General features: G+C 46.2%; 2 protein-coding genes across 2 annotated transcripts; one reads left to right on the top strand and one right to left on the bottom strand.

The window, feature by feature from the left end:
• Positions 1–10,440: 10,440 nt before the first annotated feature.
• LOC115329218 lies at positions 10,441–13,050 on the top strand. The gene is made up of 3 exons (XM_042289593.1): positions 10,441–10,912; positions 10,997–11,200; positions 13,013–13,050. Exons 1-3 carry the CDS (start codon positions 10,441–10,443, stop codon positions 13,048–13,050), a joined length of 714 nt encoding a protein of 237 aa, XP_042145527.1.
• Positions 13,051–26,175: 13,125 nt separating this feature from the next.
• Positions 26,176–47,631, bottom strand: LOC8029875 (malignant T-cell-amplified sequence 1). Its single transcript, XM_029990759.4, has 6 exons — positions 47,382–47,631; positions 46,889–47,041; positions 44,519–44,619; positions 41,493–41,626; positions 40,173–40,240; positions 26,176–26,334 (listed from the first exon to the last, which is right to left on the bottom strand). The coding sequence occupies exons 1-6, from the start codon at positions 47,390–47,392 to the stop codon at positions 26,253–26,255; spliced, it is 549 nt and encodes a 182-aa protein (XP_029846619.1). The 5' UTR covers positions 47,393–47,631; the 3' UTR covers positions 26,176–26,252.
• Between the last annotated feature and the right edge of the window lie 12,839 nt (positions 47,632–60,470).

The raw sequence follows: 60,470 nt of genomic DNA, 5'->3' as shown, positions 1-60,470 counted from the left end.
TTAGAGGAAATTTTTCCGCTAGATTTAGCGGGGAAATTTTTTCCGCTAAAGTTAGCGGAGAAATTTACCCATAAAGCACCGCGCAGTTACACCGACGGCGATGCCGACGTTGCTCAAGCCAGAAATGGGCGCCTAAGAGCTGCGCCTAAGAGGACAACAAGTGTTCGCTTTTCTGAAAGGCGCGCGACAACCATCATTCATTTGGTTGGCGCACGGCGAAAGGGGCGCAAGGAGCAAAAGCATGCATGCACACTGAAACGAAAATCACTGTCCTTCTATCCGTATTGTTTTTTTGAGGGTGGCTGTGCCTGCGCGTTTGACGTCTACGCAGGCGCCGGCGCCAGACGGCTTCCGGGATTTTTTTTCTTTTTCGTCGACGTTCTGCCGGTTGCGGTTCTTATTTTGTTTTTCACTTCTAGGTAACTGTATCTACGGTAACTGTGTCTGTTTGAACTCGTTCGTCTTTTGTGAGACGGGAAGGCGAATCTACCATGCAAGACGGCTGCATATTGTCATATTGCCATATTGTTATATAGAAAATTAACATCCCTCTTTTTTGACATTTTTCTTCTGTATGTGTCAATGAACCCTTCAACAACGCAGAAAATAAAAAACGCTCATAAACCACTAGAGAAAAGTCACAATAATTAAATCAAATGGGAATTGAGGACGAGGAGGAAAAGAGAGTAAATGAAAATCTAACTTGGACTTAACTTGACAATGGAGGGAAAGGAGGGGAGAACTAATCACCAAGCCAATTACAGGAAAAAGAACAGCATCAATAACCTCACGGAAAAGACAATCCAAGAATCGTCAAGCATGCACTACGTCAACATTTTGTACATCAAGAAAGAACCAAAACTACTTCAAGATTTTGTATGTCAAAAAAAGAAGAGGAAAAAGAGAAACGAAGACTTTGAAGCAATTTAATTTATTTTTACACATTGGCTTTTACCTCACATTCCAATTTTGGTTGTTATCATTTTCATTTATTTTAAATCGGCTTAAAGTCTGCACTGCTAACGCGTAAACAGAGAGAGGCTTTCCTTTTTAATTTTTTTGTCCTGCCTCAACTTAACATTTTTATGTGTCAATGAGAAAAAAAAAAGAAAGACCGCTTCACAACTGGACTTAGCTTGATTCATTTCACCTGCCGAAATCACCGAATACCTGTCCTCCTCCCCTCCCCATGGATGGTTTGTCCATCACCTCTATCGATCCACAAGGCATCCCCGAAACGTCAATGGTTGATAACCACTAGTCTAGTCTTCCCAGGTCACTTGAACTTTTTGTTTGTTGCACATTAAAGTTCTGTGAAGCGTTATATATAGTTCTCTGTCCTGTTTCTCTTTGCAGATTTCGTTTTGCCTTTGTTGCCTTTCATGCACCTCAGCCTTTAGCTCGATCAAGATTTTAGCTGTGCATATTCGTTTCTTTGAAAACTTTTCAATATTTTTGCTTCAGTGAGCAAATAAATTATCTAAACTTTGTTTACTGCCACCCGTATGAAATTTCTTTTCTCCTTTTTATTTTCATTAGTTTATCAAACACCGCAAAAAAAAGTCTTTAAAAAAAGATATAAATAATTCAAATGCTTCTCACACGGAGCCACCTGTGTGGTGTCAAAGTAATCTGCTGGTTTTAAAAGGGCAAATGCAACCTTGAGATTTGGAGCGTTCGAATTTGGCTATGCAAGACTGATGCCCACAAAGTCAAAGTTTATTTTCATTTCATTTCATTGATAGCATGCGTCCCATAGGCTTACTTGCTTTAAAATGTTGTTAACAGCCTCAAATGTTAACTTCATAAAATGACAAAATAAATAAATAAAAGGTCATTTATGCTTCACAAAACTAAATGTGAGAGTCCTTTTAGACCGAACCCAGAGACAAGGAGAAGATAAAACAACGGACACCACGAGACGAAATCTCAAACGGCACAACATTCGCAGACACAGAACAAGAAAAAAGAAACAGACCCGCCGCATCAGACACTGAACCCACCCCAGCCAGACAGTCTGAGACAGACCAGACCTGCGAAATGAGCCAGGAACTAACCCTCACTGTGAAGAACCCCACAAGATGTAGCATCGTGGCAACCGGCTGACGGGACTTCTCTCACCTCCCCCTTTATTCCCCACTAACGACCACTTCCCCCACATCCCTAACACAAGATGAATTGCAATAACGATAATGCTTCAATGCATTCGTTCAAAACCATAAACGGCTGGCTGACACAGTTACCATGGTAATGCTCAAGGCTTCCTTTAAGATTATTGGCATGTGTCCTTTTCCCTGCAGGCTTTTCCAAGTAAGACTAAAATCAGTAATTAAATTTATTCTAGAAATTTCTAAATAGCAAGAAAATGTATAAAGGCCCGTTCACACTGGACAATTTCTTGCGTTTTCTTACGTTACGAATTCCTTACGACGACTTACGAGCGCCCGTTACTGTGGCGACCAGCGACGCAGTGCCCAGCGTAACGTAACAGAAGGAGTTGGGCTCGGCGCAACTTTTCTTGCGACCACTCACGTTCAACCAATCGGGACTGGAGGAAGCGAAGCCCCTGCGCGTGCGCACTGAGTGCGAGACCAGTTGCTTTTCAAAATGGCGGCGCAAGGCGGTCTCCTCATTGCCGAGGTAGAGAAATACCCATGGCTTTGGGATGCCCAAAGGCCAGGATACTGGCTGCCAAGCATGAAGGAAAACTTTTGGAAAGCCATCGGCGCCTCTCTGAGTAAGTTTCGTTGCATTCTTCTGTTCCAAAGATACGAAAAAGTTAGAGAAAGAAGACTGACAGGACAAACACTGCACATGCGTGAAGACGCGTACGGGAAGCTGAAATTCGTCTCGGGGGTGTATTGGGTGTGTTCTGCGCTGCAGCACAAGAGCGGGAACGAGCTGTATCGCCCGATTTTCATACTATGCACGGCCCGAGTGTTTACAAAAATCACAAACCGACCAGCGTGCGCTCGCAACTACAGTCAGCCAGAAAATACTGACACCAGAAGTTGCAACAATTATGGACATACTTGTAGACCCTGAAATGGTAGAAAATTATAATAAAAAAAAAACGGACGAAGACAACAAAATTTTAAACGCAGCTGAATTCCTCATCAGCTCGCCTGCACTTTATCACTACAAACAATTATGAAAGTTCTACGTTTTGTAGAACATCCCATCGTGCAGAGCAAGCGTAGCAAGCAGTCACCCTCGCGCTTGAAAATACGTTTGGTTTTGGGGTGAAACGTGGCATAAAGCTTTATTTGAGATTAGTTAGTCAAAAAAATATCAAAGTATTTCTTTTTCAAGTTGTACTAACAAGTTTTTAAGCATTGGTATGCAATTGGGGCAGCTGTTACTAAAGGTTCTGCCATACCAACTGAAATGGTTGTGCCACACCAACTGAAATTTCGCATGTTGAATGGAAATCTCCATTGTGGGGGATGCTGAAAATTTGCACCAATATATGACTACAGTTTGGCATTCTATTACAGAAATGGATCCTAGAGAATGCATGCACATGTGGCAGAAAATAAGAGGGAGGTATGGGCGGGAATCAAGAACCAGCTGTGGCCGCAGTGGTGCTGGGCGAGATGGGGTGCAGCGGCCCAGCTGGGAGCTCTACCCGTACCTTCAATTTTTAGCTGGACAAATACGTTGCAGAGGGTACTGTTTGTTCTGTACAAGGTTTTATTGGAAACTATGAGTATGATTTATTTGTTTTCATTCAATAGGCTGTTTTCCACTAGAACCAAGGCCCGCAAGACGGTTGGCAGCACTGGCCCTGCCGCAGGGGTAGTGGAGACAGCAAGGGGTGTGTGAAATAGCAGGCAACATTGACTTTTAACGAAGTTTGTTACTCTCAATTTAGAAATCAAAGAACATTTAGGCATTGGTGTGTAAGTGGTTTCATGAATTTTGTGCTCATTCATGTTCAACATTTACATTGTGTTTCAACATGCAGATCTCATGGGGGCCTGCACACCATGTGGGGGAAGTGCCACTGAGGACATGGCAGAGGAGAGTTGTGAAGCCCACCTGGATGACGTAAGTGCATTGTCTTGAAGCAACCTGTTTTAAGTGCAGTGCAGCAATGTGCCCGTTTTTTGTAGGACTCCCTCGATCGTAGCCTGCAGCCAACAGACACCTGCCAGGTGTGGCTGATGCTGGATGGGGATGGCCAATTGCCCAACCCATCTCAGCTGGAGCCGACTCGTCTGGTGTCACCACCCCAAGTGGCTCCAGTGGCAGCACCGACGCAGGCTACGGTTTCGCCCACAGTACCTCCACACCCGCCCTCAAGGAAGCCAGGCAGCAAGACTACCACCTCGGAGCGTCGTGCCAGGGAGGACGCAGCACTGGGCGAGATTCTTAGTGAATCAACAAGACAAATGGCTAACACATGCAAAAGGCCACATATTGATGCCTTCAGCCCAGACATGGCACTAGGGTTTCACTTTGCTATTGAGCTGGCGGCCCTTCCACCACATTTGAGGTGCCTTTGTAAGGATAAAGTATTGAAGCTCTTCTATGAATTCGAAAAAAGAAACCTAGCAGAAAAAGGCCTTCTGTCTTTAGATTAGCGTAGGAAATGACATTTTCGACAGAATGTGCCTATACAGTCATGTCTCGTATATACGGACAGCTCCATTCTTCGAAAAATCATCCATAATAACAAATCGCAGTCTATACCCATTTTCACCTCAAGAACCGTAGTAAAAAAAGGTTTGGCTCCTCGTGGAGCATTACTACTTTTCCCTTTTATGAGGATAATACATATGTAGGTGCATTTTAGATTAGATATATCTAGGGTGTGTACTTTCCGGTGTTTATTTGTGAGAAAAATCGGCGGATGTTTTTCAGTGTTTATTTATTTACAAAACACCGGTGTATTTCGGTGGAACGTCTCACGACGAGGCTAAAATCGGTGATTATCGGTGGAAAAAAATGCGATTGACCACAGACAGAAAGTTCTAATTTTATTCACATATTTCATACACTTCTCGAGGAAGCATATATTTCTCACACTTGGTTATTATAGTGGATGCAAGCATACTTCGAGAGGCTTGCATCAGTCATGGCAGCACGTTCCTTACAGTTCACAACCCGCAATTTTGAAAACACATGCTCCACAATTTCGCTGGACACAGGAAATCCCAAAATGTCCAGCCAGGCTTGGGACAGTAGTGACGAGTCAGGTAAATGAAGTTTCCAAAATAGCACTGGATCAACAGTGCTAGTCACAGCATGCTGGCGATAACAAAGAAACTCTGATTCTAGGTCACTCAGCTAGCTCTCGTCTCGGAGGACCAGCCGATAGATACTTTCATAAGGCACAAATCCCTCTGGCAGCTCCACGTTTATGCACGGATTAAGAATCGGCACGCGGAACCAGAGCGACGATTCATCTATGAAATCTGTAGCGTAGTCATCCTGAGCTTTCCGCTTACTTCCCATCCTGGTGGCCTTCTACTCCGCGTGACGACGAAGGGAAGCAAGTCTCATGTTGAGAAAACCCGCAGACGCGGGACGGACGCGCCTTCTTGAACACGTCTACAATTTTTTTTACAGAATGGTCCTTTTATATACAGCCGAAAAACTCCCCCGCCAACAAAACCCTTTTTTCGTTTCCCCAAAAGCCCATGGAAACTGAACAGATAACAAGGAACGCATCTCACTTCTGAAAGGTCAGTAGCCCTGTACGACACGGATGTTGGTAGTGTCTTTCAGGAACCAGAGCAACCTCTGAATACATGGCTTGCACCGACATTACTTGGCCAGACATAATGGGGAAAAGGCCCGTGAGAGCGTACCCTCCGCTGCGTTAATTTTTCCACAAAAGGGGGCCATGGGAGACAAAACGAGGGAAAGGCGTGTAAGAGCTTAGATTTCACTGCGTTAACTAGGCGCTTTTCACCCCCAGAAAGGAGGGCGGACTGACGTCACGAGCAAGCCATGTATAGACACTGGAAGAATGCAGCATCCACGAGATAACACGTTTGACGAACCTCTATGGGGGAAAGGGTTTCGCTAGGTCGGAAACGTGCAACGACCGGTGTTTTTCGGTTTTAACCGGGGCGAAAATATCCAACCACCGGTGTTTTTCGGTTTTAACCGATTTTGTATTTTTGCCACCGACGGATGTTTATCGGTGTTTTTCGGTTAAAACCGGTAAATACACACCCTAGATATATGTAACCTTATCAAGACGTATACGTTTCAAGCGCCAAAAGCATCGCTTCTTCCTCCGACAACCAAATCTTGTAAGAACTACTTCGCCCGGCGTATGAACAATGTGCAAAACATCCTTTTTACTTGAGGTGAAAACGAGTATAGAACGCACGCAATCATTAGATAACAAGCGTAGACAAAAAAGGCATGGTATATTTAACCACAAATTTATGGGATGCAATATACTTTTCAGCCCACTTTTCTGTCGAGAAAGCGTGCACCGCCAATCTTGCAAAAGTAAAGAAAAGCTTTTTGTTTGTTTGTCTGCTTGTTTTTTATGAGAGAGGGGGGGGGGGGAGGCTCTACTCTTTAACATATTGCACATGTCCTGAAATCTTCTCAGTTTTGAATTTGCATTTGTTTTTTTAGCTGAGCTAAAAGCTTTGTTTGCTCACGTTTCACACTCGCCATGGCCTCTGACCATTTTGCTTCTCACCAGGTATTGTCTTTCCCACTTCCTAACTAACCACAAAACCGTCCAACCTTGCTTTTTATGCACTAAGAGTGCATGTCACAAATGAATGGGATTTATCACATGCCATCCTTGACCTCAAACAACAATCGGGGAGGGGCAAAGGGCACATGAAAGCTAAAAACCTGAAAAACCTTACCATCTTTAGGTAGGCAGGTCTTATCTCAAGACAGGCCACAAACATTTGTGTGAACCCCGTGACCTCTAGGGTTCACATTCTTGTGTTCGTTGACCTACTTTAGAAAACTTGCATTCATGTTAAGGAGACAAGAATGCATGTATATTCCCAATTCATTCCCAAAAAAGTGGTCCATAATTCGGACTGCGGGTTTCTACATTAACGGGGCACAATTACGTAGCAGCAAATCCCTCCGCAAAATTTGTTTTCGAAATTGCGGAGTGTTTATAATAACAGGGTCCATACTAACGAGATGTGACTCTAAATACTGGTTTGCCAAACTAACCTCAACCTTGTCAAGTTGCCAGTTTATTTTCGGGAGGGCCATTTGAGTGGAGAAGGGTAGTACAGTCAAACCTGTTTATATTGAGCTCGCAAAAAACTGTGTATCAGTTTGATATACCGGGTAATTCAATATAGAAGTTCTAATGAATTTGACAACAAACAAGAACACCACATTTATGAAAGTAGTTTACTCTCAAAGGAGCCTCTGTACGTCATGAGGGGCGCACCACGCGGCTATTCAGTGGCCGCTTCTTCATTTTTCAAGGTCTCACCGTCTCACCCTCTACTCGCTCCCTCCGCAGAAGAAAATATTTTTGTTTCTTCCAAGTGGTCGACGCAACCGCTTAAAAAAAAATAACAAAAAAAAAACAATGCCACCTCGCGCTGCTTCTTTTCTTTCAAGCAGCCACAGCGCAAACAGGCGCGTTGGGGGAAGGCCAGCTCTGTAAGCTGGCTTTCCCCCAATGCGCTTGCCTGCGTTGAGTGAAAGCCAGCTTGCAGAGAAAAACAGTGCTCTTGGCAGTTCAATTTATTGGGAGACGCTGCAATTTTTGTTCAATGTAACCACCCATTTTTTGCTATGCATTTCCATTGCAGCTACTAATCTATTAAGAAATAGCGTGATACAAGGGATAGTTCAAATTAACCGGGTTCAACATAATCGTGTTTGACTATCTGAGATTGTCTTGTGCACAAAATGCATGTCCTCTCCTGCGATTGAGTTTTGTGTAATAACTTCGCTGTCCTTTAAATATCAAAGTCATATATAAGGGTTTACATGCCGAACGAAACAAGTGCTTGAATATGGTCAGCTGAACAATTACAAATTAGAAAAAACCGTGAGAGGAAATACATACACACCGCTGTATGTATTTCCTCTCACGGTTTATTCTATTTTGTAATTGTTCAGCTGACCATATTCAGGTATGTACCAACTAGCTCAAGTAAAACCTGTAAACAAGTGCATCTGACACGCTCGATTGCAAGACTGAGGATTAATTTCAGTGACCTGGGAATTTCTTGCCGCACAGCCAATTAGCTCCGATGGCTCGTAGCATCCGCTGCACTCTGACGTAAGGTGAAACGGAGCCCAAACGCAGCGGAAACTGTCGCAGGGTGAGGCGGGGGAGAAGTCCCCTTTTGTAGCGGCTTCTGCTGGAAGGATAAGCCTAGATAAGCCCATTATGAGCAGCAGGCTTTTTTGCCCCTCGCAAAGCCTAGCACTACAGGTGGATGTTTTACGAAGCTGGAAGGCTGCATCACCTTCGCAGTCACCCATTTATTTATTTATTTATTTATTTACATTACCCTTTATGCCATGATGCGATGTTGAAAACGGCTTCACGAAATCAGACGGAGTCCTTGATGGTAGCAATGTCTTCAGCAAGGTCATTCTAGTCCACAGTTGCGTCAGGAGAAGAGCGTTTTGATGTGCTGTGGATTTGGCTGTAGCCTGTGGCAAAGTGAATGCTTACTTTACAGTAAGCATTCACTTTACCTAATGTTTTATAAGTTCCAGAGCAACGGATTCCTCGTTCAAAGGAAAGGCCTACCGAAATGGAAATCCACACTGGAGCCTCAGAGCCACCTCAACGCGGCTTGCCTTGCGGAGTTGGTCAACTCCAGCCAACCAACGCAGTGCCGCCTGGACGCCGCAACAGACAAGCTACTTTTTCGAGGTGCAGAAGACTCTCCAACATCGAAAGGTGCGACGGCCTTGTAAGGGTAGAATATATCTGGACCTTTTCCGCTGGGTTTTTCATGGAAAGGGCGCAAAGATAGACGGAAGGTGGCTTTAGTGTCATGAGGCTGATTTCGAACGCCTGAGACTACCGAGCCGGTGGCACGTTCGAGACACCAAATTGGGTGGTGGAATGGAAATTCAATTTTCCTGGAGGATCCAAGGCAGTCTGCGACACCCGAGGGCTTCCGGAGTATTTGTGAACGGGTTTCCACAGGAATACTTGCACATTTACTTTCTAGCGAAAGGCGTGACCACGGTGTCATAATGGCGGACACGAGCGAATGCAGCCTCAGCGTAAAGCTAGAAGGAGGTTTCATGAGTATTATGGTAACTAACACACTTGTTAGGCAAGTTCAACACGAAAAGCAGTTGTTAGGGAATTCTTACGTAGAAACACTCCAAAGGCATTGTCCATGTAACATTTCTCTGCATAATGTGGACAAACAGTAAGAGAAGTGGTTGCGATCTTTGTGCACAGCTGTGGAAAGCCAGTACAAAAAACCTAAAACACGCGATAAGCCTAGTTTTTTGCTGAGGCAACAAAACGTGACCATTGGTCTTGCAGCTAATGACTGTGGTCAAGCGGATAACGAGGGGCAGAGCGATTGCGTACCGTCAGAGGCACTCGCTAAAACTCTCCAAAAACTGTTCGATGAGAAAATGGCCGAAAACGAGCAACAGAAGGCTACAACAACATCACTGACTTGTACAGTCGAGTCAGGGACAGCGCAAAATAACGCTCTCGCCGAGCAAATGTCTCATGTTGCTTTTGATGCTCTCATGAACGATGGAAAACGAGTTGAAGAAGGCTGCAAGAAAACTGACAAAAGAAAACTTCCAAGTTTTCTCCAACAGTGCTGAAAGCACACTCGAAGACTTGCTCTCCAGCTATGGCTTGAATCTAAGAGCAGTAACTGTGGAAGATCCTAAGGGTTTTGTTCACCGAATTCTTTACCGGGAATCAGAACCTGGGCTGGTTCGGTCGATGGCTCAAGCGCCTTTCCACGGCGGTAGAAAAACCTTGTTTCACGATTTAAATCAGTCTGACCAAACTATTGTGCATAATGTTACTTGTCTTTTAGACGAGTACACGTGCAGCATTAGAGTTTTAGTAGATCGTTCCTATCACGATACGATAACCATACGATACTGATACACAGAATGGGAATGCGCATTTAGTAGACCATTTTGAAGATGATACGTCCGATAAGGTCGCTTGAGAGCGCCTCACTAGGGGTGCTCCCTAGTGGGAACGATTTGCACTTTCCAGAATTCAAAATAACGAATTAAAAGAAAGATGTTTTACTGAAGAAAAAATAACAGTTCTTACATTTAATACAATTAAAAAAACATCTATAAAGTTTTATAAGCTGCAGAAATTAAAGAAATGCAGCAGCAAGCTACATCTAGCCAAGTAGAGACAAGCCAATCTAGTTCCCCGGTGGCTTGTCACGGGAAGCCACAGCAGCCATAGGAAGCACGGGCGGCACGAACGTGATCGAGTCGAGCGAGTGACCAACTTGAGCCATGGCGACGTGCGTTTTCGAGGATCCCTTGGCCTTAGCTGTTTTGAGGTGGGACGAAATCGAAGAACTCTTTTTTCTGGATATGGAGTACCCCGTTCCACGGAGGTTTAGGTCCGGGCGAGGCTACTTGGATGTGCTCAGCATAGATAGTGAAGCTTTCCGCCAGCAGCTTTGTTTTGAGCAGATTGACTTAACGGAGCTGTGTAGCACGCTGCGAGTCCCCGATACAATAAGGACGGCCCAGAACGTCGCCATCCCCGGGCATGAAGCTCTATGTATTCTTCTGCGGAGACTCTCCTACCCCAACCGCCTCTGCAACTTGGAAGGCATGTTTGGCCGCCACTCTTCGACACTCTCGACTGCGACGACCGTGGTGCTAAACCATTTGACGTCTACGTTCAGGCAGCCGACGGCGGATCTGTCAGCTCACACGTGGTTGAACTGTACAAGCTTGGACGAGTTCTCCGAGGTAAGCATATTGTAATGTTAAATTAAAAACGCACAAAAAAAGAAGAAAAAAATTGCAAGTCCGTTATTGGTTTTGCTTTTGCACGCAGTCCGCGCAAAGGGGGCACCTTTTCAGAACTGCTGGGGTTTCGTTCATGGAACGGCCCGCCCCATCTGCCGACCCACGGAGGACCAGCGGCTTTATTTCTCAGGCCACAAGCGTCTGCACACCATCAAGTATCAGAGCATCATGTGTGCTAACGGCATCATCGTGGAGATGAATGGCCCTTACCCGGGACACCAACACGACACCGGTAATAGCAAAAACTCGGAAATTGGAACCTACAGGTTCTTGAAAGAAGCGCTCATAGATAGAGGAACAGCCTCTATCACAGCCAAAATAAGTTGAAACGCCACAGGCATGGCCCGTGGTACTGTCAAGGCAGCCTGTCAAATTGTTCTGCAAACTGTGATGGGCACCGTGGCCAACACAGAGTTCCTTCTGCACTGGCGGCTCACCTCTGCATTTCCGTGTCATCTGCTATTGAGCAAATGGTTGCGACATCCCTTCCTTTCGCTAAACCTCAAACCGACGCACGATGCAGAATAAATCTGTTGCAGACCTTCTCGAAAGAATTTGTGCTTATGATCACACAATAATTGGTAAACGCTTTAGTGAACGAAACACATAGATCGCACCTACAGGAATGAGGTTCGACCTCAGGATACACCACGTAAGGGGCGTTCTCGTGTTACAAGGGATAGGAACCGCCAGCTTGCCAGAGCTGCATCAGTGAATAGACCTTTTTCAAAGCACGATGCCGCTGTCCGCAGCACCGGGGAGGCGACAGCAAAGTCAGGAGAGCAACTGTGCTATACCTCTTGCACTCTTCAGTGTTACGGGGGCAGGCAAAGGCTGTGTGGCCTACCCTTTGGGATTTTTGCAAAAAGCCTATTCTTTCCACTTGGAGTGGGAGCTTCAAGGTGACCTGACCATCGAGGCATCCATCTGAACAGAACTGCTGTTTCATAAGCAGAGAACACAGAAGTGCAGGGTGGCACAACGTGCATCACAGTTTGCAGAACGATGCGGCAGGGGCTTCGAAAGTACTGCATGCCACACATCCTCACTTTTCAGCTCATCTTGGCCATGATAGTACAGAAGAAAGCCCTATATGTTTACAAACAAAGCGGAGCGCACCTAGCGGATACCACCAGCTCTGCGCATGCGCGATGGAGTGTGGGCAAGAAGCTTGCCATTGTCCATAAACAAACCATTGAAATGCGATGTTGTCGGCGTCGGTATGAATCCCCCTGCCTTATTTCACCTTTCAATTTTTGAATTTTCGCATTTGAATTTTTAAGAAATACTATTTCATGCTTAAATGCTGAGAGTGAAGCTGGTATTGTTCGGAAAGGGAATTAAACTCAAACTGGGGTGTAAAAATAATGTGACAGAACGAAGGAAGGCAAACACTTGTCCTAATGCTTTTTTGTTAAAGGGCATTGTTGTATAAGCTTGGGCCTGTGGAATAAAAGAAGACATAGCTGTGAATGGGTCAGGAATGGCAGTCCTTTACTCCTATCCTAACACGTCAGTTATGACTACTACAGAAGACCTATTGCCACTGAATGCAGCACTTACCCTTGTGTGGTTACTTGTTTCATTAGGTTGCTTGCCAGAGTTGCGGATAGTTTTCCAGCGTGTTCGATCATGCAGACGAGAGCCTGCATGCGAGCTGCCAGCTTGGCAGCTCACAAGATCATTGGGCATTCCAGTAAACCAATGTTTTATTAACCATTAATCCACTTATTGACCACATGGTGGCAGCAGTCACGATCGCTAAGGCACTGCAAGACACTGACCGAACAAGGGCAGCAAGCTGAAACAATGTCAAACTGGTAACCTGAGACTGTGCCTTTCTGGGGTGAATTTACTAAAGCATAGATGCATGTTTACGAGAATAAAGTTCCTATTTGATTTATTAAACCAACCGGTTCAAAATCGACATCTCTAAATATATTTCATCCGCACCTCAAAATTATCCCATGCGAAGTTATAATTGCAAAACACTCAAAGAATTCAACTGTCGGATTAATGCATTAAAGTATTATTTTTTTCCAAGGACTGTTCACAACTGGAACTCCCTGCCAAGCAATATAATAACAGCATCACCAGAGTCGTCCTTCTTTAATAAACTCCGCGATTTTGTGATTCTTGTATCTGATGCCTCCTTCATTAATTTTTTTGCGATAAAAATAGTCTTTGTAAAACGCTGGTTTTTTTGTTTTTTTTTTTGTTTTTTTTACATGTTTAGCTTTTCGTGTGTTTTTGGATCAGCTAGAACGAATACCCTTGTGCTTGTTATCTTCCTATCTTCCTTTGGATATAAGCCTTTTGAGTTTGCACGTGCTTCTCTGGAATGACAGAGTATGCCCAGTGGGTTTCATGCCCCATTAATTTGGCAAGCAAGGAAATTTGGCAGCGTGCCATTTGTTAAAAAGACGTACTGCTATCGTCTTAACAAGTCGGTTCATCCAACTTGTTAACGCTGTTCAAAGTATTCTATTTTTTTAATAAATGCCTCGTTTTATAAACCTATCAGCATAGACTTCATAAATTGACTGAAATAAACCTGCATTTGTTTGCAGGCTTTTTTTTCCAGTGTTTATATTCTGAAATTTACTAGCATTTTGGTACTTACTGAAATGTTTGTGCAAGTGATTCAAAAAAATATTCTACAAGGATATTGACAAGATTAATTTTGGGGAGCTCTCGGGCTACATGATTTTAGTTTCAAATTTATTATTTAGAGACTTACTATGAAAAGACCCTTTTCTTTTATAAAGAGGTATCAAAATGGCACCGATTCTTTCTCTTGCTATGATTGCAGCTTCGTAATAAATTTAACACGCCACAAGGATATAGATAAATATCTGACCGCATGAGATTTTTGTTTTCAAACTGATAGTGTAGCTTCTTACCGACAGGTCTTTTGTGTCGCACTCTCTGCTTTTTCGGAGTACTTCGGATCATTCACGGAGGATAAGTATGAATATGTTGTTTTATAGACGCTTATGCAGTGGTAAGTGGTTCTTATGCCTGTGCTATATATTGGCAGCTTGGCAAAGGCAGTAGGACTTATTCCCCCGAAGAAAATTAATGACAGCCATAATAATGACTCATCATGGTAAGTGGTTCAATAATATTGACCGACACGCGGGCTTGACGTCACGGAGCTGCGGCGGCGCTGCAATCGCGCCGGAGCCGGGTGGTGTGGGCAAAAGGGCGCACATTTTGCATGGGCGTCAAAGCATTTCAGCATGCCGCAAGGCTGTGTTGCCGTTAATTGCACTGAAAGGTACAGCAAAAGTAGCGGGGAGAGTTTCAACAAGTTCCTGGCTGACTCTGAAAGGCGCAGAAGGTGGGTAATATCCGTGGATCGAAAATAACGGTCGCCTCGCGCGGACGTCTGTTCGTGCGGCAAGCACTTTCTTGGAGGCAAGTGTGGCTTCCATTTCAATCTCCGTCCTGAGGCTTGCTTATGTGCAAAAAAAAACGCCGTCTGATCGTGCCTGCCGAGATTTTGTTCCCACAGTGTTGGAGCACAAAGCACTGGCCAAGCACTCGACGGTGGCTCGCTACGCCTGCACCATCAGGCGGAAAAAGATCGGCGACAGAACGTCAGTGTTGTAGGCGTTACCGACAAAAAGTGACGAGATATGTTACTCGTTGCTTGCGAATAAAAGGAATGCATTACCCACCTACGTTACCTCAAAATAAAAGGGATGTGTTACCGTTAAGAAGTAACGCACGTTACTTTTGAGTTACTTTTTTTAATTATGATTTAACTCGTTGATTTAACGCGCAGAGACTGGAGCGAGCTTCCGAAGCATTCATTTGACACCGTGAAACTGCTTCGAATCAGTTGGGAACAAATTCTAGAGTCCAAAGAGTGAACCCCTGCACCTCCACTGACGTCATTTTTTCGTTGTTGCCAGTAGAGACTTTCAGTTTGAAAAACACGGTGAGGACCAAAATTGTAAATTCAACAACTTCGTGAAAAGAAATTATTTTGACCTAATATTTGGGGTACTATTTCGGCGATGTTGTTTGGCGAGTTTAGCAAAATTTCATACAAATCGGGGACCATGAAGAAATCACCGGAATACCCCTTTAAAGGGGTACTTCGGCGATTTTTTGAGCTACCTCAACAAACTATATTTTCTGACTCCCCGGCCTTTACCCTTTCCGGTATGCTATTTAGTTATTGCGAAATTCATAATAGTTATTGCGAAATTGGAAAATGAAAATGATGCAAAAACCAACATTCAAATATACCCGCACTTTTCAGTGCCGTGACGTCAGTGGAAGGCAAGCTTGCCAGTCGAGCGAGCAGTCCAAAAAATAGAATATGCCAATCATTTGTTCCGTACTGGAGCGCGGGTACTGGAACGAGCTTACAAAGCATTCATTTGACACCATGGAACTGCTTCGAATCAGTTGGGAACAAATTCTACAGTCCAAAGAGTGAACCCCTGCACTTCCACTGAAGTCACTTTTTCGTTGTTGCCAGTAGACTTTCAGTTTATAAAACACGGTTGAGGACCAAAATTGTAAATTCAATAACTGTGAAAAAAAAAAATTATTTTGACCTAATATCTGGGATACTATTTTGGCGAGTTTAGCAAAATTTCAAGCAAATTGGGGACCATGAAGAAATCGCCCGATTACCCCTTTAAGCCCCTCTACCTCGTTGGTCCAGGGCAACGTTACTAAAACACTCAGTTGGGAAACTCGCCGTCGAAACCTGGGCCACTGGCGTCCACCGAGACCGAGCTAAATGCGACAACAGCACCACTCTTTATCGTTTGTCTGTACTGTGGTCACCTTGAGCTTTTTGAAAGCCTGTTTTTGCGTAAAAACAAACAAAGAAAGACTCTTTTTGTATGAAATTTATTGGAGTTTAGTACAAAAAGAGGGGCGCGTTATGTTTTTAAAATCTTTAGTTTGCAGGGTTTTGCGACACAATTAATATTGTTTTTATACAACCATGCCTCAGCGGGGCTTTCAGGTAGCGCGTCTAGACCTAGGTGCATTTTTACTTCGGTAGTTCGACGCGGCGCGTCCACCGGGGAGATGGGGGTGGCACCCCTGTAACTTCATCCGCTGTATCTGTTCTTAAAGGGACCATGAAATGATTTTAAAATCGAGTTTCATCCACCGCACGTCGTAAAAGCTGTGAAAAGAAACACAAAAACACAAAAATAGGGAGCCAAAAAAAATTATTTGCTATAGAACTTTTAAAAGAAAACTGGACTCTTGCGCCTTCTTTCCTTTGCCTTTTCACTACGATGCATCTGCGGAAACGAAGACGTCAGCCGAATCCACGTCGCCTATTGGGTAAGAGCCTACCTCACCAGCACCGCGATCGTAAACAATAAATAGCCGGCGAATGTTTCCTAAAAGTTTTGTTAAATAATATTCAGATCCACATTTTGTAGCATAATTAGAGATGTGTGGCGAAAATTGACAAATTTGATAATGCTGAGAGCCAAGCGCCATCTATCGTGTGGTAAACAAAGCAACTACTGTGCGTGTGCAGTAGGGCAGGGCCGACAGTTACTTGGGTGGCGGCGACCGACGAACGTTTATTTTCTTTGTTTTCCTTCCTCTCAAAACTCTGACTGACTGAACGTTTATTTTTCTACGTGTTCTTCTCGCGCGTGCCGACTTCAAGCAGCAAGAAAACAGTACTTAAAACAGACCACGACGAACAAGAACGCTGGATCCACCGGATCCACCGACTCCGACGAAGCGAGCTGCTCAGAATATAGGCCTAGCAGGCATTCCGACTCGGCGCTGCGTTGCTTCGTCGCAAGACAGTCTGCCTACGACCGGCTGGCGTGCTAAATGGAATATGCCCGCGCGACCCTTGTGGACCCTTCCCGTATTATAGTTTGATCGCTGACCTCAATTTTAGATTAAGAGGTGAGGTCAATCTCTTCCCCTTGTTTTCCAAGGCAGTGTTGACGAACACTCGTCGAAAAGGGACTCTCGTCGATTCTATCTTCTTGTTTTGTGTTATATAGAGCTGAAATAAACGCCGTATGGATTACCTTCGTAACACGGTATGTACACTTTATTATTGATATGCCATTTTTATTCTGACAGACTGAACGTCACCGTCGAGCTATAACAGTTCATGGGAGGTATATGTGCAACCCCGGTCCAACCTTTCTTTGCCGAGTGTCGCGTCAGTATCGAGTTGCAATCGTAAAAGAACGGTCCCGAAGCGCTTACCAAGAGCGCGAATACAGCGCTTCCATCAAGCGTGCGCGTACGCTCCGAGTGTAAACAGGTATTTACGTGGCTCTTGCTGACACTCGTAGTTCAAACGTATCTTTTTTAACGTCGGCTCGCTCCTGCATCTCCGAGGCTGCGAAAAGCGCCACGGCAATTCACGGCAATTTGTTTCCATCTACGTCGCTTTGCAAACGACTGACACGGGCCGGCCCTTTTGCCAACAATGACAGTTGGGTTGACTTCTGGAGTCTTTACCGGAAGACTCGCTGCACTTCCCAACAGGCATACCGGCGTATGGGACTAGTCCCATGCTGTCGCTGTAGCGCAACATATCTCATTGAATTTCGCTCAGCTACGATGCGGCGATGAGAGGCGCCGATTCAGAAAATACGTCGGTGACATCAGCGCAGTAAAACCTACCGGCGCACCCCAACTCGTTGCCGCTAAAGCCTAGTTCACATGCAGCGGTTTTGGCCCTAGAGCGGCACGATTTCTGCCGTCGCGGCGCTCGTGCCGCAGAATTGCTGGTGCTGGCCAGAGCGCCGCGACGGCAGAAATCGCGCCGCTCTAGGGCCAAAACCGCTGCATGTGAACTAGGCTTAACGCTCCCATTCTCCTACTGCCGAGAGAACTTCCGGTTCCGGAAACAGCGTACGTCACGGCTTGTTTTGCGGTCAGTTGGAGAGAATGAAAAAGTCGATATTTCAATAATTTTTTGTGTAGAAGTTAATAAACCGAGACGAAAACGGATGCCTGTTCGGCATTCAGTGAACATTGACGGTTTAATGTAAAAGTTATCTGGAAAAAGTAAAAAGGTCATTTCATGGTCCCTTTAAAGCCAAAGTCACGTGCAGTTCCTCGAGTGGCCGCTGCGGAAGAAATGGTGGCGTTGTGTTCGTCATTAGCTCGGTGCTCGGAGACAGATTGGGGCCACCTTTTCAAAGCTGTCTCTATGGGAGTTTCCCAACTGAGTGTTTTAGTAGCGTTGGTCCAGGGGTAGTGATCCAGGAGGGCTATGTTGCGCTTTTTGCACTCCCAGGAGACTTGGAAGAGGGAAGTGACGTCAACGACACAGCAAATGCAGATTGGATGTTGACAGAAGAAAACGAAATCAACACCCAATCTGCGTTTGGTGTGTCGTTAACGTCACTTCCCTCACCCTAGTCTCCTGGGAGTGCAAAAAGCGCAACATAGCCCCCCAGGTGACAAGTTTTTTCAGTGAAATAATTTCTGCTATTGTTATTATTTCCTTTGCTGGATTACACCCGGGAAAGAAAGCGTGCTATATTTCCTGGTGACAAGCATTTTTTCGGTGAAATAAATGTCATACGCGCCTAATGTCATGTTTGCCAAGTATTAGGCCTCGCATCATGCCCATGGCATCTCTATGGCCCGTGGCCGAAAACCAGATTTTCTCCACGAGGAGCATTCATCGGTTGGGTTGCGATGAGGGAGATCAGACATTTTATGTAATCCCCTTTACATCGTCCTTAAGCTTGTATACACTGAGTTTAAACTCGTATCCTGCTTGGACGACACCGACACACGCGTTCGTTGGCTTGTTCACGTGTTAATTTTTGAACATGACAATATTCAGTCGAACGTTGTTCGCCACAACACCCCTCATTACGTTGGCTCGTGCCAGCACTTCCCCCGTATCGGCACCGAAACTACTGCGTGGGGAAAGGAAGGTTTCTGTACTTGCTTGTCATTTCCGGCAACAGCCCACGTCGACGATTTCGTACAGGGTCCACTGATCAGTGAGCTGGTCGTTGACAAGCACATGCGGGCCACTCTTCACGTCGACCACATCAAAACAAAACAAGTACCAAAGCCTGGAGGATTGTTACCACTGTCCCGAGCATTTGGAAGGAACCACCCGAGTATTTGGAGCGAACAATTAACCAACCTCAATCAACACACGTGCACAACGGTACACGGAACACTGGAAAGTGCAAACGCGGGAACCGCGGGAACATCGGAACACTTTCCAAAACATAAGGAAAGCCCCAGATAATTAGCCGCGCTTTGACCAACGTATTAGGCGGCAGCTCCCGCCACCTAGCGAGCCATCCAACTTACCACCAGACTATTCTCCACTTCTCTCAAAATTTGTCAGGCGGCGATTTCCTTGACTTCCTGGACTTCCTGGCTCCCCCACCCCTTTCTCATCAGCCCAAAATAAGCAAACAAACAGATCTCAAAATCTGTCAGGCGGTTATTCAGAGGGGTGGTTCCCGTTTCCCGTGGGTGTTGTGGGTGGTTCCTGTCGGTGTTGTGGGCACAATAGTACATGGGCGTCAGCCTTCCCCCAACACCAGCACGCCTGTACACTTCTACTTGTCAAGTGCAATAAATAATATCAATATCAATAATATCATTCCCATTTTACCCTTCCCGTTTGTACCTTTTTATTTCGACCCGGCTCAAAACGACCTTCTCGTTTCATCTTTTCCCATTTCGTCCTATCCCAAAACAACCTTCCTGCTTCCACCAAGGGCTTCGACCATCTTTCATTATCAGCTTCCTTGCTGGCCTCACTTCTCCCTCTCCCGAAACAATTAACCTTCGAGACGTGGCACCGTTAGACAATTAGAATTCAAGGCTGGCCAGGCTGACCCGGCCTAAGAGCCGCATACAAAACCACTAAACTTCTAAGAGCCGCGGGGGGGGGGGGGCTGCGAACTTTTGTCCAGAGCAATAACCGAAACTCGAACTACTTTCAATCTATCCGAGCCAAAAGCAGTCCAACTGTACGTAAGGTAGCAGTAGCACAAGACTAAGGAACAGCAACCTGTCTTTCGATTTAAAACGCGTTCCATTTCTCTTTTTGGGGAAGTGCTCGTGTGACCGGGAGGAAGGCAGGGGAGTATGTGTGTGTGTGTTGGGGGGGGCGGGGGGTGAGGGGGGGGGGGGGGTAGGGGAAGCCGCGAGTCGCACTTTAACACGCGAAGAGCTGCATGCGGCTCGCGAGCCGCAGCTCGGCCACCCGAGTTTGATAGACGCTGTGTCAAGGAGGGCTTACCCGAACATTTACAGCTTAATCGATCTGATCTGCAGAGATATCCTCCTCAAGGCCGAGATGAGGCCTTGAGGAGGATATCTCTGCAGCAGCTTGCAAATGGAGGTGCCGTGCGAGCCAGAGGCCAGCCGCGAACCATCAAAACTGGAGTGTCGCCTTTCTGATGGCACAATTACCCCGCTCGACTTCCTCAACAAGGCGATACCATTTTGTGGTTTATTATTTTTTTCCTGTGCGCGAGAATTCAGTGTTTTAAATCGTAAGAAAATTAAGTCGCAATTGTATGCCTGTCAAACTGCCTGATTTATCGCTCATCAAAATATCTTGTTCACTATAAGGGACTTGGATTGAGCGCGTTGGTAATAGATTAAAAAATATACGAAAGAGTTATACAAAGAGGACGGACAGGACAAACATCTTTCGACTTTCAACACATTGAGGTCTTTATTGCCAGGCCAACAAGCAACGAGCTGCCAAAGATTTGGGGAAAGGGGTTAATGGGAAAGATTAGACCAGCGAGAGAGAGGGGGAGGGAGAAGAAAGAGGGGAGAGCAAAGAAAAGAGCAAAGGGGGCGGGAAAGGAAGTAAAGGAGGTTGAGGGGCGCTTGGCGTGGACAGGTGTCTCGTCCCCTTCGCTCTTTTCTTTGCTCTCCTCCCTTTCCTCTCCCCCCTCTCTCTCTCGCTGGTATAATCTTTCCCACTAACCCTTTCCCCCAAATCTTCGGCAGCTCGTTGCTTGTTGGCCTGGCGATAAAGACCTCAATGTGTTGAAAGCCGAAAGATGTTTGTCCTGTCCGTCCTCTTTGTATGACTCTTTCGTATATTTTTGAAACTATTAGGGGGAGTTTTTGAATAATGTACTATCACAATCAATATGAGTGCGAACGCCGCTCCGCGTGGCCCACGATACTATGAGTGCCTCCTGGCGGTTTCTCTTTGAAGCATCAGTGCACCTTGCGGTTGAGACATATTGTCTCTAGCGACCACCGTACCACTCTGCACTTCCAGGTCGTCTGCTAGCGAAAAAAAGCAGCGCAAAAAAAACGACGAGGATGTTTAATGTGTGTCTTCGTCCTTGTTTTCATTGCGCTGTTTTCTATGATGAAGGGTATCACCTACACTCGCACCGTGCTAACTTCTTGCCTATGCGCATCGGTGGTCCTTTGCTCTCGCAAAACTTACGGGAAGTAAATAATAGGCAGTCTTAGTTTATTGTCTTGATACCTCCGATAACAATATGATGCATGCTTAAAAGCGTAGGCGAAGTATCGGGTATTGTCATCGGAGTCATGAGAATAATTTACTAAAACTTCATAATAAAAAAAATGACGCTATAAATACACAAGTAATTCCTCCTGGAGCACATTGCTAGCGAAAATTACACTTCGTCATCGGTGAACAGTTTCGCCGACCGTTTTTCGCTAGCAGACGACCCGGAAGTGCAGAGTGGTGCGGTGATCACTAGAAACGACATGTCTTGACCTCAAGATGCACTGATGCTTCATAGAGCAATCGCCAGAGGGCACTGATAGCAGTACCGTGGGCCACGCGGAGCGGTGTTCGCACTCATATTGATTGTGATAGTATGCAAGTGCTTTGCGTAGCCTAAAAATAGTGTTGCAGTATAAAACCTAAGACGCCGCTATTTTGAGCTCACTCAAAGCGCTTCGTCACAAATAGCGCCTACGTCACGTTCTAAGATTTCGTCGTGGCACAGAGCGCAACACTGTTAGCGCAAACGAGCGATTGTTGGTTTTTGCTGTTTGCCTCAAAGAATCAAAAGACTGCCACTAATATTATTAGTGTCTTTGAAAGTACTCATCTGGGCCAATAACCTAAGCAGTAAAATTTGCTACCTTCTGACACCATTTCGAAGTAAAATTTAAAAAACCGCCACCGTCGTGTTTGCCATAACATTGTTGTGCAGCGTACATAGTCCGTTTCGTAGTTATACATTTTGGAGACCACATTGAAAGAAACATTTTAAGTGGTTCAAGTAGAAATATATTTGACATGCAAAAATATTTCAGAACACAACTAAATAGCTCGCCTGCACCTTTGCATTAATATTATTTCAAAACAAATGTGTGCCAACCACGGTGAGAAAAATGGAGACTTCTTGCGAAGAGGTAGAGATGTGCGGGAACTTATACCAATGAGTTGAAACGGGGCGTGCTCAAACGTAAAGGATGTTTCGGCTAAGGGTTCAACCAGACCCCCCCCCCACCACGGCTGGGGGGCAGTGCCCTTGGTATCCCTTGGGCGCCGCAGGCCAGTGTTTGTCTTGTCGGGTCATCGGGCACCTTGCAATGTGTACTCGCACCTCGAAACTATGCCGAAATGACGAAGAGATGGAAAGCTCGGACACAGACGCCAGCGGCTAGCCTATGTACTGACATCCGCTGTGACTAAATTTCAGAATGTGAAAGGGCACTTTTTAAACCTGTAGCAGACGAAATACTCGGCGAGCGTGGGCGGCGCGGACGACCAGCGGCGCAGAGGAGTGATACAAAAGTGCAAGCGGGATCATGTGACCTATTGCCGGCGTGTGATTGGCTCAGGCCACACGCAGCCTTGGCTGCGCTCGGACGGAAGCTGAAACGAAGTATAGCAGCATGAAAAAATTCAGGTGACCTCAGCTAATCTTGTGCACCGGCAAGTATTACAGCAGCAGCTTCTCAATACCTAGGAAGTTCCGGAGGGATAGCAGACTCTTCTTGCCCATCCTTAATATAAGAAAGCCGGTTGCAATTGCTGTTAAAGGCCGAGGAGCAGCCAGAAAGAAGGAGACACTCCCTCAATTCCTCCTCTCCATTCGAGAAAGAGGGAGGCCCTAATCCTTTCTGCAGAGAGTAGCTCAGAGACCCCTTTCTGTGGGGAGAGGAGGAGGAGAGGAAAGAGAGAAAAGGAAACCGGTTTTCTTACCGGAAAAACACAATTTTGTAGGTCAGCCTTTAAGCAGTGCAGCTAGCTGAACAAAATTCAGCAAGGACAGGTAAGAATGTCCTTGAAGGTAAACTTCCCTTGTTGGAGTCATTCTGTGGACAAAGCTTTATCCGACACTTTCGGTGGAGGGTCCAACCTAGTTAGGATGTCAAGGAGGCTATTAAAATGTTGCATAAATCGTTCCAGCTACAAGTCCAGAGCTCCCTAAATGCCGAGGAAGCGGCACAAGCGCATGGGCTATACCGACACACTCAAAGACTCAGGTCGACTAGCTTCGATGGGCTGCTGCTTTCTATCAACATGCACCATCCAAACTATGTTTGCCAGACAGGCCATTCCTCTCGCTGCATGATGCGCAGTCTCTTTTTATTAAGGACCACGCGACGGCCCTATCACTGTGGTCGATATAAAGGCCTTCTGGTCACAAAACCCGTTTGTGATGGGCCTTAGCGTGAGACATGGGTTCACGAAAGTCGCTACAGGTGCATGCTCGTACAGCTGGCTGTGGAGACGTATGCCAGCCATGCCAGTGAGGTCGGATCCAAACTCCCGAAGCATATGTGGTAATGTTTGTGGGTGCTCCATCGCACGGTAGGGGGACAGCTCGAGCTCCAGGCTCATGGGCTCGAGCAAGAGGCCTTCAGCAACGAGCATGGGCATGCTGCCGTCTTTCCCCAAGGTCGTTGAAGAGGGCTCAAAGGTGAAGTAATCAAACTTCTCGATTTTAGGCAGGCAGGCCCCGCTTTTCCGGCTTTCTTCCCATTGTGCCTCCATACCCCTCCAGCGAGACTGTAGGACCATGTCTTGTCCTAACTTTCCTCGATGTGAAATTAAAAATATCACATGCAGAGTTTTAACAGCATCGCCTCAAAAATCTCTATACTTCATTCAACAACTTTATGTTAGAATCGACGGAAGAAAAACGCAGATATCAATATATTTGCTTCTGAAATTATACCTGCCTCGTAATAACCGTACAAAAAAGATAATTAGAACTGCACCCGAGTGTTTGGCAGTTTTCCCTGCACCAGCAAGTCTGCCTTCTATGATGCCGTTACTGAACTGTTCCACACCAGCAAACAAACCCCAGCCGATCTCAAACATCGCCTGAACCTGCCTGATCTGCAGTTAGCAAGCAATCGTTGGCATTTGCCAATAAAAGAGCCATTGCAGCAGTTAATGCTGAACGCTCGCTGAAGCGCCAAAGGGCAATAAGATCCAGTAACACTTCAGCAGGAATCGCGGAATAAAATTGTTCAGAAAGGTGGGTGCTCCGGCTTAGGGCTCAATTAATTTAAAACATATTGATAGTAACCCTGCACAATCACGAGCAATCCCACGAATGTGCATTTTCACAGACCTTGTTACTAGACGGACACTGGACGGAGTGTCTCAGTAGCGTTTTCAAAATGTTTCGTCATTCTGTCCATCACTTCGTGCGACTAATTTTGTGCAAACAGATCCTTTCTGAAAAACCAGTGGCATCTAGCGACTTATAATACCGGCGTAACATTTTTCACGGTAATGGCGGTGAAAACGTGGCATTTAAAACTGGGACACCGTCACTTTTGTACGTCGATGGCTTTTGAACATCAGTGGCAGATGGGAATATGTTCTTGGCTATGCAGAGCGCAAGTTTGTCCACATCTTGCGCAGGGTTCGCGGTGACGTCGGAACGCCGAGCTTCGATTGGCTCTGATTGGAAGGATGGTGGGTAGACCTCAATGCTAACTGCCTCAAGGTCTACCCACTATTCCACAACGCTGTCAGGTAGGAATCGAGAGACCACTTTTTGGGCGAGGCAAGCCCACCAGTTAGTGATATGTTGCGTGCACCCCACTTCTTTCTTGATTTGTTTCACTGTTGATAGCAACAAAAAAATTACCGGTCTGTATGATGCGGCGGCCCAATTAAAGCCCCCGATCAAATTCGCCACACGCGGCCAACTGCGGGCCGAGCAAACGCCAACCGATGGACAGTACGGATGTCCTACCACAAACGCCGACGCACTGTTCGTACCCAATTTGCGCGCTGTAACGGGCCGATGTCTAGAACGGGCCGACGTCTAAACGGGCACGTTTCGCGCCAACAGCTTCAGTGCGGATCGTACAAATCTTTTCGCATCAGCCGCCGGACAGCCATCATTAGCGTGCCGTAGATACCGCACACCCAGATGCTGGTGGCGACCCAAGTCGCCAGACTGAATTTCAGAAAGGGTCCATGGTAAGTGATCGAAGCGGTTCTGCCTCGTCCATCCACCCACAATCGCAATTTCCCCCCCCCCCCCCCCCCGACGTCGCAGTAATGTCACGCTTGTAGTGGTATATACGTTAAGCAACCATGCAGGTTCTCTCGCGTTTCCACCGCAATTATTTTCTCGGCACTGCCACCGCGTCCTCAGTCACTGGGTGCACGTTTCAACCGCCACAAGGGCGACAGTGTAGGACGGTCTGTTTCTCGACCCGTACTAACTCCCATTAGACAGCGAGGCCCTGCTACGTCGCCTACCGAAAGCCAGCACGAACAAATTGAGGTTAGGAAGAGAAGATGCTTTTGGCGTTGACAGTCCTACGACGGCATTTTGTTTTCGGCTGCATTATTTTTCCAGAGAGCGCAAGCAGTGGCCATTGGGTACTACAAAAATCTTGAGTGTAGAGCGGGTTGTCAACGCTGTGGCGAAGCTCGGTAGTAACGCCTTTGCTTCGCGTACAGCAAACCCAGGTTCAGTTCCCAAGGGCAGGAAGGAATCCGTTATGAGGATTTGGCAACACTGACGACGGACGCCCTACATCGCCAACTACAACAACATCAATAACTACAACATCAACAACAAACGTCATTTCCAGCAGCGGGAAGAGCCCACAACAGCTATCGCCGTAAAATAAAAAGCCCCCGTCTGCTTGAACGCCAGCATTCTGCAAGCCCTAGGGTTTACGTTCTGTGGGTGACTCTAGATCTCCTCGCAGATTATGCGAGTGCTTCTCCGACGAAGAAGCGCACGGATGCTGGAGGCGTTTGCACAATCACAGTTTTACTGGCGGTCCTTTCACCCGGGGAGCCGTCCTGGCGCAGCACGCCTGGCACGACGACATCACTTCACGGGTTTCATGTGCCACAGGCCGTCGTTGAGGTAGTGGATGTTCTCCACCCCGATGCCCTTGTTGATGGTTGCGCTGAAACAGAGTGGGAAAGGGTGGCACACAGTTCACGTCGCGTTCCTATTTCACTCGCTCCCGGATGGCTCCCAAAGTTAAAATGAGATGGCGGAAAACTTTCGTTCAAAATAAAGGGAAGACGCAATAAATTTTGTACTTTCAATAAATTCTGCCTAGAATTGTTCCTTGCCCTTCGTAACCCATGAAACACGCATTATTTTTATTTTGCCTTCCCGCAACGACAGTCGCAGAAAAGAAATGTGAGAAAAACGAGCAGCCTTCATCTCCTAAACTCGTAGCCAGAGCAAGTGGCCTCGCGATGTGGAGCCGATTATCGGCGACGCCAGCCACGCAAAACGGCGAATGAAAGGAGGTCAGTTTCATCTTTCAGCACGCGAAACACCATAATTTCTTGCGCTGCAGCGTAGAATCTGTGCTACATATGAAAGCAAAGTGCTTTATGGACGGTAAAAACCTTCTGTCAGTTGGTAAGAGTGACATGGTCTAAGCATAAAAATAATTACGAAAAACATTTTCTTCTTTAGACAGCTTGATTCCCTTATCTGGTTGACCTAGACTTCCGGTTTATTTTGGGGGGACTAAACTTTGCAAGGTGGACATTATTGAAAATCCTCAAGCCTCTTCGAAGAGTGACAAGCGATTGTGAAAAAACTAAGTACAGCTCTCCGGAAGGTCATCAAAGTAAGAATGAGGGTTCGCATTGGCTTTATTCAATGCACTTCGAACATTGTTCTTGAGTACATGTTTGAAGAAAACAATGAATGTCTTTGACAGGTTGGTAAACTTTGTAGCTAAGTACATTGTAGGGTACAATCTGCTTGTGACCACTGTCACAAGCAGATTCTCCTCAAGAAAAAAGAGTGAGAATTTTTATTTTGTGCTTTCACCCGAGATGGAGGATCGAGGCATTACAGATGGTGGTGATGAGGTCGCCGGGCTTTGCTTGTGTCTACAGGGAACATTATTTTGCTCAACCGAAAGCGTGATTCTAGCGTCGTTCTCGTCGAGAGTTCTCAAGAGTGTGAAGGCAAAGTACAACCCGACTGTACTTCAGCAAAAAATGTCAGCGAAGGTGTGGAATAATGTTGTTCAGGTAGGTGTGGTTCTGACTTGCAGCTCATTATATTTTTAAGATATTATTGGTGGGGAACCTACACGGAATTCCTACAGATGCGCGATTGTGCGAGTTTAAACTAATGCTGAACGAAACTTCAATGTTTCTCACATAAAACCGATGTTTTGCCTGACCTGTTAGTACAACCAAACTTTTCCCGTGTTAGACGATTCGTGAAAATTAGGTCTCTGCGTAAATTAGTATATGGAAGGCACGAGAATGTTTTTTTTTAGCACATCAACGCGCCACTATCAAATTTGATAATGTGCGTTACGACATTCGAACTGGCTGATGTTTTTAATATGTAGAGTTCTGATATTCTTTTTTACTTGTCCGCGAGTTCCCGCAGACAAAAACACGGAAACCTGCTACGAATCCGCTTGTCGGGCGTACCGGTACCGCAGGTTGCTCGGCTGATGTGTTTTCTGTTGGACATCACATGACGTCCAACAAGAATTAGGGGATGGGCGAAGTTTCGGAATTTTTATGTTACAGATGTTTAGCTAGAAAAAAGGAATGGGCGATCTCTTGGGGGAGGGCGCCCTTACAAAACCTTATGGTAATGTTTTTTTCTTAGTCAGTCCAAATTTCTTAAACAAAGGGAACTTGCTTGAGGGTTTGTTGTACCCCTAGGGCCAAGTTAATTAATGCCCATGGCAGTCACTATAAATCATGAAAAATTGGTTAATTTGTTACAGGGGTGGATTTATGGCTCAGGATTGAGCGAGCATTTGGCTGGTGAGGGGGACTGCAGAGAGATGGCGCCATCGACATATGTGATGTCACGGGCAAAGCGTTCCCTAGATCTATTTTGTTGACCTAACATGTGCTGTGTCACCGGAAACTAAACATTCCTTCATAAAAAAAGCTGGTGTGTGTCGCTTTTCGCACTAAAAAAAGTTGACCCTGGGGGCTAAGAAGGAGGGCATTGCTTCCTCCCACTTGAATCTGCCTATGATTAGTTAGCTAATACGCTAAACTGTTAATTACGTTCCAAAATTTGAACGTTTCAGGGCGTCATGTATTTGCAGATTGAACGCTGAACCTCAACACAGTATGGTTGTGCCAAAAAATTTTGATTAAGCAATCAATCAGGGTGTCTAGCAAATTATTATTTTGAAATTCGCCGACTTTTCCAGGTTTTCCCTGACAATTTCAGGTAAAATTCAGGTGAAATTCCCTGACCACTGTAGAGGCGGTTAAATATACAAGACCATTACAACACAAGGCATTGAGCACTGTGAGGATCATTTTGCATGGGCTTAATCCAACTTGCATATTCCGAAATATTTGGGTTCGTCCAGTCCAGATGAAACAAGCACTTTCTTGCTGCCGACATAGTCAGAGAAGAGGCCACTTCAAACACAATGAAAACACGACGCTCAACCACACACGTCAATAAATGAATGGCAGCATGGCCGCCAGAAGCACACTTTCAAACACTTTCGGCTTAAAGCTTGGATTTGGCTCTACAGCTTTTTCATTTGTTACTAAATCTAGTACCTCTAACTCGATCTGGCCTAGTGTCGAGCTCTCAATCCAACGTAATCCAAAGCTTGGACTAAATTTGTCGGCTGTCCTCTTTGCATTGGGTAGCACACTCTACATCGGGGGAGCAGAGCTTGCGCTCCGCTCCAAGCAGAATTTATTGCCTATTTTCCTGCCCCTAAGTCCTCAAATCTTTGCTCAGGGCACTCGATGGCGTTTCCGCCTCATTTTCCCTGACTGGGCTCATTTTCTGACAATATTCCTGACAATTCCCGGTTCTCCCGGTCGCTAGACACCCTGTTAGTAGTGGGCAAGATAGAGTGATAAATGTCATCCTGGTGCGTGAATTCAAACTGAAAGTGGGAAAAAAGCGGAGCCATCGCTGCTGGCCTCGGAGGGATCGATATCACTGGCGTTCTTCGGCCGCTTAGTTTTGGTTCGAGGCCATGTACAAGTGCGACATTCCTTGTCTTGTAGAGCTCCCTACTTATTTTTTAACAAAAAATTAATGGCACAGCTTGACCGTATTTAGGCCAAGAGTCCATCCTCCCAGTATACTTTATGTGCTCGACTAAAAATTTCAAAAGTTAATAAAACATTTTTGTTAATTAGCTAACTAATTAACCAAATTCACTTCTTGTCTAGTGGCCACCATAGCCAGCACCTAAAACAAACGTTTTTTTTTTTTTTCTTTAAATTCTGGACTGACTGAAAAAAAGAAAAAAGATGTCCTATAGGTAGTGAAAGCACTGGTATGTATTAATACTGATATAGTGAAATTTGTTTGCGAAAAAATTGTTCTTGCTCTATATAGGTTCTACTGCAGGTCACTTTTATGGGCAGAGAATTTTTTCTGAGGACAACCCACAGATGTCTAGAAACTATAATGGGTCCGGAGTAAATCTATTGGCATGTTCATTTCATAGTAATTGAGGCAAGTAGATATCCTTGCAGTTATATTATAGTCTGTCTATGCATTGTATCACTTTTCTATGATGCAACTCTTGCATTTCAATTTTGAGAAACAGGAACTTCTAGTTTAATGGCCTTGTTGGCACAGTATTTGTTTCCTGATGTTCACCAGGTGAATAGACATCAGAAAATCTTCATGTTACAGCAATATGAACTTAATAATCTAGACCCAATCAGTGGTGGTACACTTTGCACTTCTACCATCAACACTGTCTTCCAAAACATTTCCTTGAACTTGAGAAAACAAAGCATCCTGATCAGTATCTATTCTGCATAAAAAAAAATGAATTGTTTCACCATTAATTGTACCAGATTTCATGTAAGCCTAATTTAACTCTTTCCTGACCGCACCCATAAGCCATCAGCTTATGGTGATCAATGGTCTCCAAGCGCTGTCAAGAAATTAAATTTAGTGCGAAGAATTATGTGCCAAAATCTCGTTGACTCTAGTTTCGGTTTCAAATTAGGTTTAAGCTTTATCACAAGCTGATGGGCTGTCAAAAATAGCTGTGGGTTTGGTGGTGAAATCAAAGCCAAATTTGGGGTTTTCTTATGTGCCAAACCAACGATGGGCATCTGGCACACTCCAGCGAAAGACCAAGGATTATTTTCGGGGATCTATTGACGTGCAACCGAAAGCTCGGCTACACGCGCCTTCTCTGCTATAAGCCCCCGTCAGATTGCGGGCACCTCGGCGGTGATTCGAACCTACCACGTGGGGATACGTAGGCCGGCGCTTTTCTTCGAGCCACAAAGGCGGCTGTGGGAATGGTGGTTGCACTTGTCTAACATGGCTAAACGTCACTGTTCGTGTAACGTGACGCAGACCTAGCACGTGCACCTAGGGATCTGTTGAGGATTCCTAACGTCCACTGAATATGCCAAGGTTCCAAAAGAACACTTTTTCGGAAATTTCGCTCGGTGTCAATCACGCGCGCATGAGGGAAATCAATCAGATAGTCACGCGCTTCGCAGTGTTCAGCAATTGCGCTGAGTTCACGGTCGAAGTTACGCACGCCATTCTTTTGCTGGCGCATTCTTTCGTGAAAGTTTTGTCTCGCGGATGTAGGTGGCTGGGCTCTCTCTGCATGGGATCTTGTCTACCATGCCCTGTGCCCTTTGTCTTGGTAGTCGGTCCTTCGGTCTTGGCACTATCCGTCCCAGTGTGGACACTGGCTTGTGGGCCACTTGAACGCCTTCTTTTCACAAGCCTAATTTTTTAGGGTTTTGCGGTTGGAAAATTCTGTTTTAATTTAAACATAATTCAACTGTATTGTGGCATATTTATTAGAGCAAGAGCTTTGGCAACACTATAAATGATGTTATAGGCATTGCTTAAAGGCGGACCAGCAGAAATATTCTTCTGCCTGGCGAAAAGTCCTCCTCGCCCTCTTTCTTTCTTGTCTTGTAACACGGCGAGGCGAGGGGAAAGGTGCCCTTTTGCGCCGGCTTCTTCTGAGAGGATAAGCCGAGAAAATCCCCATTCTCAGCGACGGGCGATGGGTGCGGTAGCAGCGACCTCGTGACCTATGGGTAGCTTCAGCTCCTATAGCGTAATCTGCCCCATTTTTTGGCGCTCACCTAGCCTAGCCCCTCGAGTGTAGGTTTTACGGAGCTGCAAGGCTGCGCCCGCGCAGTCACCGAATTTCAGCTGTCGAAGGTCTTTGGTTTAGCCTCGGCAAAGTAAACGCATACTTGAGAGCTGCGATGCGTTCCCGCACCCGTTGAAAGAATGTTTCATAAATATTTTTGGTTGATCAAGGAGCTCAGAACACATGCGCGAGAAGGGGTGACTCAAATATGTAAGGATGACTTACATCTTCACAAAACATTCCATCTTCAAAAAAGACGGCTTATCAGGCTCAAACCTGCCTCGAATTGGGAGGGTCTCCGTTTTCTACCAGCAAGCACAAATATTGTGTGCGTAACTCACACTATATGATGGCCAACGAATGTAGGTGACATTTATATTTACGGATCCCAGCAACCACATGAGATGAGAAGGCAGCAATGGTGTGTGTCGATATTAAAAAGTTTTAGTGGATCGTCTTTAGCTCTTGGATAACCGCACCCTACAACAATATATACACAAACTCATCTCTGTTACGTCACGGCACAGTGGTGGCGCGTCGGACACACTTCCGGTCCGGGGCTGTGGGCGGAAGTGCCCATTTGAGACGTGCATTCCTGCGTTGTTTTGAAAGGAACCAGACAAAAATTTGCTGTCTCGTCAAAATGCTGCAACTGGGGCTGTACTAAGAGAGTCAAGAAAGGTTTGAAGGTCAGCTTTCATGCGCTCGGTTCGTCCGAGAACGCGGATATGTCCATTGAAAAGGGAAAACCAAACGCCATCGGACCAGATTTCTTGGGCGGGAAGCATTTTGGGTTAAATTCACGGACACTACTGGCCATCAAATTTATTTGTATTGTTCCAAAATGAACGCCGGAAAACCGTCAAGTTGTACGGACCACCTGCGAACTACGTTCAGTGCGTCTTCAAGTTCAAACGGTTACCTAATTGTTCGAACTGTCGTCTGCTCTTTCAAACGTTTCTGCTTGTCGTCTGCTCTTTTAGAGGACACTGGCCCATAGACCAAACGTGGGCCCGGTACTTGCGATAAGAATTAAGTGCAAGCCTCAAAAGACTTAAGTTTGAAGGTTGGTAAGCAGGCTCGACGTAAACAGTAGATACAAGAAGATGCTGATCCTTGTTACCACTGGCCATCACCGACTTGTTATGCCTGATTCACTTGGTTGGATTCTGCTTGCGATTTTCAGTATCGACGTCGACCATCTCAGCTACGGTTCACGCTTTTGCAGTCCGAGCGACGTCGCTACTGAAAATTGCGAGCGAAATCTCATCATGTGGATCAGGCTTTGGCGTACATTCTGCGGCATCTACGCGGAATAAATCGCCACATATCAGATTATTCACGCGCAGTTGTGCGGTGTAACGAGCCTCGTTAATTTCGCTGACGCTGCTCAAGTAGTCAGACATCGTTAGGAAGACGTAGAATCAACAATTCCAACGCGAAAAAGAGTGCGGGGACTCACACCGGCGCCGACAACATCGCATTTCAATGGTTTGTTTATGGGCGACGGCGAGCTTTTTGCCCACACCCCTATCGCGCATGCGCGGCGCCGGTGGCGTCCGCTAGGGGCGCTCCGGGCGCTCCGGTTTGTTTGTAAACATGAGTTGGTGTATAAGCTATAACCTTTCTGGGAGCATTCTTGATCGAGTGCGGCTATCGAAGCTTCTGGTGTTATAGTTCAGCGTTGCTTAAATCGGTGCTATAGCACGTGCTTCCACTTTAAAGTGTTTTTAAAGACATTAAAAATATAAAAAAATTAATCAAATGTAGCCGATTTTTTAAAATATGATATGCGTTTGTAATTTGTTTTTGCGAACACATTTTAAGTACACTGCCACAGTTAGCACGAACAAACTACAGTCAAACCCACTTATAACGAACGTGATAGTTCTGCGAAAAGTGGTCGTTTTATCAGTAATTCGTTATATCTGGACTTCCCTTTAAAACGTTATAATTAAGGAAAATGAAGCTGGTATAGGTAGTTTCACTCTGCCAGCTCTTTATTTAAAGAAACTGTTTGCACGATATTAACAGGCCCCCAATTCTAACGCGATTGCAGATTTAGCTTTCAGATAAATAAAAAGTAAATTGCTGCCAATTCTACTGCACAAGTAAAATAATGAACATTGACCCCATACCTCATAGAACAGATTTTATGAAACGCACTACACCACAAAAATAAATGCCGAGCACTAGCCCGACGATGGTTCTTCGCTGTCTACAGAGATAATTGATACTTGCTTTGGTCTAAAACGTTTTAAAGGGATACTTCAACGAAATTTGAAATATTCCCGTCGTGTTCAAAAATAGGTTGAATATGATTCACAATATCCGTAAATGACAATCGCACGTTTGTATTTTGATCCTGGTGGCTGTATTTTTCGTTATAAACTGCCCACTCTGGCAAGCGCTCGGAGAAGGCCCAGCTTAGAGCACGTGACATCCGACGCAATCGTGACGTAGGTCGTCTCAAGACGAGCAAAGCTACGGCGAGGCTGACGTCGAGAGGATGGCCTAGTCGTTCCAGCAACCGAAGCGGCTGCTTTTGTACGAATTTTGAGTGACGGGTTAATCTTCTATAATCTTTCAGGGGGACAATAGCGACTTCTGCGACACACAAAAGGGATTCTCGGGAAGAGGAGAGTTCCTCCTTCCCCCCTTCTCTCGTCGTGGCCGGAGACGAGACAACCTCCGTCACTAGCTGTCAAGGTTCCTAGACGGGCATTACGAGCGAGGCGTTAGCGACATCCACCAGGTGCTCTTTGCTAATCGTTTAATTATTTTTAAAATTCCTTTTCAAGACATTTTTAACAAGATATTGGTATGTTCCATGTGATACTGCTCTTTTGAACACATATAGACCAAAAAATGAGCGCCGAAATTTCGTTGTAGTATCCCTTTAAGTGCCGTGCTTCTTGCGCATATACGAGTGTGCGGCCGTGGCCTCTGGCAGGGTCGTCTTTCAAACAACACTTTGCGAGCTCGTCGAGTGGCTGGGATTGCGAGCTACGCAGTGCTGCTCCGTTGTCATCTTTTTCCGCCAGCGTGATGCCCTTTCGTTTAAACAAAGCCTCTTGGTGGATTTTTTTTTTTTTTTTTTCCCCATCTTGAAACGACAGACACGAAACCGTAGACGCGAGAGAGTGTGCATGATACCAAAATGGCGATGGATGGATGGATGGATGTTAATGGCTATTCCCTTTGTAACGGGCGGTAGCTTGCGCCACCTAGCCTAAGTCTAAAAAGACAAAAACGTGATTCCTCCCGCCCTTTTAAGACCAATTTTTCTCCCCCTAACTATCACCAGGCAGTGTGGGATATCACCAGGATGACCTTCGGGGGATCGGGCAAAAAAACTAAAAAACATCACCCCCGTGCCTCTTCCCCCCGGCAAGGGAGTCGCCAATTTTCCTCTGGTCAAACCTTTTCGGCGTTACCCCAGCACCGGACCCACTGGGAGACAGGGTTGAGACTTTGGGCCGGAGCCACGCGGGAGGGAGTCCCAATTTTCCTCTGTCCCGCCTGTTCCCAGCTGTGCTAGTTAGTTGTCCATCATTTAATTTTCCCTAGATAATTTCCACCAATCTTCTAATCGTCTCTTTGTCACTGTAATCTTTTTCTCTACCATCCCTCCATCGTCGCCAGTGAAACCCAGGGCCCCGGCCAAATCCGTTACCCCTTCAGGGAGGGCAGGACGAAGCCTCGTGCACTTCAAAACCAAGTGCTCCAGTGTCTCGCTATCATTATGGCAGGCGGCACATAATGTGTCGGTCTCCTGAAATTTAGCCCTATATGTCCTTGTCCTCAAAACTCCCGTTCTTGCCTCGAACAGCAAAGCACTTCCCAGTGAATTGTCGAATAGCTTTTCCTTTCTTATCTCCTGCTTTCGTGACCTGTACACTGCTAAAGCTGATTTCTCCTGCATTCTCCCCTCCCACATTTTCCTCTCCACCTCTTTCACCTTCTTTTTCACTGACATAGTCTGTTCAGCCCCATCACCAGTGTGTAGAGATTTAAATGTAAGCTTTCGGGTTCAATTTGTCCATTTTGTGTTTAAACTTTTCATGTATAAATACTTGAATACCTTACGTGCCCACCGCGTATCCTCCATTTCAGTCAACCTTTGTTCAAATTTCAACGTAAACAAACTGTAACAATGGCGATGGGGCTAGCCAACTTGTACCGAGCATTGAGCTCTTCTTGAGCTGCATACAGTTCGCATAGAACGAACGCGAACAAACGAACGCAGCACGGCAGGAGAGTTGACCCTCGTCCTCTTCTCCTTGCCGCGCGCGCACAATGAGCAGACTACGCGACCCGAGAGGACGTTTTCGTTTTTGTAGTTTTGTTTTCTCCCCTGCTACGATGCTGTGAAAATGACCTTGAGCGTCTCGCGGACCGCCACGCCTGGCATCTCTTTTAATCTTCGTTTTTTTTTTTCTTTTTCTTCTTCTTTCCTTCTTGCTTTTTTTTTTTTTTTTTGAAAGCAGACTTTATGTTCGTTGTAACAGTATGATGCTTTAAAAAACGGTCGTTTTATTTGGACCAATTTTAATGGGCAGGGCCTTGAACTCGTATATTTTCTGAAAGTTGATCGTTATAACCGATAGGTCGTTATATGTGGGATCATTATAAGTGGGTTTGACTGTATTTCCGCTCTTTCTAATTTTGTTTTATAGAAATAAATGATGTTTAGAAAACTCAATGCAATTATCCAACCTAAGTGGCAGAGCTCAGTGCTACAGAATACATGTTGCTGGGCAGAAATAGTAAAAAGCGCCGATGTCGCATTCAAGTTAAAAGTGCCACGTAATGCACGCACACCGCTTCAAGGGCGTCCGGACATTTCATCAAACGCCGTTTCATCGAATGCCGTTTCATCGAAGCCGTTTCATCGAACACCGTTTCATCGAACGACGTTTCCTTGAACGCCGTTTCATAGAAGCCATTTCATCGAACGCCTTTTCATCGAACAACGTTACAGTCTGTAATATTTTGGAATTTAATTTTTATACACAACTTCATCTAATTCTCTCTTTTTTTTTTCTTTTGTTTCTGTTTTTATATCACTGGGTGCAGTGACAAGATAAGTTCCATCGTGAACATATCCTGCTTCAAGAAGAAAGCCTCCATGAAACAATGACCCCTCTCCATGTCACATGAAACAATTAAAACAGAGACAAAAACAGAATGCACGGGCACTTAAAAGTGTATTGTCTGTCCTTCACTTGCAGCGTCGTGGTTTCAGTCATGTATGTACATGAGTAAAGATTTTCAGTAAGTCGCCTACCCAATTGTTTTTATTTCTTTTTATGCCAATTGTTTTTTTATTTTTAGTAATTTGACACCACCTTCAAAACAATTTCACAAGCGACTACCTTAGTCTTAACAAATGCAAGGTGAAACATCTATAAAGCACTGTTATGCCCCAAAACTCGGTACAGAGCCATAACAGAAAAATTCGATGAAACGGCGTTCGATAAAACGGCTTTCGCTGAAATGGCGTTCGACGAAATGTCCGCTATCCTCAGAAAAATTGAGGTTCAGGCTTGGTCGGAAATTGCTACGGTTACACTCGTACGCTTTTTCAGTTCTGTCTCGCATATATAAGCCTCTTGCTCAAATAAACAGGGGCATCTAACTTTTCGCTCATCTTGGCCTTTAGCGCGACTGTTAACAAGTTCTAAAACGGACAAAGCAAAAGTGATTTAATTAGCTCAGGATTATAGGCTGAGCGAAATATTTACAAAGTTCGAGGTTCCCTGAGTCGTCTTTTGTATTCAATTCCCCCTCCCCTCACCACCACTTCCTTCCTCTAAATAAACAACTTAGATTATTTTATGAACCACCAGTCATAGAGCGTACTCGCAAAACGTCTATTTCGCGTAAGAAAGCGTAAAAAAGGCCTTGTTTAAATGTTCGAGCAATGAACTGGTCTTCTTACTGTGCGTGACACAGCTAACACAAACACAATAGTATTGATATTTTTACGCAAGGGCCATGCAGAATTTAGTGTATATAGAACAAATTGATGCCTCCTAAGTTGGTGCCCAACGGAAGCACTCTTTACCGAATTGTCTGTTTAAAAATAACAACTTTTCAACAAAAAAATAAGACAAAATAACACCACTTTTTTGGGGGCCACTGAATTTGCTGATTCACTCCGTTAGCGTTGATTGTGCAGCGGTATGCGTACATTACGCCACACTGTTAGCGCAAACACGACATCGGCGCTTTTTGCTATTTTCCCCAGCAACGTATTGCCTCGCACTAAAATCTACCGCTTAGGTTGGATACTCGCAGTAACAGTTTCCTAAACATCATTCACTTCTAACAAGGAAAAAAAAAGTGGGAAACACCGGCGATAAATTGTTCGTGCTAACTGCGTGGCGCAGGGTACCTACAAGTTTTTTTACAATAATAAATACAATTCTGTGTCACGTAAAAAAAAAATTGTCTGCTTTTCCTTTAGTTTCTTTGAGACACCACAAATACTTCGAAGTGGCGGCCCGGGCTATGGTAGCAATACAAGCAACGTTGAACCATAACACGGCATGCTAGACTCGCCAAAAACTGCTTTAATATTGTCTTTTCGACTCCATAGCCGCACTCGATAAAGAATGTTCACAGCGAGTCTAGCTTACATTTCGTTGTGGGGTACGGACCTTACGGTTATCGAAGTGGCTAAAAGCGACCCACTAAAACTTTCTAGAATTGACATCCACCCTTGATGCCCTCTCACCTCAGGTGGTTATTGGGAATGTGTAAATATGAATTTCATACATTTTGCTGGCCATCATGTTCTGCGAGTTAGACACACAACAGGGCATTTTAGTAAATCGTTTTCAAAGGCCCGCTGCCACTTCAGGCGCGCGCTTCAGAGAATGCATCGAAGTGGCAGCGCGAGCTCCCGCTAAATATAGCGTGGCCTGAAAACATAGTCTGCTAAAGTTCTCCAATAATTCGTGCTCCCTGCTAGAAAACTGAGACCTTCTAGAAGATGCCCACGCCTGGTACATCGTTTTCTTTTCCATCGATCCCAATTCGAGGCAGGTTTGAGCGTGATAAGCCGTCTTTTTTGAAGATGGAATGTTTTGTGAAGATGTAAGTTATCCTTACATATTTGAGTCACCCCTTCTCGCGCATGTGTTTTGAGCTCCTTGATCAGCCAAAAATATTTATGAAACGTTCTTTCAATGGGTGCGGGGATGCATCGCAGCTCTCAAGTATGCGTTTACTTTGCCACAGGCTAAACCAAAGACCTTCGACAGCTGAAATTCGGTGACTGCGCGGGCGCAGCCTTGCAGCTCCGTGAAACCTACACCCGAGGGGCTAGGCTGGGTGAGCGCCAAAAAATGGGGCAGATTACGCGATAGGAGCTGAAGCTACCCGTAAGTCACGAGGTCGCTGCTACCGCACCCATCGCCCGTCGCTGAGAATGGGGATTTTCTCGGCTTATCCTCTCAGAAGAAGCCGGCGCAAAAGGGCACCTTTCCCCTCGCCTCGCCGTGTTACAAGACAAGAAAGAAAGAGGGCGAGGAGGACTTTTCGCCAGGCAGAAGAATATTTCTGCTGGTCCCCCTTTAACAGATGTTTGTCAATAAGCATCACTTTAATTTCCAATGTTGTCCTAAGCCTGCATGCGTGTTTTATGTTCCCAACAAGGGGCACAAAAATTCTAAATATGAGGGAACTGCGCTTGAGGCTATGACAAAACTAAGGTAGAACACAAGGAAAGCATTCTGCTGGGGATGTGAGGTGTAGTAGCTGTGTTTCCCCAATAAACGCATTCCTTCGTTGAAAACTAAACGTTACAAAGGCTGCGCTCCGACGAATCGAAAATAGACAACGTCAGTTAGGGTACACTAACTTTCAGAACTAACAGCCATAGGTGAAGGGCACATTTTCTATATTTAGAATTTTTCTTATTTGTCGTTTATAATTTGACATAGCTGTAGAAGTTTCGGCGTTTATAAACCTTTCGCACATGCATTGTATTTTCAAAATAAAAATTTCTCAAATCTTTTTTTCCCACATTTCCCCCAACCTGTTTCTTTTGAAAGAACTAAGTGGTCACATGTGGTGCTCAATATATGGAAGTTAGTTAGGAAAATAAGAGCGATTGCATGAATCCTTTGAAAATTGCTACTTTTCCCATGGTTTGGAAAGAGTTAAAGAAGAACATAGGGGGGTCGTGAAAAAGTTGCTGGTGGCAAAAACTTATGACATTGCGCATGCCAAAATCCCTTACAGGGTAGAAAACAATATCGGGAGAAAAGAACAAAATCAAGCATTGTAAATTGGGAGTGTCAGAAAATAGTCCATCAGAATAAAGACTGATTCCCGTGGAGGGTTTCCCCTGATCATCATTTAGGCAAGATTGTAAAATCGTTTCAGTGCACTTTTCAGAAAAGTAAAGCTTAAAGACCGGTAATGTTTTCCTGGCAAGGCACCTACGCATGCCCAGTGGTTCATAAAAAAATGACGCAGACAATCTCAACATTTAAGAAAGATCTTCCTCATAATCTGGAATTCTGAGTTTTTCTTTGCAACCGTGTGATGCCATATTTGAGCGTTTTGCACAAAAACAATAATGATTTGTTGTGATGTCACGGGCCATCCAAAACGGTTTTTGAAGCAAAAACACGGAAGTTCAAAAGTCAACTTACATGTCGTCTGTCGACATCGCTGTGTAACCGATTGCCAGGGAGTGTTCCTTGCCCTCTGCCATGATTGCCTAGTCACACGGGTCAAGGACACAACTGGAGTCAATCAATCGGTTCGTCCATACACCATTTCTAAAGCAGGATGCTTCTAAAGATTATATTTCAAATGGAGAACATCATGAAATGTTGCCATGGAAACATGACGACACAGCCAGGTATCTGTATGAAAACCGCTTTGTCCCTTGCTAGGAACCCAACACCAGACCCCTCGCTCTGCAATCGGAATGTTCTACCCAACTGACAAAAAACGAAGGCACTCAAAACAAGTCACCTCGCACTTCTATGCACCATAGTGGTTAGGACTTCTGGCTCTCCTCCGGCAACCAGTTCTTGGAAGCAAGCAACGATGAGACAAAAACTGATCCGACGAATATCCCCGAAAACTGTTGAAATTAGACTAGCCTCTTAAATACTGCAATTATAATGTGATTTAGACCAGTGATTAAAAAGTCGATTGGAAATTTTCAGTTAGTTAACCAACTTATCATGACGATTATTCTCCCGTCTGATGTCAACCGAGCCCCATTAACACAGAGCAGAGGTGGCATTCGTGTAATTGTCACCCACCTCTTTATGTAAAAAATATGTTTGAATTAAAAACAAACACCTTGTATGTTTATAACATCAGACGTGCAAAAAACAAAGACGCATGGATCTTCGACTTCCTAGAAACATATGGATATGAGGGGTATCTGCTTCTTAATCAACTTTAATAAGGAAAAGGGATCTAACTGTTATATGAAGAACAACTTCACGGTAAACCTGTCAAGCCAGGTCGGCATTCAGTGAAGGTAAGCGTCACAACCGGTTAGCTCACTTACTTTGGTTCTTCCATTCGTTTTAAGAATTATGAGAAAAGGCACTATGGTGTAAGGCGTCCAGCAACCATTTCTCGCTTTCACGAGAGGGTTCAAAAGAGAAAGTGCGGCAAACGTGCCAGTCTGACACGTGTTTGAGCCAGCGTAACTGCGGCAATTTTCTTCTTTCTTTATTTAAGGGGGCACACCCCCCAGGAGGGTCAACTTTTGGACCCTTGGCTTAACATTAACGAAATTTACAGGGTAGGCTGGTGGTCATGCTAGAGGGTGCATAACAAAATTTCATGTCTGTAGGTTAAGCGGGAAGGAAATTAGGGCAGCTTTTATCAGCAACACGCCTACATTGTTTAGTTAATCTAAAAAAGGAGCCACCGGTCGCCATGGGACAGACCAAACGACCTTGAGAAAGCGGGTCAAGGTCGCAGGTAAGGGACGCAAAGGATACGACGACAGTTCCTTTCGGCACGTTGCTCATCCTGGCGCCGGGGGACGTCAGGCCGGGGCACATGATGTTGGCACCACTCAGCACAAACCGGATGGCGCCTTTGTCCACTTGCTGCCACGGACAGATGAAAGGGTCTGGGGGTGGCCAGGGAAGACGCAGACCACTTCTTTTATGCTCATTAAGAGGACACTGCAACCAAATTCTAGCACCTATTTTATTGTCTAAATGTTAACCACGTTCTGGCCACACCACGGAGACACTAATGATTTGCTCGAAAAGGCATCAAAAAGCTATTGAGAATTAATAAACCGGACGTCGTTACGTCACTCTTAACTTAAAAGCAGCACCGCTCCATGGAAGTATGGTGGCAAACTGCAAGCGCGCGAGCCCCATTAAAATGGATTTTCCTTCTCTCCCGGCCTATTCAGGTCCTCCGGGGAGCAAGGAGGGGCAACTAAAATGGCCAGGTTGTAACGCATTGACGACACCAAGTGCCGGATCTCACGACCACGTCAACACCCAAGCAGCTTTGCCCGCGCTGGGCCAGGTGACGTCACGTCTCCCAGAACGCATTGTGTTGTCCGAGGGCTGATGTTCTAGCGTTCGCTGGAACTGGTCCTTTAGAACGAAAACCATAGCCATCCATTAAAAATACAAGTGTGCGATTGACATTACCAGGTAGAGTTGATCATGTTTAACTTATCCCTGAACACGAGAAGTATTGATTCAGTATCCCTTTAAAACACCGCTTTTCATCTTGGCTACTTCTACTTGTCCCTGTCCGAAGTAACCATGCGCTCTCGCTATGTTTACCCGACTATGGGGTGACCAGAGATCCCGTTTTAGAGGTTCATTCCTGCTGCCCAGTCATTTTGTCCCAATAAAGCCAAATGTTCCGTTTTCCCGGAAACTTTCTCGCAAAACTTGCACCGAGCGAGAGGAAGAAAACAAAAGATGCTTGCACGTTACATTTTATGAGAATAAGCATACTACAAAAATGTTACCTCCCATAGAGTACAATTTCAAAATATTTTTTTGTGTGGTTCCATTTGACAATATGTTTTGTTTGCACAAACATGTGTACTGGGCACTTCTTTAGACTGGGTACTATATTTAGCATGCCTCGGTTTTGTAAAGTCGGTAAAAGAGCCGCTTGTGTACTCAACTACTCAATGGAAATCCCCGAAAGGGTGCGTGTTCTTGCAGCGAACTGAATAATGAGGAGTAGCAGAGCCTTCTCTTTCTGTGTTACTACCTCCCACTCTCCTCACACATGAAGTCCCGTTTTCCACTCTGAGGATTATAGTCCCTTTAGACCACTGGCCCAAAGGATTGTTTTGGTTCAGATGCCTCCTTCTGCGGGTATCTGGGCAGAAAGGGACGAGAAAACACTCACAAAGAAAAACAAATGCAAAACAAAATCACACAAAATAGTGAGACTTCATGCTGGCAGCATTTCAGTCTCAAAGACATTTTAAGCAAAGGAATAATACTGAAAAGCGCCTCCTCGGCACCGAAACTCCCCTACCCTATAAATATAATAGTCTTGTTGCGATATATCAACAGGATGCTGAACGGAGGCCGTAAAGTGGTTCCGCACGAGAAACTTGAAGATTCGGGGTTTCTTCCGAACGCTCTATGCTTCGCGATTTTCCAATGGGCACGGTGACGACAATTTACCGGACGAGTCAAGCGGATCGTTGGTTCCTCGAAGGGACCGCACTGCATAAATCGTTTTTTTAATGTGTTGAGCTAAAAGTGATTTCGAAGTGGACAGATGAAGTCTGAAATTAGTATGTAGGGATGTACAGTTTCCACCAATGTAAAAGACCCACTCAGAGCGCGTGGCCAAGGTGGCAGCTAGTCGGGGGGCTGCTCGAGTTTTGTCCGATTCCATTTTGCTCTGTGGGGGAGGGAAAATGCTTCCTCAGTGGGCGCCAATTCAGTTTGGTTGCATCATCGAATCATGCTGTTTAACACCTCAGTCTGTGGTACAGAAAAGGAAAAAGCTTTTAGTCAAAGGAACAGACACGAAAGGGGACATCGTTCTTTGTCTGCTACTCCGACAAAGTTTTTTTTTTCTTTTCTGCACTACAGACTTGGGTGTTAAACGACGTGATTAGCCACCACCAGCTCGCTTGCGCACTTACAGCCTTTTCGCAGCATTATCGAATTTCGCTACGCCTGGCCATGAAACACGACGTGCTCCCGCCTGCCATCTTCTCGGCTGCGCGCTCTGAGAGGGTCTTTTATACTGGTGGAGACAGCGCCTAAGGTACCCTTAACAAGAGCGACCGTTAACTGTATCTTAGGAACCTTTTTAAACTGGCTTCTGCAACCCTGCCACCTTCTCATTCATCCCCACGCACTTGCGACTGCAATGCACCTTCCACCCCCATAGCCGCAGAGCAGCACAAGTGCAAGAGCGCGATGTGGCTTATAACCACTCGATGTCACGAAGTGAGAATGTTACTAATGCAATTTCCTGCTTTGAGGGGGGAGGGGGGGGGAATTATTTTTTTGCAGGTTTTTGGCGGTACAATTAAAAGTGGGTGAACTCGCCTGCTGCATCAAAACCAGGAATTACTTAGCAAAGTATGTGCTGGGCTGGTTGGTGCACATTTAGGCACAAAATAAAATAGCACAAAACAAAAAGGCAAGAACGAGCAGGTACACAGGACAGGCACTACCATAGAACATTGAAGAGGGCAGACCGTAGAAAGAATGCAATCTAGTAAAGCAAGTTGCTGGACTAACGAAAATAATCCCTGGAGAAGGAGAAAAAGAGGGACAAAGGACAAACTAGTTAACATTTATTTTCCAATGGGCCCTTTTCAATGTTCTACGTTAGCACCTGTCCTGCCTACTCTCTTGTCCTTGACTCTTTGGTGCTACTTTATGTAGTACCTAAATAAGAAAGCAACATTTGGATGGAGTGACCTTCAAAGGTGCACTAAAGGGGCTTCTCATTTCCGTCTTTTTGTTAATTCCGAAAACAGACATGCCCGGAAAGGTCTCTGACTCACACTTGTGGAGCAGTCGTAGCGTGGGGAAGTACTGCCCTTCCCTCTGCCGGAAGAACAGCAGCTCTCCGTTGCCGTTCACCAGGATCTCAATGTGGTCGTGGCTGCATTGAGAGAAAGGGTGCGCCGTGGAACGTTTGTAGCAGGGTAAGTCGGTACGTGTCACGAGGGAAATAAAAAAGTGCAGAAAGGACACGGGGACAAGTGATGCGGCGGGTAACGGCTCGACGAAAGCATGTAAAGCTTTGGTCCGTTTTACGGTGTCTCATCCTTTAGCGTGACTGTATTTTAAAAGGCAACTCCGCTCAATTTAGAAAATTTCTGGATTTTGAGTGATTTCACATTAAAAAGCAGTAATAGCGGGCACTACGTCGATTCTTTCGCGATAAATGGGGCCTCTTTTGTGAGATCTTACTTTAAACGTGAGCACAAACCGAAACCGCACCTTTGGCTCTGAGAGGTCGTGCGCTACACGACAATGAAGAGGGATCGGGTGGGCCACCGGTAGGGCGGGAGTATGCAAGGTGCAAGTGCCGTTTGCACCGCATTCCTCACTATGTTTTGGCGCATACAGTGTCCGCAACGTCTGCACTTCTTTGGGAAAGGCGAGAAACAATAATTTCAGCCGGCGAGACGACGACAACAATTGGGACACACGAGACGGAGAGACGGCCAGACGGCTCCCAAGGCTGAGAAGCGTGCGGCACAGGAATGTTACACCAAACACGTGGACACCATCGAGCCAACGCTGAGAAGAGACGCCCTGGCGTCACCTGTTACTTGATAGGATGGATGCTTGAGCGAGTTGGTGAACCATATTCTACGGTGACAGTGCAGAGTCACCTGTTACACTTGCCCGAAGAAGTAAAACCAAACAAAAAGTAGCAATGCTGATGACGCTCAGCTCAATGTTGGCTATGCCCAGACCGTAGCCTCGAATACGCCCTTGATTGCACCTCAGTGCACCCGCTAGAGTCAGCCGATTTCGGCAACTCGGTGAATTCCAAAGTTTGCCGGACCGTTTAAGAAACTTTTAGAAAGAGCTAGGTCATAATATTTGATGCATGGTCTTCCTAGGTGGTACTAAAATGCTCTGCATTATATCTTAAAAAACATAAATGAAGCAGTCGCCCTTCAAAGTAAGGAAAAATGGCAGTCTATAGTCAGCACTGTGTCTGTACGGTATTCCTTCTTTTTTGCCGTGTTTTGTTTCTGCTTTCTTTTAATTTTCTCGCAACAAGTACACTTCGGGAAGTGTTGCACAACAGAACCACTCCACACAAACCACTTAGCATTTTACAAGCAAAAAGGGGAAAAAAAAAATGTGTGCTTTTGCTACTCAATTTTTATTTTATTTAATAAACAACAACTTAGATCAGGGACAGATTTACCAACCGGCAGAGAAGGCAGCTGCCCAGGGTGGTAGAATTCGAGGGGTGGCAATTTTCCGAGGGTGTCTATGCCATACTACATTTAACTACAACTTAGTAATGGCAAAGGCCACAGTCCCAACGAGCCAGTGAGCAAAGTCGGATACGAGACGCGCGGCAACCTATCGTCGGAGCGCGCTCCTCCTGCAGAGGGCTGTCACGTGTTCTGCTCAGTGGCTTTTCATTTCCCAAACACATATGGACCGTGGTTTTGTTCCGTGCAGCTTGATGCAGTAACGGTGGCCTATTCGTGGCTTGCACCGACGTCCCATCAGCAGCCACATTGTCCCCTGGGCACCACGCATCTTGCATCGCCGAATTTGTTTTTCTCCGCAAGATCAGGCAGGAATGGCAACAGGCATGGGGCAATGACGTCATTTACGTGCGCGCCACATATCTTTAAACGCGGTAAATGCCCCGGTGCACGCAGCCGTCTCCGGTTTGGACTGGACCACGGATTCGACTGGTTTCGTGATGCCGAAGCGCGGTCAAGAGCTTATGATATCGGTGGAAGCAATACCCAAACAAACGAGTGAAATATGAACGTCGTCATTCAGTGCTGTCACACGGAAACCGACCACAGTCGGCGACAGGGTTAAAGCGCAGGACAAACTCCTGCCCGCAAAGCCCACCGCTCTCTCCACGAATGCAAGAGGAGGGGCCGTTCAAAACCGTCTAGATGACAAGGCCATAGTGCTGACATTTTTGCGCCACCAGCGAAGGCCAACGCTGGACAGAGATTGGAAACGAGTGCTGCGTCAGTGCTCGGCTTCAAGTTGTGACCAGCGTTGGCCTTCTCTGATGACGACGTCTCTATCAGCACTAAGGCTTTGCTCTCTAGGTGTTGGGCCGGTACCCCCTTGCCTCCTCTCCAGAGGTTCGCTCTGCAAAAGTGGCAAGAGTGGAAGGCCTTGGGGGGGAAGCTCTCTTGCGCAGCCCTCACCACTTGACGATCCTTAGCGAGTCCTTCTTGGGCAGGATCTGGTTGATGTAGTTCTCGACCGTCGGGAACTGCTCCACGATCTTGTTCTTGATGGCCTTCTGCACCGACGACTTGAGCTGCGTGATGCCGGACACGTGCTCTTTCTCGTCGAATCTGCGTCAAATGAATGGAGTGAGTCCGTTCATCGAGGATAAAACACACCCCGCGTTGCCCAATGTCGCCGCTCAACGGGACGCAAGTGCAAACATTTAGGACGCGCTGAAAGCTTAGACGGCGCTGATTAAATTCGGACATATGTCGCCAATCAAGAGGGAAGCGTCAGTCAAGGAGCACAACTGCGTCGTCGGCGAGGCAACACATTTCAATCGGGAACTGGGTTTGACGCGGTCCCAGACCTGAACGTGTCGTGTACCCGGGATTAAACTGTACGTTAACGGTTGCGACTGAGGGCTTCTGCTATGAAATTACGCGAGAGACAAAAGAAAATGTATACTTTTTGAACATGTTGACGCCGGGCAGCAGGCAGCCGGTTTCTCCGAAATGTCCGAGATGCTCCGACGGCTTTCCGACCACGACCGTTTCCGACAGCCGACAGATCCGATTCAGAGGTCGTGTTCCAAAATTTACTCGATCTTACTCCAGGGTAAGGGTTTGGTACCTTTGCGTTCGAAAACCTACCCCCGCCTCTACCGTTGCGCAACCCACTGTGGCGCAGGTGGTGCAAGTGTGTTGTCACGTGACCCAACCCGCCGGAAAATCCAGTAGTATCCAGTCACCACTCGGCTCTATTTGGAATACAGCCAGAAATTTGGAACGCAGCCCATCATCCCACCGTTACTAGATCAACTCCAGCCACTCTGAGCCACTCCAGCCTACTCTGCAGCCTACTACAAAACAGATCAGTGGTTAAACCTTTGAATTAGGCAGTATCTTGCGTCACCTAGCTTAAAAACCTTTACTTTGTTTTTTTTTCTTTTGCTAAGATTTTTAATGGATCTTGTCTTTGGTTAAATCGGTTAAATCCAAGTTAAATCATGGAACCCACCATTCCAACATTTCACTTGCTTCACTTATGTCGCGTGAACAAGGCTACCTCCGCTGAGTAATCAGCAGTAGACCTGTGCGCCGGTCAAAAATCGCCGGCGGCGGCGCGCCGGTGTTTGTACCTCCGTAGGGAGGCTGTAGTGAGGGTGGGCGCAACTCAAAACCTGGAGAGCGTTTGCAATTTAATGGCGGCGCCTGAGGGAAAGGATTCGAGAAAGGATATGCGCCAGTGTTGCCTGCACGAGAGCAGGCGCCCGCTCTGTTGCAACTCTGTTGCTCCATGCGCCTTTCCTCCTCTCGCCTCCCATTGCAAGCAACGAGTGCCTTGGCGCAGCCTCTCTCGCTTCCTTCTCGCTCCGAGAATTGCAAACGTCGAGCGGAGAAAGCAAAGTTGCCAGACAAGCAGCAACGTCCAAGATGGCAGAATTTACCATTTTTCGCGTTAAAAAAATACTTAACCTATCGCAACAAAACTGGTGGCTATGGAAAAGTAATCATTTATACCTTGTGTAAATTATTCAAGCACCTTAATGGGCTTTTCTTTCCCGAGTTGGGAAAGAAAACGACCCTTTGCCCCATAGACTCCCAGCAAAATTTAGCAATTAAATGGCGTCCATGTCCCGCGATCGCCGATCTAGCAGTTGCACCCACCCTCACTTGAGCCTCCCTATACCTCCGGCGGCGGCGTGTTGACGGCGCGGGAATCAACGGATCGGCGGCGGCGTGGCGCGGAAGAGGGGGGGGGGGGGGGGGGGGGGGGTGTAAATTAGAGGGTGAGGGGGAGAGAGAAAGGAGTCGAAAACAACATACAAATACCATAAAAAGGAACACACTTTTTTATTTTATTTTTTTCTGGAGAGGTAAACATAGCCTTCGCTGGTGAAGAGTGCGTCCGTTAGAAGAATCAGGCACTTCGGCGTCTTGTTTATTCTCGTTTGTGAGAATATGTCGCCGGCTGGCAGCCGCGCCGCAAAATCCTCCGCAAGACGAGGACCGACGGCAACAGGTATTTTATCACCGCGTTCCGCCTCACCACGCGCTTGTCGCACGCCCCGTGCCTAACAAGTCGACCGAGCACGTCCTTCGATTTATAGAACTTGTACTCATTCGGTACGCCGCAAGCCGTCATCACCGACAACGACAGGGTCCCAACCTCTCGTTCGGCTTCGCGGTACTTCGCCGACAGGCATTCAGAGCGTCCCTAACAGTACCTTAGGCTCCCGAAGCTAACGGCTTTGTCGAACGCGCCAACGGAAAAATCCTTCCATGTCTGCGCAAAAGAACGTCAACGGCGACATCGACCATTGGAGCGATTATCTCGAGGCAACCAGCTTTTGAGTGAACCAGCAGCCGTACGCCAGACTCCAGAGATCACCGCTCGAACTCCTGTTCAACTTTGTCCCACGTCGACCAATGGAATTTTCCCCGCTTCCCGACGAGGTCGGCGACGTCCGCGTGAACTGCGACGCTGCAAACGCGAACCTCGCTTACCTCCACGGCATGAAGCGTTCCTACGATGCAAAACATCGACCAGCTCCATACAGCGTCAGGGACAGGGTATGGTACACGAACGGCCTTCCTACCTCGAAACTTGGCCACTTGGCCTGCTTTTCCACGGACACTTAAGTCATCACCAACGTGAACAATCAAACCTAGACCATTTCCAGGTTTACCCCACAAGGCACACCGGATTGCCGCAAAGCTGCCGCACGATAGCTCTTTTTTTTTTTTCACGAACAATCTGCAGCGATTGACGTCGATTTCAACCAACTCGCCTTGCACCGCAGCAGATCCTCCGATTACAAGCGCATCACGCCGACGCCGCCCTCCACGATGGCTAGACGCATAACAGAGGATCATGACAACATTAACAAAATGTGCGAGGGCGCAAGGATTTTGAGCTCGGGAGTGTAAGCAAATACGCTGGCGGCAAAGACCCGTAAGGAGAGCCTCCCCGACTCGACCGGATGGGAGCTCGACTTCGACCCCCGATGCTGGATCCCGGCGTGGAAACGAGAAAGAAGGACCCCTAGAAACACGATGTGACACGAACAAGCCAGGCGTGTGGATCAAAATAAAATACGTTTGAAAGAAGCCTGAAAACGGACGTGGATATAGCCCTCTTGTATCAAATTATTTCACAAAGTTTTCATTAAATCGTTTTGCGGTCTACCAAACCGTTCAGTCCGTTATAACACTTTAAAAACACTGGCGAGCTGACTTCCATAGTAACGGGAGACACGAAACGATAAAAATAACGCACAAGACAACAAGCCTCAAACACAGCTTTTATACCCGTTTTCACGTCAAGAACTCTGGTAAAAAGAGTCCGACTCCTTGCGAACTAATTTCCACCTTTATGTGGAGAACTAAGATATATGTAGCTGGATTCTACTATATATGTTATCAAGACTTACACGTCCCAGCGCCAAAATCATCGCTTTTTTCTTCGACAACCAAATCTCGTAAGACTTTGCGTCGCGTATACGAACATCTTTGTTTCATGTATGTGCTCTCCCCCTCTGTAATGCCTTCGGGCCCTGAGGGTAGTTTAATAAATAAGTAAATGCTCGAAACTTTCTCTTTTTCTTGAAAAAACGGGTATAGTTTATTTGAACAAGGAACGCTCTTATATATATACGTCAAGACCCTCATCACCAAAAAATAACTCTTTAAAAAAAATGGTATCACCATACACCCTTTTGTCCCATATAACGCACCCAAAAACTTTAGTTTGACGCACAGCGCACAGACGGCCATACATTTTACAAGGGGCTTGATAACGGAGCGACATAACTGATTAAATAGCTAAAGTACGTATCAAAGACCACAGAAGGAAAGCACTGAGGTTTTGCAGTAGGGCCAAGAAAACCTCGATTATCTTTTTGTAGTCAGTAACACGTACATTAGCTATGTTAATAAGTTGTACCACACGGCTATCAAGCCTCTCGTGAAAGGTAGTACCGACAGATCGAGGTCTGAAGTTTTCGGGTGTCTTATAGGTAGGGTGTGTACTTTCCGGTGTTTATTTGTGAGAAAAATCGGCGGATGTTTTTCGGTGTTTATCTATTTTCAAAACACCGGTGTATTTCGGTGGAACGTCTCACGACGAGGCTAAAATCGGTGATTATCGGTGAAAAAGAAAAGCGATTGATCACAGACAGAGAGTTCCAATTTTATTCACATAGTTCACATATTTCTTCTCTAGGAAGCCACTATTTCGCACACTTGGCTATTATAGTAGATGCAAACATACTTTCATGCTTGCATCTACACGCAAGGAACGTGCTGCCGTCATGGCAGCACATTCCTTGCGGTTCGCAACCCGCAATTATGAAAACGCACGCTCTTGTACGACACGGACGTTGGCATTGCCTTCCAGGAACCACAGCAACCTCTGAATACATGGCTTGCACCGACATCACTTGGCCAGACACAATGAGGAAAAGGCACGTGAGAGCCTACCCTCTACTGCGTTAATTTTTCCCCAAAAGGGGGCTATCGGAGACACAATGGGGGAAAGGCGTATGAGAGCTTAGCTTCCACTGCGTTCACTAGACGCTTTTGACCCCCAAGAAAGGAGGGCGGACTGACGCCACCTGAAAGCCATGTATAAACACTGGAAGAATGCAGGATCCACGAGATAACATGTTTGACGAAACTCTACGGGGAAAGGGTTTCGCTAGGTCGGAAACTAGCAACGGCCGATGTTTTTCGGTTTTAACCAGGGCGAACATGTCCAACCACCGGTGTTTTTCGGTTTTAACCGATTTTATATTTTCGTCACCGACGGATGTTTATCGGTGTTTTTCGGTTAAAACCGGAAAATGCACACCCTACTTATAGGGGACTAAAGGTGTAAGAATACACCCTTTTTTTTTAGAGTGTAGGTCACTGAAAGCCGGACACTCAGACAGATCCAAATGATTCATGGTCACACCAACCTGCCACCCAGGCGACCCCGCTTGATGAGTGACCAGCCACATGCGATAACAGGCAACTCCATCAGAACCCCTGATACACGCGTGACGAGATGTCCCTAGACTCCCTACAGCGTTCAATTCGCTTAGCGAGCGTCAATGAAGCGATCGTGTCGACAAAACGTGTGTCCGTGAAACGTGTGCCCATGAAAAGTTGTCTGCGATACTTAATTCCACGAAACGAGTTTCGACGAAATGAGAGGATCCCGTACACCACTCCTGCCTGAAAAGTTACATTTGGGTTCTTATGTTTTTTTTCTGGCGCCCCTGAAGACCACCAGAAAGGGGTCTTTTTGTGCTGAGCTTTGAAAACTAAATTTACACCGAACCTATTTGCCACTGATATAAAGTTATGAGAGATTCCATGGTAGTAAGGCACACACACACCATTCTTCACAACCGGTTTTTCCACAGGAGCCGGATTAAACCTTCAGCACCTTGAGCACAACTCTAACATTTACATCGTGGTGATGGTCCGCTTCCAGACGACGCATCTTTTGAAACTCAACTGCCTCACCAACCCAACACATACGGGATTCTTTACAGGCGTTATTCATCGCAGACGCACACCACTCTTAACTATTTTCAAGTGACAGCTGTCAGCTGCCAGCAGAGGTTTGGCTGATTCCTTGCCGTACCTCCAGCACAGGCCCTTTTCCGTGTGCAACAGCAGGTCTATAAGTACTTAATCCGACTGTTGCGATGGCAGGGTTGTGCAGTCCAATCGACAAGGACCGCACAACCGTGCCAACGTGTAAATAAGTCTTGTTAAAAAAAAAAAAAAGAAAAAAAAAATTTTGGACAACACTGGAGCAATTCACGACCCGATACACACACCCTGTTTTTAAATAAAAAGAGAACCATCAAAGGCTACGGCAGTGGACTCTAAATGAAACTCCAGAATGCTGATAAAACTATCTACATCAATCCCAGTGGCAGACTGCAACTTCACTAGATTATCATCACCTCCTGACCCTTATTAACAGCCTCGACTTGTCCATAAAGTTACATAAGTCCTTGATGTCTACAGTTGTCACATCGCACCTTCTCCCATGATGCGGATTCAATATTTCAATCAATTGCTCAGAGTTTTTGGGTGACAATGGACTGTTGCTCCACTCCTGTCAGGCGTTTCTAGATAAAAACCGACAATCCCTTCTGCCAAGCTCAATTTTCGTTCACAACCATTTTAACAATTACAGCAGGATGAGATCGTTACAGTTGTGCTCAAGGTGCAAGGAACGTACGTTCAATCCGGCTCCTGTGGAAAAAACCGGTTGTAAAGAATGTTGTGTGTGTGCCTTACTACCTTGGAATCTATCATAACTTTATATCAGTGGCAAAGAGGTTCGGTGTAAATTTAGTTTTCAAAGCTCAGCACAAATTAGAAAGGTTAACCTCGTTTTCGGGTGGTCCTCAGGGGTGCCAGAAAAAAACACGTACACAACACATGCCGGAACTATTGATGGCGTCCGCCTCAATTATCTCTCCAACAGTCTTATCTTTGTGCCTAGCGAGAACAGTGGAAGAAGCAAATAATGGTTTGCACCTGCAGTCATGCGTGGTTTCAATCGATTTTGCAGAAAAAGAGATAGTGTATTTGCGGTCCGCGGCGGGGCCACGGATTGGTTGAGATGTGGTGCGGTGACGCAGTGTGTATCTACGCTGAGGCTGTTGGATTAAATCAGTTGAAAGTAAGCGCTCTGTGGTGTTCTTCCTCTGTCTATGTCTTAAAGCGCAATCATGTTTTCTCACGCACAATACACACTCGCCCAACAATCAGCAAAGGTAGGAGAGTCCTGAGGGAGACCATGCGTATTTTGACCTCTGGTAATTGAGTAAGCACACCGTCCTTGGCATTGGACAGTGACATGAAGCGTTTTTTGTGTCTGTTTTCTAAGAATTGTAAGGGCTGTCCTGGAGCTGGAGTTGCCTGTTATCGCATGTGGCTGGTCAGCCCTCAAGCGAGGTCATCAGGGTGGCTGGTTGGTGTGAATCATTTAATATGTCTGAATCATGAATCATATGGGTTCTGCTTGAGTGTCCGGCGTTTCTTTTTTGGTGGTGAGGGTTTTGAAGTATGTGTAACAACGTTCGTTGTTAAAATAAACAACAAACGGTGTTTCAACTTGTTGTTTTGTCCGTTTTTTTATCGTTCCGTTTCTCCGTTTTTTATGGAACTTCTACATTTATATATATTTACAGGAGTAAAAATGAAAGGCAAAAAAATCTATTCATTTTTATGCATAATATAGTAGGTAAAACTCACAAAAAAGATGGCGTTGCCGGCGGCGCGCCGGATTTATTGTGCGGCGGCGGCGGCGGCGTGCTGGCTCTGGGGATTCCGGCGGCGGCGCACGGCGGCGAGAGCAAAACAGGCGGCGGCGGCGGCGCGGCGCGGCGGCGCACAGGTCTAATCAGCAGTGCATACAGTCATAGAGTAATAACTCTATGCATACCATAGAGTTATTATAATATACGCTAGAGGCTCAGCTGGCGCTAGTGTCTACTGGACTTCCGGTTGCAAATTGAAGCAGACAGCATGCAGTCTACTTTTCCCGTCTTCCTGTGTATTCCTATGGAAAAAAGCGCGTGCAATTTGTCTCATCGCCGGAAAAAAAACATTAATGACTTTTGTTATTTCGATTGTACCGGGTAGTATGTACCTTTATTAATACTGTGAAAGTGTATTTGCTTTAGTTACAGCATTTTTTCTTTACCACTGAACGATGTTAAACTTCGTTATATTTCAGGCCCAAACCTCTGTTTCATGGCAGGTATGTAGAAACGAGCGACGATTCCAAGCAAAATTACAATCGAAAGGAATGTAGAGTGTGTTCAAAGTTCGCCAGCATCCCGTTAGTGCTTATATATTGCTAATATGCCTGTCCTCTCACTATATGAAAATGCCCCCGTCGTGCATCTTAAAGGGGCCCTGCAATCATATAGGGACCATGAAATGACCTTTTTACTTTTTCCAGATAACTTTTACATTAAACCGTCAATGTTCACTGAATGCCGAACAGGCATCCGTTTTCGTCTCGGTTTATTAACTTTTACGCAAAAAATTATTGAAATATCGACTTTTTCATTCTCTCCAACTGACCGCAAAAGAAGCCGTGACGTAGACCGTTTCCGGAACCGGAAGTTCTCTCGGCAGTAGGAGAATGGGAGTGTTAGCGGCAACGAGTTGGGGTGCGCCGGTAGGTTTTACTGCGCTGATGTCACCGACGTATTTCCTGAATCGGCGCCTCTCATCGCCGCATCGCAGCTGAGCGAAATTCAATGAGATATGTTGCGCTACAGCGACAGCATGGGACTAGTCCCATACGCCGGTATGCCTGTTGGGAAGTGCAGCGAGTCTTGTCACCACCCCATCATTGTTGGCAGAAGGGCCGGCCCGTGTCAGTCGTTTGCAAAGCGACGTAGATGGCGTTTTTCGCGGCCTCGGAGATGCAGGAGCGAGCCGACGTTAAAAAAGATACGTTTGAACTACGAGTGTCAGCAAGAGCCACGTAAATACCTGTTTACACTCGGAGCGGACGCGCGCGCTTGATGGAAGTCTTGTATTCGCGCTGTTGGTAAGTGCTTCGGGACCGTTCTTTTACGATTGCAACTCGATACTGACGCGACACTCGGCAAAGAAAGGTTGGACCGGGGTCGACAGTGACGTGCAGTCTGTCAGAATAAAAATGGCATACCAATAACAAAGTGTACATACCGTGTTACGAAGGCAATCCATACGGCGTTTATTTCAGCTCTATATCACACAAAACAAGAAGATAGAATCGACGAGAGTCCCTTTTCGACGAGTGTTCGTCAACACTGCCTCGGAAAACAAGGGGAAGAGATTGACCTCCTCACCTCTTAATCTAGAATTGAGGTCAGTGATCAAACTATAATACGGGAAGGGTCCACAAGGGTCGCGCGGGCATATTCCATTTAGCACGCCAGCCGGTCGTAGGCAGACGGTCTTGCAACGAAGCAACGCAGCGCCGAGTCGGAATGCCTGCTAGGCCTATACGCTTCGTCGGAGTCGGTGAATCCAGCGTTCTTGTTCGTCGTGGTCTGTTTTAAGTACTGTTTTCTTGCTGCTTGAAGTCGGCACGCGCGGGAAGAACACGTAGAAAAATAAACGTTCAGTCAGTCAGAGTTTTGAGAGGAAGGAAAACAAAGAAAATAAATGTTCGTCGGTCGCCGTCACCCAAGTAACTGGCGGCCCTGCCCTACTGCGCACGCGCAGTAGTTGCTTCGTTTACCACACGATAGATGGCGCTTGGCTCTCAGCATTATCAAATTTGGCAATTTTCGCCACACATCTCTAATTATGCTACAAAATGTGGATCTGAATATTATTTAACAAAACTTTTAGGAAACATTCGCCGGCTATTTATTGTTTACGATCGCGGTGCTGGTGAGGTAGGCTCTTACCCAATAGGCGATGTGGATTCGGCTGACGTGCACCGATTCTGCGTATGCATCGTAGTGAACAGGCGAAGGAAGGAAGGCGCAAAAGAGTCCAGTTTTCTTTTAAAAGTTCTATAGCAAATAATTTTTTTGGGCTCCCTATTTTTGTGTTTTTGTGTTTCTTTTCACACCTTTTACGACGTGCGGTGGATGAAACTCGATTTTAAAATCATTTCATGGTCCCTTTAAGTGTCTACCTTTTTTGCGGTTTCCACGTCTCTTGGGGTTCGGGCAAGCCAGCGGGCACGGAGAGAGTACCTAAATATCAGTGCATCATATTTTAATCGCACGACGCGGAAACCTCCTCCACCGACGGGGGCGACCCGCGGTACGGAAAGCGCGCAAAATGTGACGTCTTTGGTCCTGGCCTTACTACTGGTCAGAGCCGCTAAAAGCTTCTTTTTAGTCGAAATACAAAACATAATTTGCGCGAACCGTTTCAATTATTTATAAAAGTAGTTTTTGTTCACTATTTTAGATCAGAAAAGAAACAACTGCAGTTTATAAAGTACGGAAACAAGGAATGACACGTCGACATACCCGCCACCAAGCGGTGGAAAAGGCGGCGCATACTAGAAAAGAGTAGTGGGATCAGGCGCCGACACGCAAAGATCCCGGATGTACGCGGCGGCGCTGTGGTTGTTTACGGACTGCGGTTGTTTACGGGTTTACGTACGCGGAGTAGGTAGACTGGCTTTGGGGGCACATTGCAAAACGCCAAACCAGGGAGTGCAAGGAGACATGGGATGGGCATCATTTGAGAGCAGGGAAGCGGTGAGCAAGGTAGAATTTGATGATAGGTTGAGGCAAATGGACGGGGAGCAATGGGCACGAAAGGTTTTCAGCTATTTATACATGAGGAGTGTAGACACAAAGTGGAGACAGTGCACTAGGAAATTAAGAGGAAAGTTTTTGGGCTATAGCGAAGATACGGAAGAGCAAGCCTCAGTTAAGAAGAAAGTTAAGGCCACAGAAAGAGATCGGTGACTAGAGGGAATGCAGACAAAGACGGCTCTGGAAAGCTATAGCTTAAACAAAAGAGTTATTGCCAAAGAAAGCATTTATGACAATTCTAGGGGAAGCTCATTGCTGTTTGAGGCAAGAACGGGTGTTCTGCGAACCAGAACATACAGAGTGAAGTACCAGGAAATTGATAGCATCTTCGATCAACTCGCACCGGAATCGCCCTGAAACCAGCACAGTGCACAGCGCTCCTCGGTCGTGCAGCGCGATGTCGGTGCAACATCGAGGACAAACTGGACAAACTGCGCCGCGCCGGTGGACCGCGGCGAGCTCCACCTTGCGTCACTTCGCGTTTTGTTCGTTTTTTCTTGCGTAGGTCAGCGCATGGTGCCCGTCTGCTGTCAATGTCTTCTATTTTTTTACTCGCGGATTTGACGGTCCCACAGAAATAAACATCGTGGACGTGATTGTCGATGAGGTCACGAAGCGGGTGACAATTCCACATGTATATGTTGGCCATCATTATTGGTTCAAGAAAATGAAACACCAGATAATAGCCGTACCTCGCTGTCATCGAAACGCTTCGCGCCGCTTTCCACGAAGTTCGTGCTTTCCGGGCGCTCCTTGCCGCCGCAGCAATCGCCAGTAATCGCGGCGATGGTGAGAAGCTCGTCGTCTCGCCGTCAGAAGACCGAGGAAATCATCTAGTGCAGCTGCGAGGCGTGTTCGTTTTTGCAAGATCGCCATCTCGATAGTCTGCGCGTCTGCTACTCCCGCCATCTTCTCGATTCCCGCTCCTGGCCGCAATGCCTGATGGGACTGCCCCACGGCGCACCGCCGATTTTCTTGGTGCACGTTGGGGCAACGAAAAGCCGCACCGGGAGGGTGCGCTTCGTTGATCGAGGACGTACGGTGCGCACCGGTGCACTTGATCGAAGATGAAGGGGCGCACCTCAGTGCCCCGGTGCGCACCGGTGCGGATGATCGAGGATGCTATGATACAGTGTGCACTGCTTGTGGAGAGGAGGACGAGACGGCTGAGCACTTGATACTCTACTGTAAAGGGCTTCACCCTATGCCTACCGAAGACAACATAGATTTAATAAAGTCATTGGGTTTTAGAGACAGCGAAGGGAGAGTGGATTTCAAGACTGTAGAGATTACCAAGCAAAGATTAAGTGAATGGTGGCAGAAATCGAGAGAAAACTAGGTATTTTCTTATTCACTGATGGCAAGGGGGTTTCATAGCCTCACTTTCTTTGCACTGCGGAGTGAATAAAAATTTCACATTTAAATATTCTAAGCTTAAATGGTAAAACAAAATGGCTAGGTGGCGTAAGCTACCGCCCGATCCAAAGGGCTCAGCCGTATTCATCCATCCATCCATCCGACTGGAGGATCCGATCGCCTCCGAGCGTTCCGAAGGCGCTTCAGCGAGTAGCTTTGTCTTGCGTTTTGTCCATTTCGCGGTACGGCAGCGCGAAGTGACTCCCATTCTGAACTTATCTTTACCCCGTGTTTGCTGTCGTTTGTGGCCAATGAAGTGTCATGCCGAATTAGTGTTTAATCGCGCAGCAAATGCAATGAGAGCCGCTCTGGCTGCCCGTTGTATGCAGCCTATCCAGAACTCGCTTTAGTGGCGTCCTCTCGCGCCGCCGACACGCAGTGCGGCAGCCGTGAGCGCTCGCTCAGCTCACTGTCCCTCCTCTAGTTCACGGCCGCTCAAGCAACCAAGGACGTCATGAGGGAGGTTATTTTTTGCTTGTTTTTGTAATATTAATTTGCCTATAACTTTTAAAATAAGGCGAAATTCCAGAAAAGAAAAGTTACATTATGTTACTACGGTCAGTGCGCTCAGGTTCGGAGCAAAATAAAAAGCAGTAAAAAAGTGCTTGCAGGGCCCCTTTAAAGCGGCCCTGCAAGCACTTTTTTACTGGTTTTTAATTTGCACCAAATCTGAGCGCACTGTCCGTAGTAACTTAATGTAACCTTTCTTTTCTCGAATTTCGCTTTATTTTAAAAGTTATAGGCAAATTAAAATTACAAAAAGAAGCAAAAAATAACCTCCCTTATGACGTCCTTGGTTGCTTGAGTGGCCGTGAACTAGAGGAGGGATAGTGAGCTCAGAGAGCGCTCACGGCTGCCGCACTGCGTGTCGACGGCGCGAGAGGGCGCCACTAAACCGTGTTCTGGGCAGCCAGAGCGGCTCTTATTGCATTTGCTGCGCGATTAAACACTAATTCGGCATGACACGTCATTGGCCTCAAACGACCGCAAACACGGGGTAAAGATCGGTTCAGAATGGGAACCACTTCGCGCTGCCGTATCGCGAAATGGCCAAAACGCAAGACAAAGCTACTCGCTGAAGGCCTTCGGAACGCTCGGAGCGCTCGGATCCTCCAATCCATAAACGACCGCAGCGCCGCCGCGTACATCCGGGATCTTTCCGTGTCGGCGCCTGATCCCACTACTCTTTTCTAGTATGCGCTGCCTTTTCCACCGCCTGGTGGCGGGTATGTCAACGGGTCATTTCTTGTTTCCGTACTTTATAAACTACATTTGTTTCTTTTCTGATCTAAAATACTGAACAAAAACTACTTTTATAAATAATTTAAACGGTTCGTGCCACTTATGTTTTGTATTTCAACTAAAAAGAAGCTTTTAGCGGCTCTGACCAGTAGTAAGCCCAGGACCAAAGACGTCACATTTCGCGCGCTTTCGGTACCGTGGGTCGCCCCCGTCGGTCGAGGAGGTTTCCGCGTCGTCCGGTTAAAATATGACGCACTGATATTTAGTTACTCCCTCCGTGCCCGCTGGCTTGCCCGAACCCCAAGAGACGTGGAAACCGCAAAAAAGGTAGACGCTTAAATATGATTGCAGGGAGGGGCAGTCAAGTGGTTTTTGAGTTCGTGTTTTGATAATGACAGCTGAATTTAGACGCCTTAAGTATCCCTAAAAACCAAAAAGTATAGTCATACGGTGATTATTTCCTTAATAAAAATGTAATTGAAGGCCACCGAACCTCGGATCCATCCGAAAACGAGACCACTCTCATTGGTCGTCGCACGCTTATCAAAAGGATCTCGGGCCAATGGCGTTGGACGACGTTCCGTCGCGCAGTGATCCCG

The sequence above is a fragment of the Ixodes scapularis genome, unplaced genomic scaffold (genome assembly GCF_016920785.2).
Source record: "Ixodes scapularis isolate PalLabHiFi unplaced genomic scaffold, ASM1692078v2 PGA_scaffold13__105_contigs__length_92229423, whole genome shotgun sequence".
In the NCBI taxonomy this organism is placed as follows: Eukaryota; Metazoa; Arthropoda; class Arachnida; order Ixodida; family Ixodidae; genus Ixodes; species Ixodes scapularis.
This window is presented reverse-complemented; position numbering and strand designations above follow the sequence as displayed.

Bases quoted from the DNA above. Each gene is read 5' to 3' on its own strand.
- LOC115329218 (XM_042289593.1), top strand. From the start codon at position 10,441: ATGGCGACGTGCGTTTTCGAGGATCCCTTGGCCTTAGCTGTTTTGAGG. The intron at 10,913-10,996 runs GCATATTGTAAT...TTTTGCACGCAG, and splicing joins GGACGAGTTCTCCGAGGTAA to TCCGCGCAAAGGGGGCACCT. The intron at 11,201-13,012 runs GTAATAGCAAAA...TTTTTTTCCAAG, and splicing joins GGGACACCAACACGACACCG to GACTGTTCACAACTGGAACT.
- LOC8029875 (XM_029990759.4), bottom strand. The intron at 41,627-44,518 runs GTGAGTCAGAGA...GGCCACCCCCAG, and splicing joins GCTACGACTGCTCCACAAGT to ACCCTTTCATCTGTCCGTGG. The intron at 40,241-41,492 runs GTATCCTTTGCG...CCGTGTGACTAG, and splicing joins TGCCGAAAGGAACTGTCGTC to GCAATCATGGCAGAGGGCAA.